Raw genomic sequence first — 68,751 nt, 5'->3', positions numbered from 1 at the left:
CCCACCATCCTTCCTTCCACCTTCCTCCCTCTCTGCTCCCTTCTTTCTTGGTTCAGATCTTCATGAGGGGCCTCCTGGGGCTTGGCTCTGGGCTGGGTTCCCTGGGAGCTCCGTGAACGGCCTACGAGCTAGTCCTTACTCATGAAGACTGTCAAATTGAATTGAGACCCCGTGTATCAAATGAACAAATGAACGCTGGGCACTTCCGTGTGCCAGGCTCCTCTTGCCGGAGCTGAGGGTTGTAGTGATGGTGGGGATGATGGGGGAGGTGTCGGTGTTGGTGAGACGTTGGTGATGGTGGAGGAGGTATTGGCGAGATATCACCAACAGGTGATGGCGGCGGCAGCGCTGACAGAATGTTTGGGGAACTTGCTCGCCTCAGTCAAGTGGACTCAGGATGTCCCGCTGTGGACTCAACTGGACCAGCAAGTCTGGGGTCATCCAGGTAGGCTACTGGGCATCAGTTTGCGTGAGGACCCAGTGGGGGGCAGCCGGAGATGCTGGATGGCCAGCTTGTGCCCAGGGTGGAGACTTCCTGGGGAGGGGGCGTCACGGGCTGCCCGCGGCAGCTTTCCGGGCGAGGGCAGGAGGCTGCTGGGAGGGGAGATTTGGCATTGCTGGTCAAGTGCACAGCTGTCAGTCGCCGGGTTGGAGGCACGGACTGTGTAATGAGCTGTCTCTGCACCCAGCCCTTTAAAAGCCACGAGCCTGGTAGAGGTGTCTTGTGGAGGCCGCCCGATGGGACCGTGGTCTTTACTTCAGGGATGCGGCAGCCCGGGGTCTCCTGGGGCGGGCGGGGGGGTGGGCACTGAGAGCTCACGCTGTCGCAGTTGGAGCCTTGGGTGACTTCTGAGTAAGGGATGGCTAGGTCTGCAGGCAGCTGCTCAGACACACGGGATTCCTTAGAGGTTCGATTCCAGGGAACAGGGTGAGGGAGGGGCCGAGGGGGCAGGATAGGGGAGAGCCAGGGGGGCGATGAGCGGCCAAGTGCCTGCAGCACCGTCCCCGCGGCCACAGCTGGAAGCACGGTCTGCTGCTGCCCACCTGCCCCGTGGTCCCGGCCGCCGCCACGCACAGGGAGCTGCTTCTGGGAGTGGCCGCCTGTGGTTGGGCGGAGGCTCTGGGGGACGCGGTCCTTGCCGGGGCAGCCGCTTCTGCCCTTGTCTTGCCGCCCGCGGAGCGGCCAGGAGGTAGGGAGGGCCCCGCGCCTGCAGGGACCAGACCCCCGCCCCGGCCCTGCCTGTGAGCAGCTCCTCAGGGAAGCGGAGGGCTGAGAAAATCGAGGGCATTCAGCTGCAATGCCCTGCGGACAAAGTCAGTTCGGGAACTCCCTTCGGCAATGTTCCCAGCCCCCAGGAGAGGGCCTGTGTCCTCGCTATGGGGCTGAGCCTCTCAGCTGTCACCCCAGGAGGTGACGCGAGGACAAGAGAAGAGGGGTTTGCGAGGCAAAGGGGCCTCCAGTCAGATATGGGGAAGCGTTTCCTGCAGCCGAGGAGAGGGTCACGCTGAGATCGGCTCTGGGCCTGCCCGGGGGTCCCAGGGGGCTGGGACAGATGCCAGGCCGCTGCTCCTGGGACACACCCCAACCCTGCCAGCCACACCGGAGTTCAGTCAGCAGCCCCCGCTGGGCCAGGGCAGCCCAGCCTGGGGCCCAGGGGCCCAGGGATGCTGGCGGCTCTCAGAAGACCTCCCATTCCACCCTCACCCCCTCCCTTGACCAGCCCCGCCACGGAAGCGGGGGGCCCCCAGTGACCCCAAACCTAACACTAAATGTCACAATAAGAAAAGGACATTATTACATATTTGTTCAGAATGTGAGGCCGGGGACTTCCCTGGTGGTCCAGTGGTTAAGACTCCACGCTTCCAACGCAGGGGGGCGCGGGTTGGATCCCTGGTCGGGGAACAAAGGTCCCACATGCCGTGCGGCACGGCCAAAAAATAAAAATAAATAAATAACAATAATAATATAATTAAAAAAAAGAAGGTGAGGCTGGGAAAAACCCCTGCTCCCCTGGGCAAGATTTTCTAAATAAAATGACACCTGCCCCAGCTGGGACCCCCACTGAGCTGTTTTCAGGGGTGAGTTTGCTGGCTCTGCCCCACTTTCCTTTTTTTTCTTTCCTAAGAACATTTAACATGAGATCTACCCTCTTAACAGATCTTTAAGGGTACAGTACGGTATTAGGATTTATGAGCACAACGCCTGTAAACAGAGCTCGAGAGCTTATTCACCCTGCGTAACTGAAACCGTACACCCATCCCACAGAAATTCCCCATTTCCCCTGCCTCGGCCCCTAATAACCACCTCCTACTCTCTGCTTCTCTGAGTTTGTTATTTTAGCTTCCACGTGGAGGTGGAATCACACGTTATTTGTCCTGTGCTGGCCTGTTTCACTCAGCATAACGTCCTCCAGATTCCTCCATGTTATCACATACGACAGGATTTCCATCCTCTTAAAGGCTGAATTATACTCCATTGTATGTATGGATCACATTTTCTTTATCTGCTCATCTGCAGGTTGCTTCCCCATCTTGGCTGTTCTGAATACTGCTGCAGTGAACAGGGGAGTGAAGATATCTCTTCCAGATCCTGATTTCAATTCTTTTGGATAAATACCCAGAAGTTGGACTGCTGGATGATTTGGTAGTTCTAGTTTTAATTTTTTGTAGAACCTCCATTGTGTTTTCCATAATGACTGTGCCATTTTGCATTTTCACCAGCAGTGCACAAACAGGGTTCCGGTTTCTCTGCATCCTCAGCAACACTTGTTGTCTTTTTGCTGATATCCATCCTAACAGGTATGAGGTGATATCTCATTGTGGTTTTACTTTGCATTTCCCTGATTTCAAAATATGTTACAAACCACAGTAATTAAAACAGTACGGTATTGACATAAAAATACAGACATATAGACTAATGGAACAGAATAGAGAATCCAGAAATAAATCCACACATATACAGTTGACTGGTCTTTGGCAAGGGAGCCAAGAACACACAATGGGGAAAGGACAGTCTCTCCGACAAACGGTGTTGGGAAAACTGGATATCCACGTGCAAATGAATGAAGTTGAACCCTTATGTTATACCAGACACAAAAATCAAAATGGGTTAAAGGCTTAAATGTAAGACCTGAAACTGTGAAACTCCTAGAAGAAAACATAGGGGAAAAGCTTTATGACATTGGTCTTGGCAATGATTTGACACTAAAAGCACAAGCAACGGGAACACAATCAGTCAAGCAGGATTGCAACAAACTGAACAGCTTCTGCACAGCAAAGGAAACAGTCAACAGAGTGAAAAGGCAACGTACAGAATGGGAGAACATATCCGCGGACCTGATCACTGGTTGATATTCAAAATATATAAGGGATTCCTAAACTTAGTAGCAAAAATAACTAATAACTTGCTTGAAAAATGGGCTAAAGACTTGAATGAACATTTCTCCAAAGAAGACACACAAATGGCCAACAGGTACATGGAAAGATGTGTGACAAATGTCAGTAATCATCGGGGCTGAGCTCTGGACGTCCAGGCGCCGTGGGTAGCAGGGCTGGTGGGGGCCGCGCTGCCCACGTCCAAATGCTGCTTGGCCACTTCACACATATGTCTCTGGTGGGGAGTCATTGAATGCTCTGTGCCTCGGTTTCCCCGTCTGTCAACGTGCGGGATCATGGCCTGGCCTCCGCAGGGGAATGGGTGTAAGTGAGACGGCTGTGTGATATTCCACACGGGGCCAGCTCTCCGTGTGGGTGGACCGCTAAGCTCGCTCAGCCTCCCAGCACTGGGAGGGGCGCTGTGTTCCACAGATGCTGGGGTGACCTCAGAACGAACGATGTGCATGGCTGTGGTCAGGGGCGCCCACCTCCCACGGCCTCGTGCACTTGGCATGTCCTGAACTTCTGCTAGGAGACTGGCTGTGCTGTGTCCATCTGTCTGTCCGCTTCTTTCTCAGGCATCCATCTGGCTACACCTTTTCACAGCTGCTTTTCCAACCAGCCCCCGGGGATGGCTTTCCTCTGCCCATTTCATGGATGACAACACAGAGGTGTGGTGACTTGCTCGAGGCCACACAGCTAGGCAGAATTTGGGGGGTAAAATCTGAAAGGTGGTGGGGTTCCGGAGCTCCCCTAGGTCACCCGTGATCATGACGGGCAAGGCCGGGACCCAGGTGGGAGCCACTGCAGAGCCCCCAGGTCCCTGGGTGCAAGGGGTCTCCTAGCCCCAGGGACTGGGGGTCACGGGGCCTGCCCCCAGCCCCAAGCAGGGACGCTGAGAAGCAGAGTGACCCCGGACACCCCACCTCCTCCACGTTTGCACCCCCGAGGTGGGGTTCCCCCCAGAGTGTTCAGGATTCCCATGGTGAGCCCCGGGTTTTCCGAAGTGAAGAGCCCTCTCCACGCCAGCCGAGGTGCTTCATAACCCCAGCACTTCCTGCTCCGTGTAAAGCTGTGGGCGGTCACGCCCCCTCCCGCGTGGACACCGGGGTCTTGGCCGTCCCGCGACCCTGGACAAGTTACTTAAGGCCTGGGAGTGTGCGGAGGACCCTTCTGCTTGCGGTCAGGGAGAGGACGGGCGGGCCGGCTGCAGCGCGACCAGGTCACCATGGACGTGTCCCCGCAGTGGAGCTCGGCCTTGGCACCCAGATGAGCCCAGACTCACGTGGGGCAGCTCCGGGCTCGGGGAGGGGAGGTGGACGGCAGAGTCAGGGCCACGGGAAGTGTCCTTGGTGCCCACACCCGGACGGTGTCCACCCAAGGCCGTGGCCTGGATGCCTCCTTCCACGGCTGAGAGGCCCTGGCATCGGCAGCCCTGTGCCCAGGAAGGGGGCAGGGCCACCCCAGAAGCAGTGCCAGGAGCTCACGGGGCAGGTCTGGGGAAAGGGATAGCTTTCTGGGAGGTGAAGAGGGGAGTGGACAAGATGGGGCGGGACGATAGAGGCAGTGATCCAGGGTACAGGCCACGTGCCCCTGGGCTCCGAGCTGATGGAAGGAGAGGCGCCAGAGCAAAGACCGCTCACGGGGCACAGAATGTCCAGCTGCAACATGCCAGGTGTGTCCAGGACGCTGGGTGCTGTGGGCCTGGGAGTGACGGGGTCCGAGGAACAGGGAGACCTCTGGGCCAGGCCCCCCTCGTGACCGTGACCGAGGTGTGGCCGGCGGGCCGAGGACGCACTGCCCTCGGCCTCAGCAGGCCTCCCAGCTGGCGGCTGGACCTCACGTCCTTGGCCACGACGTGTCACAGCACGTGGCAGGGTGGCCCTGTGACTGCTCACAGCCCTTACACAGATGGACACGGGGTGGGTGTCTGCAGGGAGCTCGCCCATCCTCCGGGGCTGTCACTTTGGGGGTCTTCCTAGGACAGCATCCAGGGGAGAAGGCGCCATCAGAGCCCCCTGGGCAGGTGGGGGCACGGGGCCCTGCCCTGCTCAATCCCGCAGGGCCTGTTAGCGGTGCTCACAAAGGAAGGTCTCTTTCTGTACTGAAAGCGTGAGGTCTGTGGCGGGCGTGGTAGCCGGAGTGCCTGTAACAAGTGGGGCGCCTCCCTCCCCCCGTCGGGGGGCTTTTTGCACAGCCGGCCCTGCTGTTCCTGCTGCGTTTAGGGCTGGAGGTGGGGGGGGGGGGGTGGGCTGGTCCTCGGTCACTGTCCCGGCCTGGGCTCCCCCTGGTGACCGAGCAGGCACGGCCGTGACAGGGTCCTGGGGTCTCCTCGTCCAGTCCCACCACTGCACACCAGGCCACCCAGCCCACCACCTTGGGCCGGGCCAGTACCCCCTCCCCTACTGCACACACTCCTGCCCTGTGTGCCCGGCGGACCCCAGAGCCGCCCTGCAGCCGGGCGCCCGAGGCCAAGGAGGTGGGGACGTGGATGCAGCCTCAGAGCACAGACGTGGGTAATTCAGCTTTTCAAACTTCAGCCATCTTTAAGGTGTTCCTTTTTCTCTTTTGATTCAGGGTCTTAACGGGAGCCCAGGCATTCCAAGGACTATTTAATATTTAAACAGTGGCCTTCACTTCGAAGGTCGTTGCGGAGCATGGGGGGTGGTGAGGATGGCCATGGGGCCAGCAGTGAGGCGGAGCCAGGGCCACAGTGGAGGACAACGCCTCCCAGAGACTTGGGAGGGGACACGGGGGGAGGGGTGTGGGAGGTGGAGGGGGGAGGCGTCCCCACTTGGTGCCTAACTGGTCATGTGACCTGGGGTCCAGCAAAAGCCTTGTCTGCACCTCAGTGTCCCCATCTGAGAAGTGGGTCCACGAATGCCTTCTACGACCCAAGGAATGAAACAAACTACGTGAACAGAGAGAAGGGTATGGGAGGGGCCGGGAGGGCCCGGGGGCTGGTGAGCTGGCCACCAGGGACAGCACTTGTTCGCAAAGGAAAGTGTGGACGCCTTGTGACCGGCGGTCAGGCGAGAAGCAGCACGAGGAGGGTGGAGGCTGCTTGCGGACCCCTCTCCCCTGCCCATGACCCTGAAGCCCGCAGGCCCCTCTGCCCTGAGTGTCCTGGTTTTCGCCTGCCCGTCACCGCCCTGTGTGCTCAGAGGCTCACGGGAAAGCGTGCCTTTTAGAATGAGAAATTCAGTTCATTTGTTGTTTCAGTTAAAAAATCTTGTAAATGTAAAAATGATCCTTTACCTTTTTTTTTTTTTTTTTAGTGGTACGCGGGCCTCTCACTGTTGTGGCCTCTCCCGCTGCGGAGCACAGGCTCCGGACGCTCAGGCTCAGCGGCCATGGCTCACGGGCCCAGCCGCTACGCGGCATGTGGGATCTTCCCGGACCGGGGCACGAACGCATGTCCCCTGCATCGGCAGGTGGACTCTCAACCACTGCGCCACCAGGGAAGCCCCGATCCTTCACTTTTGTCCTTTGAGAAAGGACTTTCGGGTTCTCGCATTTAAGACACACTCAGGAGGTTTAAAGAATCAGAGCTCAGATTCACTCGGTCGTATCCTCCTGTGGTTTCGAGACTCTCAAGGCTAAGTCTAAACTCGGAACTACAAAATCTGGGCGGATTCTAAGAGAACACGGCCCGCTCTGGGACAGAGGGTTTTTTTTCGTGGGAAGGAAGCGCTAGGCGACAGGGCACTGGCTGCAGCTTTCAGGGAGACGGGACCTGGGATGTCCTCGCTGCTTCCTGGGCTTTTGCTGGTTCTCACGGGCACTTCCCAAGGCCCCTTTGGGGTCCGGCTCCAGGCCGTGGCCTTCCTGACAGACATCGTACAGTCATCGGTCTCAGATGCTTTGGTTTGAAAGGAAAAAAAACCTCAAACTAAAATAAGCCCGAATGGGCCTCTCAGGGCTCCCTGGGGTGGGTAGTGTTCTCCCTGGAGGCCTCACCCTCAGTGTTTGTGGGGCTTAGGCCTTCCTGGCAGCTGCCTTGTCTGTGGAGGGTGAGCGGAGGGCCAGGGAGAGGACCTCTCCTCCCCAGACGGCCCACGGCGGTGACCCTGGACAGCCCTGCTTCCGTCCCCCTCCATGCTCCCCTGACAGTGGGGTCACTGAATGAGCCCCATCCCTGCTTCCGTCCAGTTGGCTTCTTCTAGACATGGCCACAGGAAAACGCAGCTGAGAACCCTGCATTCACATGATCTGCTCTCTGCCCGGCCTCCGCGGCCCAGGCAGTGTCCCTGTTTCCCTGTTTTTTCCTCAGCCCCCTCCCTTCTAGATTTCTTCCTTCCTCCCTCCCTCCCTTCTTTTCTTTCTTTTGTCAAGCCTCGTGGCTTGCGGGATCTTAGTTCCCCGACCAGGGGTTGAAACCCCATACCCTGCATTGGAAGCGCGGAGTCCTAACCCGTGGACCGCCAGGGAGGTCCCTCCCCTCCAGATTTCTGAGCAACTGTGACCTCCGCAGGTGAGGACGAGGGTGAGAGCTCCAGGCCACGGTCCTGAGGGCTGACCCGGCTGGCCACGGCTTTCCTCGGACCCTGTCATCCCTCTGTCACCATGCTCTCCTGCCCCTCGCTCGGCTTGGAGGGGCAACAGTTTGGCCACAAGCCCTGTTCTGTGGCCGGCACAGCCAGGGCTCCAATGGGGCCAAGTCCACGGTCACCAAGGTGGGGTCTCGGGGTAAGTGGGGGGGGGGGATCCTGCCCTGAATAGCTGGCATCGCATGGAGCCCCCAAGCCCCCATCTTCTCAGGGTGGAGCTGGCATCCCCCAAACCAAGGAACCCAAGACGGCCAGTGAACACCGGAGGCTAAAGAGAGCCTGGAGCACATTCTCCGTCACAGCCTCAGAAGGACCAGCCCAGCCGCCCGGGGATCTCGGACTCCCGTCTCCAGACTGAGAGAGACCCACTGTCTGTCGTTTAAGCCGCCGGGTCTGGGGGTTTGTCTCGGTGGCCCCGGGACCCTTGTGCCGTGCCCTACCCCCAGCCTCCTCTTCCAGGGATCCTGCCCGGGGCCCACAGCCAGACGGTGTCCCCAGGGCCCAACACTCAGGCTCTCAGTTCTCCACGGGAACCTGCCTCGGGAGCTCGGGCCCACGGACGTGCCACTGTGCTACTCCCACGTGGGCTGAGTGATCAGTGGATACCGGGCTCGAGGGGTGACCCTCAAGGGCCGCGTGGCCCCTGCTGGGAGGCCCTGATGGAAGAATTGCCGCCAACGGGTGAGCTCGTGGAGGAGGCCGTCGGAGACGCTACGAACACCTCTTGTCTGGCCACAGTGGCCTGACCTGCAAGGTTCCCAGGGAGGCTTTGCATTTCTTCTAATGCGCTGGGACATCTGGCAAGATGGGAACCCCCCCCTCGACCCCTCAACTCCCCTCTGCTGAGCTGACATTTGGGTCGGCCCTGTAGCTTGTGTCCACCTCTGAGCCCCTAAGAGAGGTCATTGGCTGGCAGACCATCAGGCTCTTGGGGGGTCCCCGCAGCCCCAAAACTTGTGGAGGCTCTGCAGGGGGTGGGTCCCCCGGGCTTTCTGGAGCAGCAGGTTCTCTCCCCACCTCCGTCCAGCTGTACAGTAGGCATAAGGGAGCCAGGAAGGTGTGGAGCCCTGAGCGTGGCCTAAAGCGCAGGCCCCAGACCCACGGGCAGACGGCAAAGAAGGGGAGGACGTGGGCGCCGGGAGTACCCTTGTGCAGGGCGGAGCGGGCAGGGAAGCGGCTGGCTCCTGGGGACCTTCATTCCGCGGGGTTGGGGGGCGGTGAGCTGGGTGTGGGGGGCTGGAGGTGTCCTCTGTACAGATGGATGGGCGGAGGTCTTTGAACGCCACTGGGCCGCTCGGCAGGCCCCCAGTGCTGACAGTGATGGACCCGGGGTGGTGGTGGGGGACGTCACTCCTCCCATCTTGATGTGAATCCGAATGCCTGACACCCATCCCCCCACTGCAGGGGTATGGGTCAGCCCGGGGAGCGAATGCTCCCCTCAGTGGGAGCCGGGGGTCATGAAAGTCACAGAGGGGGCCGAGAACAAGCGGTGGAGACCAGACACAGGAAGGGGAGCAGCCTCACTAAGGTCTCAGGGCTCGGGAGACACCGGGGTGCAGCCCTGTCCCTCCGCATATGAGGGGACCTTGCTGTCGCCATCACGGTGACCCTTCATGAGCCCTCACTGTGTGCTGAGGCCCCATGCTGAGGGTCCTGAGCTCTGCCCGGGGACACAGCCCTCAAATGGCCTCTTCTGGAAGCCGTGCCGGGGAGCTCATGGAGGGGGCGGACCTGGATGCGGGTATTTTGAGCTCTTCCTTGGGACTGGGGGTGCCAAGCTCACATAAGAGACCCACTTTCCGTTTTCCTTAAGCCCCTGGGCGCCCAGGGTGTCCTTGCCATGCGTGGACCTTGCTGCTGGGATGGAGGCCCCTGACAGCCAGCCCGGGCCGGGGGGCTGGTCCCAGCATTACCTCTTCTCCCCCAGGAGGACCCAGGTGCCGCCCCTCTGCACCCCTGGCATACAGAGGGTGGCACCATCAGTCAGGATTCTGTGGTTTATCACCCAAACTGGAACGCCTTGAGAGAGGAAGGGGCTGTGGACATCAGGACCACCAGGGCGTGAAAGCAGGGATGGCCCCGCTGCTCCCTCCGCTTCACCCCTCCTGGTGGACCTGGCCCATTCCCTGCCATGTAATCCCGGCTGCTGCAGGGGTGCCTCTCGAGGCCGGCCCCCCTCAGACTGGTGACACCTGGGTCTGCTCTGCTTGGAGCCCTTGAGATGCATCCCCTGCCTTTTCCAGCTAGAATCTTCCTTGATTTCAGAAGTGTTTCTCTTCACCAGGGAGTGGAGGTGAATTTTAAGCGGGGAGGGCAGGTTGGTAAATTGCCGAAGCTGACAGTGCTGTACGCTCCCTCAGTGCCGGGGGCGCTTCCCAGAGCCAAGGTCAGCCCCCAGCCAAGCTCTGAGTGCTCGGAGGAGGCGGCTTCCAGCAGCTCCTTAGGCTGTGCAGACCCGGCGTGCGTGGGGACCGGCGTGACCCTTCTCACCGCAGATGGCTCCAGGGAAACTGCGTCGTGACAGGTGATGGAGCCCAGAACTGACGACGAGGCTGGCGTAACCAGGCCATGTCTGACCACTCGAGGAGCCCCAGGCTGCCTGGAAAGCCCTGATTTAGAAAGTCATCCGACCCGTGGGAAGATAAGCCCAGGCTGGCCTCCGTCTTCCCGCACGGAAGGCGCTCATCAAGTGGCCCTAGCTCCCAGGCGGTCTGCCATCAGAACACAGACACTGGGGCTGTGAATGCAGAGAAAGCCCCAAGCGGTTGTATTAAAGATGAGGCTTCGTCTGCCCAGGAATCAGGCGGGTCAGTTTCGTGTCATTCAGTGACCCCCATCACCACCACCGATTCAGTTCTTCTGTTCCTGAACCTCATACAAACGTCATTTCCCTGTCTGTCAAAGGAGGTCACCCCTGACCTACTGGCACGACATAAATGCTTGGCGTGGCCTCATCATCTAAATTTCACTCCAACTTGGAGGTGGGTACCACTGTTTCTCCAGTTTTGCAGGTGGTGAAACTGAGTCTCAGAGGCCAGGAGCCGTGCGGGGTCTCAGCTGGTGGGTGCACAGCGGAACTTCTGGCTGATCTGGGCACCCCCATGGGGACAGGGCCTGGGGGGGTGGGGTCCTTCACACCTGGCCCCTCTCTTGCATAATCCCTCGGGCATCCCAGGACTTTCCTGCCTCCCAGTAATCTCCCTCTGGCGTCACGCTCAGAAGCGCCCCCTCCCCACATCCCTCCTTTGCCCCAGGAACTTCTGCTTGTCCCTGTCACCTTGCCCTGGGAACTTCCTCATTCTCCTGCCCAGGCAGAAGGTCACCAGGGCTCTGGGGGCCTCCCGTTGTCCCGAGTCCACCTCATTGGTCACTGTCCTCCAGGGATTGTGGGCACCCTAAAGGCACAGCTGCACGTCTGGTCCCCGGAGCCCTGAGCCGTCAGCACTGCCTGGAACGCCACAGGCGCGGCTGACACTTGTCACACGGGGCAGGCCAGCTCTGCCCCTGCTTCAGTGGCGCCGAAGGGGAGGCTCAGAAGCAAGGCCGCCAGGGCTCCGTCCCCCCGACACCCACTTGCTCACTTAAGTCTCTCAGAGAGAATCCCAGAGTAAGACCAGGGGGCTCCCTGGCAGGTCCTGGAGACTCTGCCCCCCCCAGCTCCACGCCAGCGGTCTTCCAGGTAGGTTCTGACTCTGGCAAAAGCAGACTCCTAGGATGACTTTTTAAAAGACGCGTTTTGAAATCGAGCTGTAACTTACATACCAGAAGAGGCACCATCCCAAGGGTCCAGCTCATGCATTTCACGTGCCTACACGTATGTAACCACCGTCCCTGTGAGGGGGTTGACATCGAGAGCACTCCCAGCACCCCCTGAGAGCCCCTCGTGCTGCCGTGTCCCCTCCCAGCCACTACCCCCGGGGATAACCCTCTCCTTACCTCTGACCTCCATCAGACCCCGTCTTCCCTTTCTTGAGCTGCACACAAAGAAGCGCTCCTTCACGCAGCACCATGACCGCTCACACACTCCGCGCAGCCCTGGGCAGCGGCTGTATCGCCAGTGACCAGACTGCCACGCCTTTCTCCCTCTGTCAGCGTGGGGGTGTGCGGGGGGTCCCCGTTTGTGAATAAGCCTGGGGGACCAAGGCTACCCTGAACGCTCCTGCACGCGCCGTTTAGGACGTCACACTGGTGTCCGCTGGCTGTGTAATTAGCAGTGGGATCCCTGGGTCTTGGGGGGCCCTGTCTCAAGTGGGGAGTGTGTTCACCACCCCACACCACAGCAGGATGAGGGGCCTCGAGCAACACCACTTGGTACTGTCAGCCTTTTGAATTTCAGCCTGTCTGGCGCGTTTGTGGGAATGTCGTCTTGTTGGAAATCATCGACCACCCATCCTCAGGCGTAAGAGGAGTTTGGCGGCGAGGTTTTCCAGAGCGTTCCTTCGGTGCGGGGCGGCTGGCCTGGAGGTGGTATTCCTGCATGGCCAGAGCAGGGAGGGGCCGAGCCCCAGAGCGGCCCCCCACCCTCCCTCCGGGGTCACCTGTGGTCAGGAGGGGGTGGCCAGACCCGGGCCCGGGGCCTTGCAGGCGGTAGTGCCCGAGTGGCCGGGTGTCCGGAGGGGGAAGACTTTGGGGACAGTGTGGGTTCCCCACGAAGGTGGCAGCCGCCCACCGTCAGCTCCAGTGAGTGGTGGCCACTTGCCAAGAGGGCCTCAGACGAGCTCAGAAGATGTAGAAACCACCGCGGACGGGATGCTTCCCGACAGCCAAGTGTTTGTGTGTGAGTCTCACAGGGCCGTTGTAACAAGTACCACAAACTGGAGACTTAAAGCACGAGAAAGTATTCTCTCCCAGTTCTGGGGGCTGCAAGTCTGAAATCAAGGTGTGGGCAGGGCCGTGCTTTCTCCAAAGCTTCAAGGGAGGGATCCTGCCTGCCCCGTCCAGCTTCTGGAGTTACCGGCCATCCTCGGGGTTCGTTGGCTAGTGGCTGCATCCCTCCAGTCCCTGCCTCTGTCGTGACGTGGCTTCTCCTCTGTGTCCAAATTTCCCTCTTCCGGTAAGAACACCAGTCGTTGGAGTAGGGCCCACCCTACTCGAGGATGACCTCATCTCGGCTTGGTGACACCTGCAAAGATGTCATTTCCAAATAAGGCTGCATTCCGAAGTTCTGGGTTAACATGAATGTGAGACACACACTGTTCAACCCACCACTGTATGTGATTTGAAAAAACTCAACCCCCAAAATGATACACCCCGAACAGCATACCATCGGTGGTCTGGAGCCAGCCCCAGGTGCCAGTTCCTGACGTCTGGGCGCGGCGGGCGCGGTGGGCCCGGCCCCTCGGCTCACGGCCTCCCCAGCTCCCCGCCCCCGAGGAACCGCAGCAACACGCACAGATGTGGGCGCCCACGGAGCTCTGGAAGCCGGAGCTGGTGCTGGCTTGTCTCCTCCCTCACAGATGAGGCTGGGCTGTGGGCAGCACAGCTGTGCAAAGGTGGCCTCCAAGCCTGAGAACCGCTTGCCACTGCCCCACAGCAGGACCAGCAGCGATGCCAGCAACGCTCGCAGACATTGATGACCATCCCACAAGTGGCTCCACGGCTGTGGACACAGCAGTAAGAACACTGGCCTTGCAGTTTGTATCCCCTGGCTTCTTTATTTCAATTTTCTAGGCGTTCCTTTCTACTGTATTTTGCAAAAGCGTCGGTCTTCAGTGGGTTGACAAATAATACTGGGCCCTTCTCTGGATGGCTGGAGAGGTCCAGGCACCAGGCCTCAGCCTCTGAGCACCCCCATGCCAATTTACAGCCTCAAGGGAGGAGGACCGCCTGGCCACGTCCAGACCCGCTGCTCATCTCCGGTGATGCCGTATGCGATCGTGTGATAGTAGAATAGTACACAGCACTGAAAAAGAATGCCCCCTAGTTACATGCGACAATGTGGGTCATCTTAGAAACCCAGTACGGCCATACCTCGTTTTGCTTTGTTGCGATTCGTAGATACTGTGGGTTGTTTTGTTTTTTGTTTTTTTTTACAAATAGAAGGTCTGTGGTGACCCTGAATTGAGCAAGTCTGTTGGCACCATTTTCCCAACAGCATTTGCTTACTTCACGTCTCTGGGTCACACTTCGATAATTCTCACAATATTTCAGGCTTTTTCATTATTATTACATTTGTTATGGCGCTCTGCGATCAGTGACCTCTGATGTGACTGTTGCGAAAAGGTTATGGCTGGCGGAAGGCTCAGATGTTGGTCAGCATTTTTTAGCAAGAAGGTATTTTTCATTTAAGGTATGCACTTTTTTTAGACATAATGCTCTTTCACATTGAATAAACTACAATATGGTGTAAACAGAGCGCAGAACAAAAAGTTCGTGTGACTTGCTTCATTGTGGCTGTCTGGAGCCAAACCCTCCGTATTTCCAGGTCTCCTTGTATTGAGTGAAAAAGAGCTAATTGCGGGAGGCTTCATGACATGGGCTTCAATTTGCATAAAGCCCAAAATCTCGGGCACCTGGAGGATGAGGAGGTCAGGGCGTGCTCTCCCAGTAACTGACAGCGAGGGGTCCCAGGCTGCAGGGCCTCCTACCCAGGGGGCCTGTCAGGATCCAACCCAGAACCAGCTGACCATGCAACCAGGCTCGGCCCAGAGCCCCCCACGGGTCAGGTTCTGGGGAGGGAACACCTCCGCTCAGAAGGGTGCCGGTGGCCCTCCCTCCCTCCATCCCTCCCTGCGAGCTTGGCAAAGGGGCGTCTTGCCAGGCCGTCCAGGAAGGCACCAGCAGGGCAGAGCCTGGTCTGCGCCAGCCCGTTTCCAGCACTGCCCCCTTCTGATGTCTGTCTGCTCAAACATTGACCGGGCCCTGGCTGGGCTGGGATGACCTCTTCTCTGCTGGGGTCAGGCATTCGCTGTGGACACTGTCGTGACCCACCGTGTCTCTGGTGGGAATCTGGACCCCTCCTGCCGGAGCCCTCTGCTCCACGGCAGGACCATCTTTGCTCCTGAGGATTTTGGAAAAGCCTTAGAAAGAGAGAGCCCAGGTCTGTTTTTCTGGAAAGGAGACACCCCATCCTTGTCCTGCCCCGAGGAGCCCTGAGCAGAGGGTTGATGCCATCTGCCCCGGGAGCAGCCTCACCTGGGCAGCGAAGGCCTGGAGGAGCCCTGAGCAGAGGGTTGACGCCATCTGCCCCGGGAGCAGCCTCACTTGGGCAGCGGAGGCCTGGGCTTCCTGTAGTTTCCATCGGTCATTACTGTTCTCCTTGCTTGGGCACATCCCAGGAGACGGTCCCCAAGTGTCTGCTGGGCAGTGTGGTGGGGAACAGCCAGTGGGGGCAGGCAGGGAGGCGGGGGGCAGAATCCTCTTCAGCCCTGGGGATTCCCAGAGGCAACAGAGTCTGCCCCTGACCAGGGCATCGAGGACCCTGGAGGTCAGGGAGGGAGGAGGGAAGCAGCCTGCAAGTGGAGGCGGCGACAGCGACGTGGAATCTGGAGATGCAGCGGCTGGATTCCAGCCCCGGCAGAGAACCAAGTCTCTCTCGGGGGACAGAGCTATGGGGATTAGTGATACTGAGTCACCGACTGCCGGGGGTGGAGGGGGCAGGAGAATGACAGGTGGGGATGCTCAGGCTTGGCAGGCCTGCTTGGTCCAGGGGCGGCATATTCCGAAGGGATTACAGGATCATGGACAACGGAAGCGTTGGTTGTGTGGCTTCGGCAGCCGTTCCAGCAGAATGTGTTGGAATAGAAGCAGAGGTAGGATGTGAACCCTGGAAGGAGGGTGGAAATGAAGAAGCACCAACACCCCAACCCAGACTGAGGTTCTGACCGCAAGCATGAAGGAGGCCGGGCTGGCACAAATGATGTGCCCGAGTCTTGCTGGTCCAGGGGCTGGTCCTGGGGCTCCCCTTCCCTCTGCAGTGTCTAGGGGTCCTCAGGCGGGGGCTCCAGGGATGTGAGCAGACCTGAGGGGTATTCATGAAGCAGTCCCCTGCCCATGGCCGGCTCCTCTCTGTGGACACCCCAAGCTGCCTCCTCGAGAGCCCTGGTTTTGCCTCAGCTGCTGTAGGCAAAACTGAGCCTTCCCCTCAACGAGGTGGTACGTGGGCAGTGGGGCCCAGGGGCAGGGGGGCCAGCAAGGGCACCAGATCCCCACCTGCAGGGGCCTCTGGGGCCACACAGCTCACACCTCTGCCCATCGGGCCGAGGGTTGAGCAGGTCAGTCAATGAGGAAGGCTGCCCCTCGTGTAGGAAGTCACCAGGCCTGTGCAGGAGGTGTTTTTTTTGTTTGTTTTTTTGTTTGGTTTTTTTTTTGCGGTACGCAGGCCCCTCACTGTTGTGGCCTCTCCCGTTGCGGAGCACAGGCTCCGGACGCGCAGGCTCAGTGTCCATGGCTTATGGGCCCAGCCGCTCCGCGGCATGTGGGATCCTCCCGGACCGGGGCATGAACCCATGTCCCCTGCATCGGCAGGCAGACTCCCAACCACTGCACCACCAGGGAAGCCCAGGAGGTGTTTTTATAGGAAGGTTTCATTATTCTCTGGTATAGCGAGGCCAACACATCAGGGGCCGACTGCTATTAGAAAGACTTTGTTTCTCACAGATCCCAAGACAAGGGGGCATGGCACACCACGCAGGGCCTGGTGGGGAAGCACCAGGGCCGGTCAGGAAGCGGGGGTGGGAAATGGGAGGAGCAGGCCAGGCAGTTCAGTGGGCTGAGGAAGGGCCGGTTGGCAGGGTTCCAGCAGACTGGGGCCTGGCCCGAAACTATGCTTTCTTTCCTTTTATTAATTCCTTCTTGCTCCGCCCTCCTTCTGCCTATACAACCTTCCGCTTTGTACAGCCCCTCAAGCCCTTCCGTTTACTAGATGGGAAGCTGATCCCTGAATCCTTGAACAAAGCCAATTAGATCTTCAAATTCTGTTGCATTTTGTTTTCCAACAAGAGTCACGGGAGGGCCGGTCCCCCGTTGCCCTGCTCGGGGGTGGGGCAGAGTCGCATTTCCAAGCCGCCTGCTGACCTGTGCCTTCACATCTTGGAAGGACTTCACCCCTGTCCCCGGTGCCCCGCATGGCACTCAGCTAGGGCCCATCTGGCTCGTTCCTGACCCCCAAAGGGCTCTCGGTGCATCTTTGATGAGGAGGTTCTTGATGGGAGGGGTCAGGCCCCACGGCCAACCTGCCCGGGACATGAGGGACACAGAGAAACCCACCTCGGGGGCCTTGGGTCCCACTGGGCATCCCCAGAGTTTGGGGCCATGCCCCACGGGTCCCACCAGCCTCCTGGCTGACAGTCAGGCCCCTCTCTGGCTCCTGCCTGCAGAGCTGGGACTTCTGAGGGCTCAGGATGACGGGGCTGGAGGGGCCTGGGGACTCTGCAGCGGACGAGGAAGCTGGGCCGTGGGGAGGGACATGCGTGGGTGGGGACGTGCATGGGGGTCAGTGGCGGGCCCCGGCCTGGATCCCGGTGGGCTAACCCAGCAGAGCCCCTGACCGCCAGCCCGAGGGCAGTAACGGCCGACAGGTCTTGTCTAAGTCTGTCTCTGGTGTTTGCCATCATTTCAGCTCTGGAGCAGGTTTCAGAGAAGAGCGGCCCCGTGCCACCACCATGCCCTCTGATGGAGGGTGTCTGAGAGACAGACAGACATGCCTGGAAGCTGTCGGCGGTGTGTGGGCCGCAGTCAGATGCCATCATGGGTGTGAACCCTGGCTTCACCGCACCCACCCACCCACCCACCTCTCAGCTGCAGGCAAATTCCCGGGCCGCTCTGAGCCTCTGTTTCCTCATCTACAAAGTAGAAATGACAGTGAGAGCCCTCGGGTTTGTGGGGTGAATGAGGTGCAGATGGGCTGGAGCGCTGGGCCCTGAGCTGGGTAGTTAGTAAGTACCGGCTGTCCGCTGGGCGCTCCCGCAGGTCAGGACCCCGCGGCGCAGGGGAGGCTGGGAGCGCAGGTGACAGGGCTCATGGGCACCCGGCCGCACCAAGGCCAGAGTGTGGACCGGGGCTGCCCAGGACAAGGGGAGAGGAGTAGCCTGAGTGAGGGGCAGCGCTGAGTCAGGCCCATCTGGGCCACCGTGGGCCACGCCAGACCACCCTGAGCTACCCTGGGCTGCCCTGGTCCACAGCGGCCTGCCCTCAGCCACCTTGAGCCACCCTGGGTCACCCTGGCTCACGGTGGGCTACCTGGACCACCCTGAGCCTCCCTGGGATACACCGGGCTGCTTCCCTGTGCCTCGCGTCCTGACCACGGCCAGGTCCGGGCCTGGTCTCGGGCTTGTGCAGCCCAGTGCAGGAGGGTCATGTTGAGAGGACGTTCCGTGCAGAACCCGGGCCTGGTTCTGCCTTGGTCATTTTTCACATTTGGGGTAGGGAACAGCACAGGAGGAAAGAGTCAACCGGATTCCTTCCATCAAATCTGAGGGGCCTCGCTGACGTTAGCCCCCGACTGCCATGTAATCGATGAGAAAACTCACAGAGTCAGAGCAAATCCACAGGGCTGACACGTCACTCTGCACCTGGAAAGAACTTTCCGGAAATGCAGCGAGCGTGTCCTCTCAGCGCTGCCCGCGTCCCTCGAAGTGGGACTTGGAGCTCTTCCCAAGCTCCGTGCAGACAGAGCCGGCACGGGGTAGCGGGCCGGAGTCTGGAGGAGGCGGGGACCGCAGGCCCACCTCAGGGGAACTCCCCGTGACCGCTTGGGCTCCCACCAGGCCTGGCCACCCCGGCCCCGAGGCCCCGCACTGTCCTCCACTGACTCATCCCACAGACCGTCCTTGAGCGGAAAGAACAGCTTTCAGGATCGACACACAGCCCTGGGAACCGCGGGGAGCTTGCCTGGGCCTGGACGCCCCCAGGCGCCTCTCTCCTGCTCAGTGGCGGGGATGCAGGTGGGGATGCAGGTGGAGGGAGCCCCAGGGGCTGACACATGCCACCTCCGGGGGCTCCGTGAGCCACGCTGCGTCCCCACCACACTCTCGGGGCCCGAGGACTGCCGCTGCCTAAGTTTTCCTTTTCAGAGGGAGGGTCTGGGTAGAAGGGGATGCGAGGGGCACCCGAGCAGACGCTGCTGTCTGGTCAGGGGCTGTAAGCTGTATCTGTCTCTAATTTGGACCTGAAAACAAGCTCAGAGAACTGGCTGTGCTGTGGCTGCAGCCCCCTTGGCGGAACCCTCGTCAGAGCCGTTTGAGCCGAGGGACGCGGCTTTGCAGCGGTCAGAGCGGGCCTTTCTGAGAGACGCAGCACATCCCTCGTGGTGCTTTGAGGGGCCTGGGGTGCGGGCTCCGTGCTCCTCGCGGGGTTCCAGCCCCGTCCTCTGCCCCACCGGCGAGAGCGATGACTGAGCGGCTCGTGGGGACAACGGTGTGCGGCCACTGCCCGTGCTGCGGGACGTGGGCCCACGACCCGGAGCCGTGTGTAATCAGACCCCGAGGGGCCGGGGAGCTGAGCACTGGTTTCTCCGTGCTCGCTGCGGCTGTGGTCCCGAGGAGCAGGGCTGAGTCTCCCCTTTTCACTTCAAACAAGACACAACGTGATTTTCAAGCGACAGAAGAGTCCGTTTCCAGCAGCCGCCCTGTTGAAGGCCCCCTGCCTGTATGCCACCGTCGTGGGCACATGTCCCCCTGCATTCATGTGTTGGAGCCCTAACTCCCAGCTCCACAGGACACGGCTGTACTTGGAGACGCAGCCTTTAGAGGGGGGCTTAAGGTTAAATGAGGTCACTGGGGTGGCCCTAATCCAACCTGACAGGTGTCCTTGTGAGAAGGGGAGATTAGGACACAGACACGCACAGAGGGACAGCCACGTGAGGACACCAGGAGAAGCAGCATCTACACCTCAGGAAGAAGCAGCTCTGCTCACACCTGCATCCCGGGCTTCTGTCCTAGGGTCTGTGAGAAGATAGATAAGCTTCTGCTGTCCGAGCCACCTGGTCTGTTGTGCCTGTGGTGGCGGCCCCAGGACCCTGACACATCCATCACAGCACATTATGGTTACAACGGTGTCCTCCTTGAACGTGGTCCTCCGATCACCCTGGTGAGGTGGGAGGGCCAGCGTGTCACCCCCATTTTTAGCGGAGGACCCTCAGTCCTCAGGATGCCCTCAGTTATGCTGCAGTTAGAAACACCCCCAAAATCCCACGGCTCAAGGAATCCTTTGGGGAAACTCTATGCAAAGAAAACAATTTCCCAGTAACTTGCATTTTATTTCAATTTGGATTTTAAATACATCAGTTCCTAAAGTTGGTCCCCCAGGGAAGCCTCTGGATGGTCACACTGGGGGAGGCGCCTGCACCCTCTCTGGATTTTCCAAGTGTGCTCTGCATGGCCCAGGCTGAGGCTCAGGCAGGGTACCCAGTGCCTCTCGGGTGGAGATGCCCTTGGTGGAGCTCCCACAAGGTCAAAGCCGCTTTCACCTGCAGGGGAGTAATCATTACCAGGAGTGTTCTAATAGGTTCTACTTCCTCCCCTGAGTAAATCAGCCATTAACTGCAGCTGAGGTTATTTCCAACCCCCGTCTGAGCATGGAGGGGATTCTCAGGCTCTCGGGCTCAGCGCCGAGAAAGGAAAGGAGCAAACACAGGGTGATGTCCCAGGGCGTCAGGAGGCTGGGCTGTGACGCAGCGCCAACGTCTGTGGATAAAGGACTCACTGTGCCTCTGCCCCCCGCCTCCCCGCCCACCGGCTCTGAGTAAGCCCTCCTTGCTGTTTCCTCACCGCCGAGCCAAGCAAGCAGAGAACCCAGCCTTCACTCTACGTGCTGGCTCGCCCACCCTGGGCCCCTGAGCTTGCGCAGAGCGTCACCCTGGTCCAAACTCAAGTTCCTCCAAGGGCTGACCTGACGCAAGGATTTGGGTGAAGGTCGTTTACGTGGAGGCGACCCCAGGAAGCCCAGTGAGGAGGTGGGGGTGGGAGAGGGGAGGGAAGATGCTAGTAAGTGGTGGCATCTGGCATGCCTCTGGGCGAGGAAGCCAGTGTCTATCCACCAGCTCCCAGCCCTGCGGGTTGAACTTTGCTCTTGGGGTTTCAGAGGAACCGGGCCATACCCCGAGAACGCCCTCAGGCAGGGGCGGAAGGGCGTGGCCCCTAAGCCTGCGGTGAGCCATAGTCTGCCATCCCCTTCGCCCTGGAGCCAGGGACTCGCTCTCCTGACTCTGGTTCCAGGCCCCCGTTCAGGAGGGCGTGGTGAGCGCCTCCAGAGCTGGGACAAGGTCAGAGACAGGGCCGTCCGTCCCTGCGTTAAGAAGAGCACGAACTGAGCGACCCCAGGAGAAGCAGCCGGTCTGCAGCTCCCAGGAAGCTGAGCAGTGCCAGGCCACGGCGGGCTGTGGGGCGCAGCGGGAGCTCTAAGAGCGGTGGTCCTCCACTGGAGCCTGGACAAGGGACCGAGGGGCTGGGACCCAGCGGACCTTGCGTCTCAGTGGCTGCCCCGCAGATGGGTGTCCCCGGGGGAACCCTGCCTTGCCGCCCCCCGGGGACGCTGGGCGTCCGGCCCCCCGACGCCCTCCCCTCGCTCCACGTCCCCTCGTGGACCATCTTCCGAGTCCGCGGGCTCCCGTGTGGTCCTCTACACGAGGGGAGGTGCAGGCACACACACATACGGCAGCTGCTCGGCCATCCCACAATTTAGGGTCAATTTAAAAGAAACCTCGCCTGCTGCACCACTGCTCTTTGTGCTGCAGACGCGCAGTTGGTCCAGGGAGACGGTTGGGTCGGGGCTCCGCTGGGGAGGCCCGGGCAAGAGGCCCCTCTGGCCTCTCCTTTCACCCCCGACCTACTTCCTGTTGGCTCTCAGGCCCCGTTTCTCCTCCCACCTCCAGCCTGGGCCTCGCAGACCTGCCCCCTGGGCCCAGCCTGCCTGCCTGCCCAGGCCACCCCGCGTCTCCCTCCTGGGCGCTCGTGTCCCTTGTCTGCCGTGGGAGTGTCTCTGGGCCTGGGCCGGCCTGCTGTGCTCCCCGAGGGCCCTTCTGCACCTGCAAGGCGAAGACCCGCCCCCCTGCGGGGCCCAGGCCTCGCCCCCTTCCTGCAGCCAGGGCACGGTGTGGGCCCGGCCAGCTGGCCGAAGGCTGGTAAGTTGGCTGACCTCGTCCTAATGGGCCCCAGGTCCATGGCCTTTCTGGCAGGAAGCACGTCCAGCAGGCCCGAGGGGTGGCCTTCTGTACGCATTGCAGCAGGCGCGTTTACACGGGGCTCAGCGGAGTGTACGCTAGCACCACTTGGGTCACGCCGGCCGGGAGCTGGCCGGGGCGGGAAGTGGGAAGCGAGGCCGGGGCAAGGCCGTGCAGGGGGAGGGGCAGGGGAGGAGCCCGCGTGTACCTGTGCGTGGAGGTGCGTGTGTGTGCGCGCGGGCGGGGAAGGGTCTGAGCGTGTGCTGGGGCCGAGGTGCCGGGTCTGTGTCCACCAGGTTGACCGCAAAGGGCTGCGATCGGTTTTCCGATTTGTGAAGTTACTTGAAAAGCCTATAAAGGAAGAAGATTAAATCATGTGTGCTGAATACGACAGAGTTCCAGGAAGGCAGGCTTGTCCCCAAGTGCCAAACGTGGGCACCCCGCATAGCTGCTCTGTGACCCTCAGTCCCTCCCTCCCCGGGTGCAGGCCCCAGGACAAACCACACGGTGCGGGTGAGCCTCCCTGCTCCCCGTAATGCCTGGCCCCGCCCTGTCCTGCTTCGCCCCCCCAGAAATTGGTGACCCCCCAAAGCAGCCCTGGAGGGGCAGTAGGAGGGGTCAGGGTGTGTGTGTGAGCGGCCTCTGTGTGACCCCCTCTCCCCCAGCCCTGCCCAGCTCCCTGGTCCCAGCCCCATCCGGGCAGCTGGCCCTGGGCTACTCCTGACGGTGGCCAAGCCCACTCCTCTTTCTGAGGCCTGAGGATTTAGACGGAAGGGGCCGTCAGCAGCAGGCAGGGCCGGGCCTCCCCCCTGGAGACCGAGGGAGGGGACATGGCTCTTTGCCCGACGCTGAGTTGGGAAGTCCCACCTTCTCCCGCCCTTGGGCTCAGAGCGGGACTCAGATATCAGGGCTCCTGGCTCTCAGGCCTTCACGCTTGGGCTGAGCTGCACCGCAGGCTCTCCTGGGCCCCCAGCCTGAGGTTGGAAGCCAACTCCTCAGAGCAGATCTGTCTGTCTACCTGTCTGTCTACCTGCCTACCTACTGGTCTGTTTCTCCCGAGAACCCTGACTAACACGGTGTCTGCTTTTTGGGGGGCGCTCGCATCTAACGTGACCCTCTCCCCATTGCTCACACCCTGCCCCCTCCCCCACCCCACGGCCCCTCCAAGTCACCCGCCTCGTGCTGCTCTGCCAGCCCTGGGCAGGGGGCTGTGACGGGGATGGGCTCGGAGCCAGTCTGCATGTGGAGGGGTGGCCCCGGGGACCCTGCACGCTCTCCAGGGAGGCCTTCCCCAGGTCGGGGGGACGCCGGTACCCCGTGACCATCCCACAGCCCTCCCTGCTCTCCCTGCCGCAAGCCCGGCCCCCGTATGCTCCTTCCCGCCAGCAGTGTCCTCCCTGGGCCCACAGCTGTACAGGAACCTAGTGGTCCTGTCGCCCTTGAACTTAAAGATAGTGACGATGTGACCTGGGACCCCCGATGGTGAAGGGGGAAAAGCAGCGGCGTTAACAGGGACGTCCTCCTGGTGCTTTAGGGTCCACACCTTGGGAAGGAGAAGAGGAGAGAGGGTGGGGCCGGGGCCCCTCTCTGGGTGGGGTGGGGCACCTGTGAGCTCCTCCCAGGCGGGCAGGGCAGCCTCTGGGAGGGTCAGGGCACCCGCTCTGCTCACCTGCAGTACAACGCCCGATCCCAGGTTAACGAGTTCAAAGCCACATTCCTTATCACATTTTTGAGGCTGAGGGAGCACTGGAGGCCTACACCCGGAGCAGGGCCCTTGGTGCCCTCTGCCTTTTACTGCACAACCACGGTCACTTTTACGGGCACAGCCGGTCTTTCACTAGGTTCTGCCACAGTCTCACTGCTTTAGCCTTCACCTGTGACGTCCGCACTGCGAAGATAAGCTTTCAGATGCCAACTCATTTACTGACGTACCACGGCCGGAGAACGTGCCTGACAAAACCCTCTGATGTGACATTATTATGCAATGATCCCGTAGAGCAAGGGTGCCACAGCAGTGACACAACCCAAAGGCAGTGTTTGGCCTCCAGGAAAAAAAATCCACAAAGATAAATAAAAGAAAAATACGTGTAAGAAAGATGTAGAGGACTAAATATCCTTACTATGTAAAGAATTCTCAGAGTAAATAAGAAAAGCATTCACCCTACTAGGGGACTTTGATTTTGCCCACCCAGTGCCGTGTCTCCTCCACCTGCCACCCTTGTCCGTGAGATTTGAGGGAGGTGACCTCTACTTCCCCTCCAGAGGTGGAACTTGACACACACCTGGCCGGCGAAGGGGCTCCTGGGGTCTCTGGCTGGAGCTATGCGGGGGAGAGGCAAGCTTTCCCCGTGGGCTGTGAAACTGGTAAGATGTTAGCCATCGCTGCTGCAGTGGGGTGAGCTAGCTGCCTGAGAACAAAGCCACACGGCGGGGGGGGAGGGGGAGAGCTGAGATGCTGGTGTAGACCCACCACGCCCATCCCTTTCCCCAGGTATCTCTTCTTACAAGGACACCAGTCAGATTGGGTCAGGGGCCCACCCATTCCAGGATGACCTCATCTCAGCTAATTCCGTCTGAAACGACCCTAATTCCAAATGCGGTGACATTCTTAGGTGCTGGGGATTAGGCCTTTCGGGGGGTACACAACTCACCCAACAGTGTGCCTTCGTTTTAAGGCGCAGTTCCGGAATGTTCTTACTCGGACTGATTCTGTTTTCGTGTTTATCGGCCTTTGTACTTCTTCTGCGAGTCAGATCTTCTGTTTTCTGTTAATGGGTCTCGGCCAAGGCTCCCTTGGTTGTGAATGACAGAAATGCAACTTGAACTGCTTGAAGCTAAAAAAGAAAGTCCGTAGTTGACGTCAGTGAAGGCTTCAGGGCACGTTAGGGTTCAGGCTGAGCTGGACCCGGGTCCTCATTCGGCGTTTCTCTGCTCTCTTCCGTCTTTTCACCAGCATCTCAGCTCTCCCCCTCCCCCCCCGCCGTGTGGCTTTGTTCTCAGGCAGCTAGCTCACCCCACTGCAGCAGCGATGGCTAACATCTTACCAGTTTCACAGCCCACGGGGAAAGCTTGCCTCTCCCCCGCATAGCTCCAGCCAGAGACCCCAGGAGCCCCTTCGCCGGCCAGGTGTGTGTCAAGTTCCACCTCTGGAGGGGAAGTAGAGGTCACCTCCCTCAAATCTCACGGACAAGGGTGGCAGGTGGAGGAGACACGGCACTGGGTGGGCAAAATCAAAGTCCCCTAGTAGGGTGAATGCTTTTCTTATTTACTCTGAGAATTCTTTACATAGTAAGGATATTTAGTCCTTTACATCTTTCTTACGCGTATTTTTCTTTTATTTATCTTTGTGGATTTTTTTTTCCTGGAGGCCAAGCACTGCCTTTGGGTTGTGTCACTGCTGTGGCACCCTTGCTCTACGGGATCATTGTATAATAATGTCACATCAGAAGGTTTTGTCAGGCCACGTTCTCCAGGTGTCACGAGCCGCCAAGCAGAAGAGAAAAACCTGTGGCTAGCCAAGGAATGACAAGCGTTGCTGAGAGCTGACAGGAGCTGGGAGAGGCGGGAAGGACCCTCCCCTCGAGCCTCAGGAGGGAGCCCGGCCCTGCCCACACCTTGATCTCAGCCTGCCGGCCTCCAGACTGTGGGAGAATGGATTTCTGTTTGAAGCCACATAGCTTGTGTAAAAACAACACGTCTGAAAATAGGTGAAATGTTAAATAAATGGAAGTGTGAAATAAATATTAGACATAATGGAATATTAAACGCTAAGGATAACGTCTTTAAATAATATGACACAGAGAAATTCCCTTTATATAAATAGAAAAAACAAGATATAAAATTGTCAAAGCTGGGACTTCCCTGGCCGTCCGGTGGTTAAGACTCCACACTTCCACTGCAGGGGGCCCGGGTTCAATCCCTGGTCAGGGAACTAAGATCCCGCATGCCACGCTGCATGGCCAAAGTAAATAAATAAATAAAAATAAGATAAATACAATAAAATTGTCAGAGTTGACAGAGCCCAGCTCCCGCCACTGCCCCGATGCCATGACGCTGACTGGTCCCCGGTCCTGCAGCCAGCTCTGCATGTCACCATGGACAACAAGGAAAGAGGCTTCAACCGGGTCCCAAGTCAGCCCAGGACTCTGCGTGTACCTGCAGGCCTGGACAGAGGCGGACTCGCCCTGAGAGCACTTGGGAGTCCCTCTGTCCAAGGGGAACAAATGCTGAAGTGGGCTGGGAATGCCTAGGCCTCTAGCCCTTCCTCTGTTTTTTTAGGTGCTTAAACTTCTTTCAGATTCTACATGATCCCAATACATCACATCATCGTAGACCATCCCATGTCTGCTGTCAGATGTTGCCAAGGGAAACCAGGAGGTGGCCCACGGCATCCTCGCGCACCTGCACGCCCATTCTGAGAAAACGGAAGGAAACCCAGCTGGTTTGGGGATCTGAGACTTAGGCAGTTCCAATGCTGGTGGCCCAGGTCTTCAAACCCTGCCTGCCGACTTCTGGTCTGGGGTTTATTTATAAGAAGAAGGTTCTGGAAACCTCCTTTGAGGCCTTGGGGTGACCCAGAGATTCCTGGCCCTGAGGCAGTGCTGGTTGGACCTTCTTCCTGGTCCAGGCACCCTGAAAGGCTCTGCCCAATTTAAAACTCTCACCCGTTCTGAGGGGTTTTAGACTGAGCTATGTCGTACACGAAAATTTTGCTTTTTTCCCACCAAAGTTTGGTTTTCTGGTTTAGCAGGAACCACCGAGCAGATGCGAGCTTGACAGTGGTGTGCTAATGCCACGGGACCTCGTCCCACTTTGTCCACGTCCTGTACCTTCGCACGCCTCATTAGGTGTCACACTGTATCTGTCAGGTGTCATTACGGGTGCTCAGTCTGGGGACGAGTTTATGATCATTTTTATTAGTTGATGCCAGTGACGTCTTTGCCTCTTCATGACGTAAGTCCATGTGTTTTCTTTTTAAACAAACAACACAACAATACCAAAATCCATGAAAACCAGGTCAGAATGAACAAAAACACCTTTATAGGCTGTACTGAAAAAGCCCGATGCTGAGCCACGGGTCCTCCTGGGCAATCAGAGGCTTCTGCGTCACCTTGGCAACCAGGGGATGAGGCCTCTCCCTTTTCCACGGCCCCCAAGCCCTGCTGTGGTGGCCTGAGCCTGCGGGTCCCCAGGACCATCTGGGAGCCCTCGGTTTCTGAGAGTCTGCTCTTGGCCACCAGGTACCACCCTCCTCCCTGGGGCTGTGCTGTCCTGAGCAGGCTGGGCCAGGTGTCCAATCTGGACCCCGGACGCCTCTCAGACAGCCATGGCATCTCCAAGGAAGTCTCCTGGAGAATGTGAGCAGAAAGGCTTGTCAGAGTGACCAAGATGTTGGCATGGGGGAGGGGGACAACAGGGGGTTAAATCAGGGACGGTACAGCCTCCTCCATCGTGGAATTCCAGGCGTGACTCTGATGGTGGTTTAATGACCTGGCAAGAGGCTTCCTCTGCAGGGCTGGCGAAACAGGCAGGACGTACATCATACACGGAAGGATCTCGATACTTTTATTAAAAGACTGCATGGAAAAATATCAAACTGTCAGCAGCATTGCCAGTGTTTTTCGGTTTTATCTTTACATACCGCCATATTTTCTAAATTTCCTACTGAGCTTTCTATTGATGTTTATATTTAGAAAAAAACAAAGTCTTTATCAGAAAAGACCAGGCTGCTCAGGGAGCATCTATCTGGTTCTCACTTGATGCCACTGAAATTGACGGGGATCCATCTAGATGCCGCAGGGAGAGCTGGGGCCCTGGCCTTTCCGTCACTGCCCATCCCTCTCTTGGCTCACCCTGGGAACCTGCTCCCGGCACGGGGCCGGGGGGGGATCCTTCACTTCTCCCCCAAGGTCCGGAATGGGCAAACCGTCAGGACCTGTCGCCAGGGATGCGCCCCCACTTCCTGTCCCCATCCCTCCTCCCCAGCTTGGAAGCCACACTCCAGACCGGACTCACTGCCAGGCATCTTCCCAAACTCCTTTCCCCCTCATCCTCACCTCTGTCCCCATCATAATCTTTGCCCTGCAGTGCCTCAACCCCGGGTAAGCCCACATACCCACTTATGCCACACCCGTCCTCATCTGAGCACCTCCAGAGAAAACTCACACAGCCGTTTGGGCGATCGTTGGTGAATGGACCCTCAACGATTCCAGTACTTCCGCCATTCTGCCTTTCCGTCTTGGAGCTGGTCCGGATCTCCTGTCTCCTCCCCTCCCCGCATCAGCTGGTCCTCTCGGCCTCCCGCCCTTGGGTCCACACCCTCTGCCTTCTCTCTGGCAGAAACAGAAGGAGCCCCCCGTGTACGGCCACTTCCCGGCCAGACCACTCTGTTCCATCACTCTGGCTTCTTTTCCTCCTCCCAGTGGCTGCCTTCTGAAAGCTTCTTACCCAGCCCCCCACCAACACCCAGCGTCTGGTCTTTATTGTCTGTCTCCTCGGCCGGATGGTGGCCCTCGGGGAAGGCATCTCGTCTGTTCTCCTCCCATTGTGCTCACAGCCCCAGAGAGCGCCCGGCACACGGTAGGCGCTTCATGGGCCTGGGTGGGCGCTGTTGGGTGACTCCCTCGGCCCTGGCATGCCTGGCCGCCTCGCCTCTCTCTGACCTGGCCCTTCCCTTCCCGCGGTCCCTACCAGCCTGTCACAAAGCTCACCTGTGCTCCTGGCGGCGCCTAGCACGGTTCTTGCGAAGAGTAGAAGTTCACAGATCTGGGGGATGAGTGAAGTGTAACACAAAGGCCAGTACAGCGTCCTTGATGCCAGTGGGTGCCCCAGAGACAAGTAGCTGAGAACCACCCCTTAGAAGTCTGACATCTCCCAGAAGGAGTCGGGGTGCTCTGTGCAGCCCCCGCAGGAAGGAGGCCCACACCCAGGGGCTTCTGCTCCGCAGCGTGGAGGGGTGGGGCTCCTCTTCCTGACAGGCCGATGCCACAGGTACAACGGCGGAAACCTCCGGCATTCCTGAATGCCCTGCCCTCCACCAGAGGACAGCGGGTCACTGTGGGTGTGCTGTCATGACACGTGACCACTCCTGCCAGGAACCTTGATGTTGCTTTTCTCACGAGCCCCCCCAGTAAATGCGATACCTCCGTCTGGCCCTTGCTGGCTCTCTGCCGCCTACCTCGCCCCCTGCAGCCCACCCCCGGCTCCCTTAGGACAGGGCTCAGAACACGGGCCAGGGAGCCAGACACCCCAAGGCCTGTCGAGGCCGCAGGTGCAGTATCAACCGTGACCAGCCCAGTAGGCACACCGGTTCCTCAGTGGTGACAGGAACAGAGGTGGCAAGAGAAAGCCTAGAACTTGGGGTCCCGGGGCCAGCTGGTCCGTGAATAGGAAGCTCCGGCTGCTATGCCTATGAAACCCAGAGTGTTGGAAATCCGCCCTGCCCGTCCCACAGCTGCCTCTCCAGAACCCCGACACCTCCAGCCCAGGCCCAACATCCCCAGCACCGGGATTCCTTCTCTCCCAGCCCGCGGAGAGCCTGGACTGAGGAATACGGCCATGACCACGGCAGTCACGGAGCAAACGCGTCCCACGCGTAGGAGGCGGAGCTGTGGGAGGCCGACACGCTTGGCGGCGTTGGACGGCTGCTTCACCCAAGCTGCTGAGTTGGCCTGAGAACAGCTGGGTTCTCCTCCCGCCTCCTGGACCCCAGGCCAGGGGTCGTAACTCCCAGATGCAGTGCCCGCGTGTCTGTAAGCGTGTCTGTGTCTCAGGCTCTACAGACGCAGCAGGCAGAAGGGACCAGGGCCGCCCTCAGCCGGCCACATCCCGCCTCAGCCCACGGACGCTGCTGGCGGCTGGTCGTGTTCCCTGAGGCCTGCGATCATTGGGCTAATGCCTTCAATGAACCACATAAAACCAAGGGAAACAAAGCCGGGAGGACAGACAAGGGCCTTCAGTACCTAGGAGAAGGGTGTCAAGAAAGAAAAGTGCCTTGTCGTACTCTCGGTGACCAGGGGAAAGCCACCCGGAGAGGGACGCTGGCGTTCCCCCACCTTTAGTCACGGAGGGGAGCAGGTTTGGGACACCCACCGGGGACAAGGTGGGCACACCTGTGAATGTTTAAAGAGACCTGTTGATGGGGTCTGCAGGCTCAAGATCTAGAAACAGTAAGATGAATTCCAGAAACACGGCAGTTATAAGACAGGCTTAAGAAATTCCAAATGGAAAAGAAATCTGACTTACTGTTTTCTCCCGAATCTGCAGTGATATCTATATCTATGTCTATGGTACCATTCTTGCAGACTTTGAGAGTCTTTCTTCTACTAGGTTAGGTGGAGAATTGCTCAGGTCACTTTCTTACGCCTGCAGAAGCACACACCCAGTGTTTTCTTTTCCTCGTATTGTGTACAAAGCATGGAAGACTAGAAACATGAAAATAAAGCAAGCATTCTGGAAGGAATTACAGCCTCCAGGGGCTGAGGAGACAAGCAACAACTAAAGGCCCTGGGAAACAGGCTCTTCACAGGGGTGCTGGGAGGAACCCCACTGTGGGATGACAGCCCTTCTGAGGTCTGCCTTTTCCTCTGCCCTGCCTGCATTGTCCAAAGAGCAGGCTCGCCGCCCAGGGGCTGGGGAATGGCCACAGCCTGCACAGGGCTGTTCAGATGGTGGGACCCTCAGGAAGGGCTGGGAGCGGGTTAAATGAGCCTGGGTCCAGGGACCCTCTCTGGGGAGGCAGCTTCGGCTCTTCTGCCTGCAGTATCTATTCAGCACTGACAAAATGTTTCCAAACAGCCAGCCAGGCGTTTGCAAACATCTACGACCTTTCCGAAGACTCTGGCTAGATCTGGGGCTGGGTGGGTGAGGGGCTGGAGGGACCGGCTTGCTGGATGTCACCTGGATGAGCCTAAGAAAAGCTCTTAAGTCACAGAACGAGGGACAGCAGGTGAGCGCATTCAGGTCCTAGTCTCTTCACTCTGCGTGTCATTCTCCTAGGAAGAGATTAGCAGGGTGCTGGGACCCCCCCGAAGGAGAGGAAAGCAGTTGTAAACTACTCAGCTTGAAGGAAGTAAAAAATATTCCTCCAAAATCTCTATGGATAAACTTGGGACAGATAACGAAGGCACTTTTGAAAGACTAAAGAAAGCTCTGAGACTATTTATGTCCTTGAAAGGACTTTCAGAACAAACTAAACCCACAAACAACTGCCCAGGGAGGGGGTGACGGGAAATATTTGCCCAGGCCTGCAATCGGTCACCAGTAGAAGGGCATCCCCGCTCCACCAGGCGCCCTCGCCAGGCAGCCTCCTGAGAAGGTGTCTAAGTTCTGTAACCATTTCACTTAACTCGCTCCCAGCCCCTCCTCTGAAGTGGTACTTTTATTTAACACAAGGTAAAAATGATTGCAGGCTAGACGCAGAATTTAAATCTCAAAAGTGCTGCCTTCCTAATATTTAAGAAATACCATTCTCCATACCCTCTGTCTTCTCTTAGAAAACATCTTTGCTGGTGAGGCATAAAGGAACATGCAGTGAGCGGTGATGCCAGTGGAAATTGTCACCCTCGGCCATTTTCATACCCTCCTCTCGAGCGGGGACCAGGCTGTGGGCACCTCGGTCCTGAGGGCACAGGTCCCCACCCCTCACGCCCCCGCAGCTCTGGGGAAACAGCATGGTGGACCCAGCAGCGGACAAAAGAAACGGAGGCCACGGGGGAACTGCAGTGTCCAGCCTCGCCAGGGGTGAGGTCCTCGCCCACTGTTGACCCCTACCCAAGGGACAGGGCGCTTTCGTCATCTGGACGAGTCGAGTCAAAGGCGCGACCTTTAGTGAGGGTGCTGCTAACTGGGTTTCCTAATACTCTGGTCCCAAGAACCAGAAGGCCTTGCTGCGTGGGGTCCATTCCCACCTGGACCTAGACCTCCGGTCACCCCGGAAATCAGCCCACTGGGCCCTTCCTCCATCACAGTGAGGTGCTCCACTGCAAAGAGCTGCCTCCGGTCACCTGCTGGCTTCTGACCGCAGACGTGACCCCTCCTGCGGCCCGTCCTGGGTGGGGCTGGGCCAGGCCGGGCGTGAGGACCCAGAACTACCTGCGCCCCGGCCTGGGGGCTCACAGCACTCGGGCTGTCCCCACGCCCCGCGCGGGCGTAGGTTACAGAGATGCTGGCCAGCTTTCCTGTGTGGACGTTTCTAACTTCCTAAACAATTGAGGCCCCTACGAGGCAAGAGTAATCGAAGTGGGCTGCCCAGGTCCTCCATGTATGCAGCTGCCACGCTCCGGAGGGTCCCTGGTGGGTGGCAGCTCCCCTCTGGGCCTGGGTGGCCAATTTGGGGTGTGGGAGCTGGCCTGCTGTCACCTGCAGCCCGTATGGCCCATTCTGCGAGTCTGTGAGGTTTCCCGGGCCCCAGCTGGTACTTCCCCTAATAGAGGCGCCAAGGCCGAGCACTTCCAACGGAAACTGGGGGACACATGAAACCCGTACCCTGATAATGAGGAACCTGGAGTAGAAGGCTGAAGAGGACGCAGCCGCACCTGTGCTGCACTTCAGGGGGTTTCGGAACCGCGCTAGAACCAAGCCTGTTGTCAGGGTGCGAGACGACGGGGACCTGGGCGAAAGCGGCCGTGCGCGCGCGTGCGGGAGGGAAGGCTGCGCCCGGGGACGAAAAGGTTAAGCCGCCCGCAGCGCCCGCGGCGTCCGGTAGCGGGCACGCGCCGGCGGGAACGCGGGCGCGGGCGGGCGGGCCTCGGGCGGCCGGCGTCCCTGACGTCACCACCCCGCGGTCGCCGTGGCGACGGCCTCATCAGCGCGCGCGTCAGAGCCGCCAGTCTCTTGGCAACGGCCCGATCTCGCGCTCTCCCTCCGCCTGGCGCTCGGCCGCGCGTCGCTCCGGCGTCAAAAGGACGTCAATGGGGATGTATCAATCCGGCGGCGGCGGCGGCGTGGGCGGGGCCGGCGGCGTGGGGGCGTGGTGGGGGCGGGGCGGGGCCGGCCGGGGCGGGGCCGGAGGGCGGGGCTGGCGGCGCGTGCGGCCAGAGAGCCCGGCGCTCGGCTCAGAGCTGACATGCGGCGCGGCCCGGGCGGCAGGCGGGCGAGCAGCGGGCGGCCGGGCAGCGCGAGCGGCCGAGCGGGCGGCGGGGGCCGCGGAGCGAGCGGCGTCCCGACCTCGGCGCTCCGAGGGCGGCGGAGGTGAGGCGCGGGCAGGCGGCCGCCGTTGGGCTCGGGGCTGCGGGCTCCGCGGCCCCGCAGGTGCGCGCGCGGGGGTCGCGGGCCGGGGCGCCGCCGCCGGGCTCCGCTTTGTGGTGAGGCTGGCGGCGTAGGGGGGTTGTGGGAGCGGGGGTCCGGGTTTCGGGACGGAGCCGAGCGCGAGCGGCGATCCACGCGCCCTGCAGGGCTTGGGACCGGGAGCCCAAGCCGAGCCGAGCGCGGGCGGCGGGCGTGGGAGCGGGGCGCACGTCCCAAGGGGTTCCCGGAATCCGGGGTCGCTGTGGAGCCGGTCGCCGGCGGGGGCGGGTGGCAGCGGGTCCGCGCGCCCGGCGGGCCGGGGGCCGTGGGCTCGGGACGGCCGGCCGGCGCCGAGCTGAGCGCGCCCCCCGCCCGCAGGTGCGGCCCGGAGCCATGGTGATCATGTCGGAGTTGAGCGCGGCCCCCGCGGGCTCGGGCCAGGGACAGCAGAAACCTCTCCGGGTGGGCTTTTACGACATCGAGCGGACCCTGGGCAAGGGCAATTTCGCGGTGGTGAAGCTGGCCCGGCATCGAGTTACCAAAACGCAGGTGCGTGGGGCGGCGGGACCCCGGGGTGGACCCTCCGGGGTTGCACCCTCTGCGGGTGGACACCCCCCCTCCCCGGAGCAGGGGAAGCTGGTGGATCCCTGCTTGTGGGGTCCTTCGTCCTAATGTCTAAACGCTGACAGTTTTTAGTTTGGAAAAGGAAAGAAATGCTTTATATTATGATTATGCATGATTTGTACAAACATTGGGGGACAGCAAATAGGATAATGAGCAGGTAACCTAGGAGCGCAGCTGGAGCCCTGAAAAGTGAGCCTGCAGAGACTTAGGACATTTATTGATCTTTGGCTTTTTAAGTAATATTAATGGTTACTTCCGTTATTTTCCTCCCTAACTTTTTGTGACCTTTGGGGACATAAAGTGTTTTAGAAATTAACCTACAGAAAATGAAATGTGTAAATTAGCTTAAATGAGAGGGTTTTTTCTTTTTCAAACAAAATATCCTTTATCTATTAAAAATTTGTAGGTTGCAATAAAAATAATCGACAAGACACGATTAGATTCAAGCAATTTGGAAAAGATATACCGTGAAGTTCAGATCATGAAGCTTCTGGAGCATCCTCATATCATAAAGCTTTATCAGGTGAGGACTCAAGTGTGCCTTCCACTGTTACTTCTGGCAAAGTGTATCATGTTTTTAATTTTCAACAACTTAAGTCTCTGAAGGTTGCCCCCCTTTTTGGGTGTTTGTAGGAGTCAGGGGGTTGATTGTATAAGGTGAACAGATTGACTTCTGTAAGCTGGGCAGTTATTTTCTTGCTCTTGGATCATAATTCAGATTTGCCTCATTAAAGTTTTGTTTGGTAGTGTTACTCATTCCAGTTTTGAATGCGTGGAGGTCGGTTGTTAAATTTACTATGAAAACAAACAACTAGATCTCTGCATTGCCGCAAGTCAACCATTTAGTGTGAAGGGACGAATCTGAGTGAAACTAGACTCTTCTGCCTTTGCAGATAATTATTAATCTTTAAAACCAGCTGCTCTTACCAGTTTTCGTAAACTTATCTGCGCAAAGGCTGCGGTGAGCATTTGTCTATCCCGTTTCAACCCTTCCATCAAAAACGGAGAGATGAGGTGCCTTTGCTGCGGTGAGAGCAAAAGGAACTTGCCATCTCATCTGCTTTAAGAACGTGCCTCACCCTGTCCGTCTGTTGGTTTGCTTTGTGTTCTTCCTTGAAACTAATAAATTGTATCTTTGGAAACTAAGTGCTGATTTAATTAGGACAGTGAAGGAATCTCTTACTTAGCCAGGTGCTTCTGCAAAATGAACTCGGGTCTACTTGCAGAAGGATAAGTTCTTTGCAAATGTTTGATATTACTCCCAGTTGCGTTGTTCCTTTTGACGATTCTCACGAAACCCTGTGGATCCGAGATGAATATGGGACGGTGTGGGGATGTGTGTGTGCCCTCGGCAAGGCGAAGCTGTACAGTGTGGCAGGGGAGAGGACTGAGGTTGAAATGACCCCCCGGGGAGGCTGCTGCCCTGGGTTACAGTGAAGGATGAGGTGGAGTCATGGGGCTGGTGTTCCTCTAATGACAGTTTACTCAGCATCGTTAAGTGCTGGGATCGAGTCACGTGCACTCCAGTTCGTGTTTTGTTTCTGTTGTCATTTTTGAGTCAGGCCGAGATAAGATGTTTCCTCCATGGTCACTGATGTCAGTGCCTGAGCATGTGCCCAGCCTGTTTCCACAGGAGTGGGCTGAAGGCTGTCTGTCTTTGACTTTGACAAGGGGGATGAGCCAGAGCTTTCCTCATCTTCCTGTCCTCCACTGACCCTGTGCGGGAGGAGCCCCGTGAGCCAGACGGTAGAGGTCTTTTCTGGGGGTGAATTTTCTCATCATTCCATGAGCTGCTTTAACTGTTTGGAGACAGGGTTCAGTGGGTAGCAGCGATTGTTATGGCTCTGGTTTTGACGCTAGTGTCTAATTTTCTTCCCCTGGCCCGGTCCCCAGAACCCCCGTGAGACGCTTCAGCTCTTTCCTCGAGGTGTTTTTTAAAACTTCAAGCACGTTGACTCGTAATTCTTCCTCCGTCTCTTTTTTAAATTGAGGAAAGGGATAAACTTACAGCATGTCACTCTACCACACACGTCCAGGGCAAGGGTAGTTACAAGCGTAGCGAAACTGCATTGTGTTGGCTTTTCTTGTTAGATTTGTGGCTCAAGCCAGTTGTCTTTAAAGTGCCTTTTTAAGGGAATAACTATATTTTGAACCCTGAAGAGATCTTTTTCTGTAAAGATGTATTCTCTCTGTCTCCCTCTGAAATATTTTAAAATACACAGACATGAGTTTGTTTTACTCCTTTCAGTACCAAAGATTTGAATTTGACCTCCTTTCGTAATTAGTTATGTTTTAAAATCTTAAAATTTTTTTTCAACGTGAAATAAAATTCTCGATCAGTAAATGAACCTCTAAGGTGTGTTTGACATTGGCTCTTGCTATTGACACACACGCCGAGGAGTTTGCTGTACGGAGAGGAGTCTTTTGTAGCTTACCTGGCAGAGCTGGCCTCTCACAGCCTACTGTATCAGGTCAGTAACGCAAGTGGGGCGGGGAATTTGTTATCTATTATTCAGCTCGTGCCGGCCCTGGCTTGGATAATCTGTTGCCTGCTAGGCTTCTAGAAGAAAGGCCTCACAGAACTCTCGCCATCTCTTTTACTGCTGGGGCCCGCAGAGCCTCCACTTTGGGTGAGGCAAAGTGAGTTAAAAATACCATACAGGAGAGTTCCAATACAATGGGGAAGCAGAGGTGTATCAGGATGGACAGGTTGGTGAGGAGCTCACCTCTGATTTTCAAAAAACTTTTCCTTTTTTTTTTTTTTTTTTACATCTTTATTGGAGTACAATTGCTTTACAGTGGTGTGTTAGTTTCTGCTTTATAACAAAGTGAATCAGTTATACATGTACATATGCTCCCATGTGTCTTCCCTCTTGCGTCTCCCTGCCTCCCACCCTCCCTATCCCGCCCCCAAAAAATTTTCTGAATAGGGATCCCCTTTGTCTCTTTATTGCGAAAGATTTTCTTTTCTTTCCTTTTTTAAAATAACGAACGTGCTCACTCTGGAGAAGTTAAAAATTTACTGGGGTTCAAGTAGATTATTTATACCGTTGGTATGTTCCCTTTATGTGGTTAAAGGTTAGGTCTTTATTTTTTTAGGTTATGGAAACAAAGGATATGCTTTACATTGTCACCGAATTCGCAAAAAATGGAGAAATGTTTGGTAAGCCGTGCTGATTCTTAGTACCTGTTGGAAAGAAATGTCCTGATCGCCCCTCCAGTGTTTGGGTCTCCCCAGAATCCTTTCGTTGTGCCCTAGGCGGCGGCCGGACCTTTGGATTTGGGGCTATAGCTTCCTTTTGTCCGTCCTCAGATTACTTGACCTCCACCGGGCACCTGAGCGAGAGTGAAGCCCGCAAGAAGTTCTGGCAGATTCTGTCAGCTGTGGAATACTGCCACAGCCATAACATCGTCCACCGGGACCTCAAGACCGAGAACCTGTTGCTGGACGGCAACATGGACATCAAGCTGGCAGGTGAGGGGCCCAGGAGCGCGCCCAGCGGGAGGGAGGTGCGTGCCGGTGAGGGGCCCCATGCCGTATTGCGCGAGCCTTTGAAACTGTGGCCCTGCCGTTTGCACTGCACCTTCATCGCCTGTTTTCTTGTCTCTCAGATTTCGGGTTTGGGAATTTCTATAAGCCAGGAGAGCCTCTGTCCACGTGGTGTGGGAGCCCCCCGTACGCAGCCCCGGAGGTCTTCGAGGGGAAGGAGTACGAAGGCCCCCAGCTGGACATCTGGGTAGGAGCCACTGGTGCGGTGCCTGAGGGGTGCGGGTGCTCGGGGGGCACCGGTGCCGGGGCGCAGGCGCTGACTCAAGTCTGGTCCTCCTCAGAGCCTGGGCGTCGTGCTGTACGTCCTCGTCTGCGGGTCTCTTCCCTTCGACGGGCCTAGCCTGCCGGCCTTGCGTCAGCGGGTGCTGGAGGGCCGGTTCCGCATCCCCTTCTTCATGTCTCGAGGTAGGTGAGTGCCCGGCCTCCTCTGGGCGGGTGCGGTCACCAGCCTGTTGCCCGAGCTATTGGGTAACCAGGATGAGACTTTGGGGGGCTGAGGAGGAACTTATTTCCTGAAATGCCTGCTTGACCGTCTTCTGGGTCTGCCATCGGGCCTGGGAGCCAGTCCCGTGTCACTGTGGGGTGTTTACTAGATGCCTGTCAGGGAATCCCAACCCACTGGCTGCTTTTTCTGTGCCCGACTTGCAGGGCCAGCCGATGCCTATGCGGCTGCTCCGAAGCCGGCTGGGGGCCCAGCGACAGCACTCGGGGTGCCGGGGTGCTGGCCCCGACCCCTGAGTCTCACCCCTCCCACACTGTGCTTTTCCCAGCGACAGCACTCGGGGTGCCGGGGTGCTGGCCCTGACCCCTGAGTCTCACCCCTCCCACACTGTGCTTTTCCCTTCCGCTTTGGAAGGTGCTGGACAGCTGCTTCCTCACATGCTTGGTCACAGCAGGGTGGGGGAGTCTAGGTGGTGCTCGGTCTGGTGGACGTTAGGGCCACATTCCCCAGGGACCTGATCCCTCGACCCGTGGCCCTCCTTGGCGGCGGGTCTGTGACACCCAGGCCACCGCCCCCGGCCTCAGCGTTCTTTGGGACGGTCACTTGTCTGCTCGCCACGTGCAGGGGGGCCATGTCGCCTGCAGGGGCCCAGGTGGGCGCCGGGCACGCGTGTGCGGGAGGCCCTCGCGGGCTCAGTGTGCCTCCCTCGCCCCCCAGACTGCGAGACGCTGGTCCGCCGTATGCTGGCCGTGGACCCCACCAAGCGCATCACCATCAGCCAGATCTGGGAGCACAGGTGGATGCGGGCCGACCCCGCCCTGCGGCAGCCCACCTGCCCGGTCTTCTCCTTGCTCGGCTACGCCTCCAGCCTGGGCGGCTATGACGAGCAGGCGCTGGGCATCATGCAGACGCTGGGCGTGGACCGGCAGAGGACCGTGGAGGTGCGCCGCCGGCCTGGCCTGCCATGGGGAGGGTGCGCCTTCCCGGTCGGGGGCGGGGCGGGCCGCTGAACGGGGGAAGCAGGCGCTCGCCAGCTGGGTTAAAACGGGCGCGCGGCTGATCGAAGGGCAGCTCGCCCACGGGAGAGGGTGTTCTTGGCCACCCCATGATGGCGCGGGGGCGGGCTCTTCAGGAGCCCCCCCGCCGGCTGTGCTCTGACCCCGCTTCTCTGCCCGCAGTCGCTGCAGAACAGCAGCTACAACCACTTCGCTGCCATTTATTACCTCCTCCTGGAGCGGTTGAAGGAGCTCCGGCTTGCCCAGCCGCCGGCCCGCCCGGGACACGCCTGGCAACAGAGGCCCCGGAGCTCGGACCTCAGCGGATTTGAGGTGAGGGGCGGCGCCTTCGATACCCAGCCCCGAGTTTCTGCCTTGGACCGTGTCCCCAAGTTAGGAATACCCTGCTCGGACATGGCTGGGAGGGCACGCGGGCTGAGCCCCCAGGTCACCTACCCCCTCCCGTTAGGCACTTGGCAGGGGGTCCCGTGTGGTGAAGCAGGGTGGGGGGTGCCAGCCGTTCTGCTGGGGGTCAGGCCCCGCCTGACCACCCCCTGTTCCTTCACGGCCCCTGGTGCCACCACTCGGCCGGTGAGGCACTGGAGGGGGCTATGCACGTGTCCTGAGCCCGCAGCTGGCGGCCGACGCCTGTTAACTCAGCAGGAAGCCAGCCCGGTCTGTTCCGCGACACTGTGTTGTTTGCGGTCGTCCCCTGCCTCTGTCCCTCACGGCCTCTGTCCTCATCTGCTGGCCCCCAGGTGCCTCAGGAAGGCCCCCCCGGTGACGCTTTCCGCTCTGCCCTGCTCTGCGCGCAGCCCCAGACCTTGGGGCAGTCCGTCCTGCAGGCCGAGCTGGACTGTGACCTCCACGGCTCACTGCAGGTGTGCGAGCGCCTCGCAGGCGGTGTCCGGGGCGGGCCCGTCTGGTTCCCAGTGCTGGTGACGCCCCGGGCCGGGCCTCACGGAGCGCTGGGGTCACCGGCCTCCGTGTGTCCCCGCAGCCCTCGCTCTTCCCCGTGGACACCGGTTGCCACGGCGTGTGCCAGTGGCGTTCCGTCTCCCCCAGCAGCCTGCTGGACACGGCCATCAGCGAGGAGGCCAGGCGGGGCCCGGGCCTGGACGAGGAGCAGGTCGCACGGGGGCCCCCGCCTGGCAGCACCGGCCGGAGACACACGCTGGCCGAGGTCTCCACCTGCTTCTCCCCGCGCATCCCTCCATGTAAGCGTCCCCGTGGGTCAGGGACATGCCCGGCGGGTGGGCTGTGACGGGCAGCGTCTTCAGGTTTGCTGTTCCTGAATCGCCCGAGGCCACGTGGACCATACTTAGACCTCACCGGTGGCCCTCGAGTGGCAGGGACGGCGTGGGGTTTAGCTGCCCTCAGGGGTTAGCAGGGCAGGTCCTCGGCCCAGGCCCCTCTGTGTCCCAGGTCCAAGCGCCACCTGTTGGCTGTAGCCGCGCCCCCAGCCCCATGGTGCTGGCCGTCGAGGCTCCCTGGACTCTGGGGGCATCTGGCTGTCGCAGACTTCCTACCTCCAGAGTTGAGGCTAGGGGTGGGGAGGGCACAGCTGTCTGCCCCGTCAGTGGGCCACGGGCCATCTGAGGGCCCCGGAGACGCCGCAGCAGGCGCGAAGCTCCGGGGCCAGAGCACCTGGACTTGCTGCGAAGGGCGTCGGGTGTCCCCGGGTGCGTCTGGCCTCAGCAGCGCCTGCTGCTCTGCAGGTATCGTTGTCTCACCCTCCGCGGCCAGTCCTTCCGAAGGCACCAGCTCCGACAGCTGCCTGACCTCTGCGGGTGACGGCCTGGCTGGGCTCAGCGGACACCTGGTCGCTCAGGGGCTGCTGAGCGCCTGCTCCCCGCTCAGACTGGCCTCGCCACTCCTGGGGACCCAGTCCGCCACCCCTGTGCTTCAGGCGCAGGGGGCCCTGGGAGGAGCCGCCCTGCTCCCCGTCAGCTTCCAGGAGGGCCGGAGGGCGTCAGACACCTCTCTCACTCAAGGTGACTTCCCCTTTCGCACCCACTTCTGCCTTCCCTGGGAGACCTGTGTGCACCCCGGCGGGGGCGGGCATCACTTTGTCCTTAACGGCAGGTGGCAAACCCCTCTTCTAGCTGGTCCTGGTGGAGCAGCTGTGCTCCCTGGGCAGGCCGAAGCTGCTGCCCGGCTTCTAGACGCCCTGGCTTCTAGGGCGAGCTCACACGGCCTCTAGTAGCTGGTCCTAAGAGCCCAAGAGATGCTTGGATGGCGGGCATCAGCTCCTGACTTGGAGGAGGATGGTCAGGGAGGCACCCGCCACAAAGGCAACCCATACTTGGCGGCCGGGGTCCCGTGGCACCTCCCAGGGCTTGTGGGGCCCCAGCCCCCTCGCGAGGCCCCTGCACTGCTCGCGCCCTCCTTCCACGAAGGATCCACTGTCTGCCCAGACGTGGGCTTCTTCAGGGCTGGAACTGCTGTCCCAAACCAAACCCCAGAAGAGACTGATGTCCCAGCCCCAGGAGAGGGGCTGTCGTGAAGTGATGGGGTGACGAGAGGGCCCCTCGACCCTGTAGGAAGGCGTGCGGGTCCCCTCATCCCACCACGTTCACGCCAGTCGGCCCCGCATCCTCCCCTGCTGTCTGGAAGCCCCAGCAAGCGATGGGCCGTCAGGCCAGGGCTGGTGGACGGGTCCGTATACCTGTTCACCTTGCCTGTCCCCAGGGCTGAAAGCCTTTCGGCAGCAGCTGAGGAAGAATGCGAGGACCAAAGGCTTTCTGGGGCTGAACAAGATCAAGGGGCTGGCTCGCCAGGTGTGCCAGCCCTCCTCCAGCCGGACCTCGAGGGGCGGCCTGAGCACCTTCCAGCTGCCCGCACAGAGCCCGGGCCTGCACGGCGGCGGGGCTGGTGGCCGGGAGGGCAGGAGCCTGCTGGAGGAGGTGTTGCACCAGCAGAGGTAAGACGCCCGCGTGGCACTGGCGCCGGGGCCTGGGCAGGGCTCGTGTGGCTTGGGCTTTTCTGAGCGGCCTTACCCCCTGAGCTCCCGCTTCTGCACGTAACCAGACAAGCGCCGCCCTGCCCAGGCTGGGGGAGATCTGTGCGGCTCCTTCCCAGTAGCTGGGGGGCGGGGGTGGGGAGCATCGGCCCGCAGTGGGGGAGGGCGGGGGCGGCGGGTAAGAATGTCACGTCTGGTTGGCATCTCTGAGCTGCTAGGAAAGCAAGACGGGGAATGAAATGCCAGGAATTGCTCAGGGGATGAGTCACGCCCAGAGTGGCGTGTTCCGAGCAGCTCCAGCCCGTACTTCCATGGGGCGGGCCCTCAGCCCTGGTGGGTGGAAACCCGATCGATCGTGTGGGAGCCTGGCCGGGTGGCGGGGGCAGCCGCGCGCCGGCCGGCACTGACCTGCCTTCCCTGTCCCTCGGCCTGGCCAGGTTGCTCCAGTTACAGCACCACCCGGCGGCCCCACCCGGCTGCCAGCCGGCCGCCCAGCACCCCCCAGCCCCCCTGGTCCTCGCCCCCTGCGATGGCACCCTCCTCGTGTCGGGACTGCAGAAGGAGCTGGGGCTGGGGCCCGGCCTGCTGCTGCCGCCCCCGCTGCTGCAGGCCGGGGGCTCCCCGGTGGCGTCGGCCGCCCAGCTCCTGGACGCCCACCTGCGCATCAGCAGCTCCACGGCCCCCGGCCCTGCCGCCGTGGCCCCCCAGCCACGCTTCGCCACGCTGTCCCCGAGCCTGGAACCCGCAGGGCTGCCCCAGGGGGACTGTGAAATGGAGGACTTGACCTCGGGCCCGCCGGGCACCTTCGTCTTGGTGCAGTGAGGGGCCCGGCCGGGCTGTGACTTCTCGAAGCAATAATTTCAGAGTATGTGAAGACGTTTCCGGACTCAAAGCCAAGAACTTTTCAGCAGGAAAACAAGCAATACGTTTGGTGTTTTGGCTTTTTAGTTTATATTTTGTTTGATTTTTTTTTTTTTTTTTTTCCCCTTGCACTGAGCAACTGTAACTCCGAGTAGGGACTGGAAACTTTTTGAAGAAAAATAATAATCCAGGGGCCTGTCATTGGGGCGGGTGGATGGGAAGCGGGAGGAGGGCAGCGGGTGGAGCTGGCAGCGCTGTGGTCAGGGTCACGGGGTGGGGGGGGTGGGGAGGGGGTCGCCGATTGCCCCCAGGAAGCCGTGGTGTGAGCCGTGCGTCCCCATTGCGTGTGTGTGTGCGTGCATGTGTTAGTGGGTTTTTTTAGTTCACAATTCTCCACTTCCTGGAACACTTATGCTTCACTTGAAAACTGTGAACTTTCTGCTTTACGTATCAGTTCTTGAAAAGCTCTAACGTCCAGCCCAAGAGAAGATAATCTATAAATTCTTGGAATTCTCTCCCCTGAAATCAGAACCCAGAGGATAGTTTTTTCTTATTTTAGAGGAGACGTTTTATAAACTGCTCGGGGAGCTGGTTTTTCCAGGATTCTTCGGAGGGGCTGCAAAGAGGAACCTGGCTGGGGTGGGGGGACCGCGAGGTGGAGGCTCCCCGCTCCCGCCCCGGTCACTTGGCCTGGAGCCCCAGGGCACCTCCGAGGGAGCTGGGGAAGTCTCTTCCTCCTGCACCTCTTATTTCCGCTGCTAATTAAGTTTTTATGCATTTCATTATCAGGGTCCAAAAAGAACAACTGACTTGGGGTGGAGTGGGGATCGTGCAATTATGGCGATTCTGTGATGCTGGGACGGACAGGGATGGGCCGCTTGCGGTCGGGGGACGGCCCACCTTGTCCGGGCCCTGCGCTTGGTGGGCCTCCGTTTTAGGAAAATGAAGTGAGAGGTCAGGTCAGTGCTGTTCAAGCTTTGTTCTTTTTTTAAAGCGAATACTGTACATGTATATACATAGGAGACAAACATAACACTACTTATTTTTTATACTTTTTACTACGTTTTTTTGTGTTCCTGGTGTGAACTTCCCTCTCTGGTAACGTAACCAAGCTCCGGCACCAGGTCCGTGTGGAGGCGGGGCCAGCAGCAAGCGGACCAGGCACTTGCTCACCTGGCAGGTGAGCTCAGGTGGCGGCTCGGTCCGCCAGAGGCCGCTGGACTGAGGAGGACCGTCCCTCCCCGTCCCTGTGGCCAGTCAGCGCCGTCTCTTTACCAGCGCAGGTGCCTTCAGCTTGTGTCGGCTCTCGCTGCCTGCAGTGTTAGGCCCAGGTGATGCCGAACCGGGAAGGTGGCACGTGTAGAAGCCAAAGATTGCCGGGTCGCCAGAGGCCGGGGAGGCGGCCCGGGGTCTGTGCGTGCGGCCAGTTCCCGCCGGCCCCGCCGCCGCTGCTCTGGAGCTGTGTCCAGGAGCGGGACAAAGGACTGTCCTTGCACCTGGCTGCCAAGGAGTCACCAAAGCCTCCCGTGACTTGGAAGGTTTGGGCCAGGAGAGCGCCGGAGGCCCTGGGGTGCCAGCCTCGGCCTCCGCCTTCTGGAGGCACCGTCGACTCCCCCGAGGCCCGCTTCCCTCTCCTTAACGCCATCTGTTTCCAACGCCGTTGATCAAAGGCCTCAGAGCCATGACAAGCACTTTACTCTCAGCGTTTCCTCCGTCACCGTCAAGACGTGTGTCGTGTTGTGTCCGGTGTTTGCGACGCGTGTGCTGCGGGTTTCTCAGCAGCGCTGTCCCGCGGACTGGGCGCGGGAGCCTGTCCCAAGGCACCACGCCATCCGATGAAGATGTACATAGTTTGTGTTTTTTACCATAACTGAATTAATTATTTTATTTCTTATGTTCACATGAGAAATGTATGCCAAATGATTAGTGGATGTATGTTTTTTAATTTAATATTTAAATAAAACATTTGGGGGAAGAAACCTTGACTCCTTCCCCGGCTTCTTCTCTGTGGGGGGCTCCTTCCTTCCGAGCCGCTTCCTCCAGGTTCGATGAGTTTCAGGTCTTGGAGAAGAGGGCCAGGTGCCAGTTCCCGCGCCCAGCCGAGCTGCAGTCCCAAGCCCTGACCCGCTAGGAGGGACGGGCGCTCGGTGGCCCCGGCTGGGGGCGCGGGAGGCCCGCTGGCGCTCAGACCCCTTCCCAGGTGGCAGCTCTGCTAATCGGCTGGATGTCTTGACACCCAGATGTGTTTTCAGCTGGTTCGTCCCCTCCCAGGGCACCATTCACGCTTCCCTCTTCACCCATAATGTTCTCTGAATCCACCTAGAAATCAAGGCTTTGGAAGAATCTCACAGCCAAACTATTTCCTGGTCTTTTCAAGTTGGCGTCATCACCTTCTAGCAATAGGGCAGATGGGGCTGCCAGAAGACCAAAGGGTTCTCTTCGTTTTGATGCCTGGCAAATCTTTTTTGATTAAAAGATTCTTGAACCCTTTCATACTCATTAGGATGGTCATTATCAAAAAAAAAACAAAAGTGTTTGCAAGGATGCAGAAATCGGACCCCTCGTGCCCTGCGTGTGGCGCAGCTGCCGTGGAAAACAGTATCGCAGTCCCTTCAATAGCTAAATAAGGACCGTATTGTCCAGCAATCCCAGTTCTGGGCACAGACCCAAAAGAACTGGAAGTAGGGTCTCAAACAGGTATCTGTACACCCACGTTCATGGCAGCCTATTCACAGTAGCCAAATGTCGAAGCAACCCAGTATCCACCGGTGGATGGATGGATAAGCATAATGTGGTCCATCCACACAATGGAATATTATTCAGCCTTAAAATGGAAGACATTCCGACACCTGCTACAACACGGATGAACCTTGAGGACGTTATGCTCAGTGACATAAGCCAGTTACAAAAGGACAAATACCTGTCTGATCCGCTTGCGTGAGGTCCCTGGAGGAGCCAGACTCAGGGACAGACAGCAGGACGGTGGGGGGCCAGGGGCTGGCCGGCGGGGGGATGGGAGGGAGTGTTCATGGGGCAGAGTTTCAGTCTGGGGAAGACGGAAAGTTCTAGAGACAGATGGTGGTTACACAACAACGTGAATGTACCAAGGCCACCGAAATGTACACTTAAAAATGGTTAAGATTGTAAGTTTTATGTGTATTTAACCAAAATGAAAAGAAGAAGATTCTTTCAAGGAGACAGGTTGAGAGGTGGACAGCAGCCTCCTCGTGGACAGTAGGGGCTTCAGGGGCCAGGAAGTGGGCAAGCGAGTGAGACGGCCGTAGGGTTAGATCCACGGAGAATCTCGTGGAAGCTCAGAGTCTGTTTCCACACATTCTGGAATAACGGTGCATGTTGCTTAAATGCCGAGCCCTTCCGACAGCCCACAGGAACTGAGCGGCGGGGGTCCTCACGGCCATGGGAAGGAGTCCCCCCGGCAAAAGGCTCCCTGTTTTCTGGGGAGTCTCAGCAGTTTGGGGGCTTGCTGAAGAAGAGTTTTAGCATCTTAGATCGGGAGCTAGGTTCACAGTGACTGACTGAGCCGTGAGGCCGGCTTCCGGTAGGAGGGCGGGTCAGATGTGCCCCCAGGAGAGCTCAGCGACCCCCAAGGGGACACCCCCTGCTCGGGCCTCCCTGGGGCGTGGCCCACGGAGCTGGCTCTGCGCCCTGGCACCTCTGTCCCCCCACCTAGGAGGGGGCCGGCTCGGCCACTGAACTCAGGCCCTGTGGCTTGCTGTCGAGAAGACTAAAGGGAAATCCAGAAAATCCAGTTTACTGTTTGGGATGGAGAGTCTTTTAAACCAGGAAGAACTCAAGCAAAATGCGTCTGGACCTCTTGACATATTTGGCTTTCGTGTTTGCGCCGTGTTAATAACTTGACGTGCCTGTGTCCTTGGCTCCCAACCAGACGCTCAGCTCCTGGTGAGGACCTCATATCTCATCCGACTCCCACTCCCACGGTGGCCCGAGCATAGGCGGGCTTGCGTGACCCCCTCGGCAAAGAGCCGGCAGCTGAGTGAGCCCCTGTTCTCGAGCTGGCTTGCTGCCTCCGAACGGATGGCGTGGCGTGCCATTATTATTATTGGTGGTGGTGGTGTTACTGTTCTCGGTACGTAACACTTCGTAGAATTCCCAGGTTGGAGATGAGCCCGGCGCAGGGAGCCTCACATAGACCCACGGGGTGTCGGAACTCTGTCCTGGGCTTACAGATCTGCTCACGAATACTTCCCCGTCCCCCAGAGCAGGAGGCCAGTGGCCGTGGGATTCGGCGAGGCTCACGGTGCCTTAAGGGTCTTCTCAAGGCCCCGTCACCGCGTCTTGCTCTCCCAGCATTTCTGCACCTTGGACGACCCCACCTTCTCGGGTGTTTTGCGAGGAGTTGACGCTGTGGATGGGTGCGTTCCTGGTGGGGCGTGGGGCATGGGGTGCGGCGGGGCCGAGCCAGTCTCTGGCACGTCCCTTAGCACACGACTGCACGTCTGTGTGGGGGCAGCGCTCTAGTCGGCTTTCCTGTGTTCAGGGCATCGCACCCCGTGATGCCCCTCAGGGGGGTGTGACCACTAAACATCCCGGGAACCGCTTAGCACAGCTCCAGTCACACCGGGAGCGCCCAGCCGTGCCCCGCAGGGTCCCTGCAGGGTCGCCGCAGCCAGAGGGGCATGTGTCCACCAGGGAGGAAGGGCCAGGGGGCCGGGGGGGGCCAGGCTTGGCCCCCTTTCATCCCCACACTGTTGTTGAAAATACTGAATCCTCCCGCAGAGGTAGGAGGCCTCGCCCTGAAGGCGCCAGGTGCCGTGGTCGGTGTGACTCTTGCTGCCCAGAGCTGGCAGCGCCCTCCCAGCCGGGCCACGGGACAGTGTGTGCCAGGGCCTGCCCTGCTTTGGGAGGAAGCCTTTCTGGGCACCTCGGAGGGCGAGCGGCTTCTGTGGGGGAGGAGGGGGCACGGACGGTAGGGAGGGCGGGGTCGGAGGGTTCGGAGAGTGAGGGAAGTTCCTGGCTGGGGAGCCGGGGCTCATCTCCCTCCGAGGTGGGGACTGAACCTGACCTAAGAGGAACTGGCTAGCTTGGGGGTGAAAGGAAAAGTGTTGGCCCATTAGTTTTTCCTTCCAGAATAACAGCGGGGAGTTCCAGATGCGCCACGGGTGGTGGGGTTGGGGGGCGGGGGATGGGCACGGCCAGCCTGTGGCACGACGTTTGACCTTGACAGGGTATCCTGAAGAGGGTATCCAGGGTGGAGATGTCTTAGCGGGCCCACCTGAGGTTTTCCAGGTCTGGCTCTGTGGGCTACTGTCCACGGTGAGAGGAGAGGGCGGAAACCAGAGGGGCCTGGGATCTGAGCTCATTACCGTGATGCTGGGAGGACAGTGGAGGGGGAGGGGGAGAGGTGGGATGGGGAGGGGTGGGGAGAAAAAGAGTGAGCTTGTCCAATCCCTCCCCTCAGGGGAGCTCCTGGGCCTCTGTCTGACTCACTCTTTAATTATCATCATTTCATTTATTTGAAGGTGATTTCTGTAAAAACTAGACACATCACTCAGGAGGCTCCGGGGACAGCGCTCCCCCCCGTTGTCTTTGAGGAGCTGTGTGCTGGGATGAGGCCCACGAGCTCCAGGCCAGCCGCACTTCCCCAGCAGGTTTGGGGGGTTGGGGGTTCAATCGGGGGGGAAGGTATCTTTCCTCCCTCACCGAGTGTGTCCACCTCCAGCAGCAAAGGGTTATGTGAGAAGCCCGGGGCTCCAGGTGCCACTGGATTGAGGTTTTGAAGATGGTGAGTAGAACAGGGGCTGCAAACCCCCAGAAACAAGGTGCCCCCGGAGCCAGTCAGCTGTGATGGACACACAGTGAAAACGCACCTGTCGTGTAGTCAACAAGCTTCCACAAGGCACAGATGGTGTGACGGCCACCAAAATCAGTACACACGTTTTCATCACCTGGAGAGCCCCCGGGCCCTCTCCTGGGTCCAGCTCTCATTTCGGTGGGTCAGTCTGGATTTCCTAGAATTTCCCACGAATGGGTCATCCAGTGTGTGTTCTCCATTTGGCTGTTTTCAGTTTGACAGAATTACCTGCAGACCCGTCCAGGTGTCGTGGCGTCACTAGTTCAGCTCTTTCACTGCCAGGTAGAGTTCCACGGTGTGGATGGGCCAGAGGAGAGTGTGTTTATCCACTCACCAGTCGATGGACACTCGGGTTGTTCCCAGTTTGGGACTATTACCAATGGTGCTGTAAGTAATGAGTGTTTGTGGGTGAGTCTTTGTGGGATAGGTTTTGTTTCTCTTGGGTAACAGGTAGACGTGATGGCTGTATGTATCGTGTGATAGCTATTAGCTTTATAGAAGCAGTCAGACAGTCACCCAAGTGACTGCACCAGTTTACATTCCCACCGTAATGTGTGGCTGCTCTACATCCTCGCCAGCACTTGGTAGCGTCAATCTTTACAACTTTGGCCATTCTAATAGCTCGGCTATTCTGATTTCATTTTGCATTTTCCTGATGACCGGTGATGTTTAACAACTTTGTATGTGCTTATCGGCTGTTCTATTTTTCAAGTTTATTTAAGTCTGCCAATTTTTAAGTGGGTTGTTTGAATTCTTCTCATTAAGTTGTGGGAGTTGTTTATATATTCTGCATATAAGTTTTTGTCACATGTGTGTATAGATGTATATGTGTCTATGTACGCATACACACAAACACACATATATGTGTGTATCTACACATATGCATATACATATATGTATGTACACACACACTCACACAGAGAATATTTCTCCCATCTGTGGCTTGCCTTTCATTTGAAGAGTAGAGTTGAAGGTTTTAATTTTTATGAAGTCCGACTTATCATGTTATCTTTTATGGTCAGTGCTTTTTGTGTCCTAAGGAAGCTCTGTCTACCCCAAAGTTAAGAAGATGCCCTCGCTCCCTTCTAGACGTTTTATATTTTCAACTTTTCTGTCCACATCTACAATCCACTTTGAGACGATTTTTGCCTATGTTGTGGGATGGCAGTCGAAGTGTATTTTTTTCTCTATGGATATCCAATTTTTCCAGCACCATTTATTGAAAAGACTCTCCTTTGCCCCATTGAATTCATTGGTCACATTTGTCATAAATTTAAGGACCTACTTCTGGACTCTGTTCCATTGATCTACATGTATATCAGATGGCAATACCATGCTGCCTTGATTACTTTTATTATTACAGCTTGAGTCTTGATAAAATTAGGTAATGTGAGTCTTCTAATTTTGTTCTTCTTTCTCTAAATTACTTTTGCTTTTCTAGGTCCTTTGCATGTCCGTATAAATTTTACAGTCAGCTTGTCAAGTTCTATAAATTGTATCACATCTGTTTATTTGTGTAGAATTGGCATTATTTCTTCCTTAAGTGTTTGCTGGAATTCATCGGTGAAGGCATTTGGGGGTGGAGTTGCTTTGTGGGAAAGTTTTAAGTTACAAGTTCAATTTCATTTATAGGTTGAGAACTAGTCAGGTTTTCTATTTCATCTCTGAGTGAGCTTTGGGAGTTTATGGCTTTCAAGGCTTTGTCCATTTCAAATGAGTTGTTGGCTTTATTTCTCTTCCTTTAAGTTGCGTTAAGTTAGTATCCTCTTATTGTCTGTAGGCTCTTCAGCAATGCCTTCCATTTCATCGAGACTTGTTTTGTGGCCCAGAGTGTGGTTTATCTTGGTGAATGCTCCAGGTGCTCTTGAGAAGGGCGTGAGCCCTGCTCTCGTTGGGTGGAGTGTATTATAAACGTCAGCTGGGTCAAGGTGGGCAATTCTGCTGTTGAATTCTCCTCCATTCTACTGACTTTCTGTCTTTTCTATTCACACTGAGAGAGGAGTGTTGCGAACACGTGGATTATAGTGTGGATGTGTCTCTTTCTTCTGTTCGTTCAATTTTACCGTAATGTGTTGTGAAGCTCTCTCTTACCCAGTACCTGCATTTTCAGGATTGCTGTGTCTTGATGAATTGGCCCTTTTATCATTATGAGCTGTCCCTCATTGTCTTGTCAATCTTCCTTGTTCTGAGGTCTACTTCCGTATGGAGATTCTAGCTTTCTTGGGTTTGTGGTTGCATGGTACATCTTTTACCATTTTTACACTTTTAGCCCACTTTTAAAGTGGGTTTCCTGCAGACAGCATGTAGTTGGGTCCTGGACTTTTATCTAGCCCGAGCGTCTCTGCTTTTTAATCATCGCGTTTGGCTCGTTTAACATATACTGTAACTAGTGACTCGGGTGTGTCTGCCTGCCACCCACTGTTCACTCCAGTCTGTCTCCTCTCTTCTTCGCTCCTTGTCATGACCTCTTCAGATGGCTTCTGCATCGACTGCATTTTTTAATATATATATATATATATATTTTTAATTTATTTAATTAATTTATTTTTGGCTGCGTTGCATCTTCGTTGCTACACGTGGACTTTCTCTAGTTGCGGCAAGCGGGGCCTGCTCTTCGTTGCGGTGCGTGGGCTTCTCATTGAGGTGGCTTCTCTTGTTGCAGAGCACAGGCTCTAGGCGTGCGGGCTTCAGTAGTTGTGGCTCGCAGGCTCTAGAGCGCAGGCTCAGTAGTTGTGGTGCACGGGCTTAGTTGCTCCGTGGGATCTTCCCAGACCAGGGCTCAAACCCGTGTCCCCTGCATTGGCAGGCGGATTCTGAACCACTGCGCCAGTAGGGAAGCCTGCCGCAACTGCATTTTAATCACACCGTCTGTCTCCACGTGGGGAGGGGTGTGGCGCACGTTCCCTTGGTCCGCCTCCCGTTGGTCAGACTGTGGACACACAGCCACACCACCACTTTTATCATGTTTTGTACAGCAGTGTTCTTGTAAGATTTCTTCTTATGGTAACGGCAACAATAGCGACAAAAGATCGGCCACCACTTGCGAACACGAGGCTTCACTGCTGGAGGCGGAGATAAAGACTTAGCTGGGACCAGTGGATCGATCTTTCCACGAGCTCCAAGCACGGTTCCACCTGTTGGACTTGACCTGCGCACGCAGGCCTGCAGTGGGTGGAGGCGCCAACTCCCCAGCTAAGCTGGGCTGTAGCCCTCCGGCCCCTTCTTCCCTGTGCCCTGGCTGCCCGGGGAGCAGGGAGGACAGGCATGGATGCTGTGGCACAGGGACTCCGGGTGATGTGAGCTGGTGCTGCTTATCACCGTAGAGCTTCTCCCTGACCTTCGCAGGCACTGCCAACTCTCACCTCCTGTGGGTGGGGAAGGTGGGACCTTAGGCGTGGGGCTGGCGGTGGAGCCCGGGGCCAGATGAGCCTGGCTCCCAGCCTGGTCCTCGGAGGGTCCTGCTGTCCATCTCCTCTCACTGGACGATCAGAAGACCCTGAAGAACAAGTGGGAAAAAGAGGGGGATGGGGGGCTGTCCAGACGGGCACAGGGGCCGCCTCCCCTGTGCGTGGGTCACCCTCAGCCTCGGAGGTGAGGAGCCCCCCTGGGCACACGGGTCCAGCCAGGTCCTTGAGCCTGTCCCACCCATGGCCCCCCAGCAGTGAGCTGGCCCAAAGACTCCGATTCCCAGGGGGACTCTCTGGGCCACGGTCGAAGCTCTCCACATCAGTGGTAGATGGGTGGCGGGGTAAGGGCCCAGCTGGAAGGGTCTGGAGCCCTGCTGGCCACCACACTGGAACCCCTGCCCCACGCCTGGGGCCCCCGGCGGCTCTGTCCGCCCTTTCCCGCGCCCAGAGCTGCAGGCAGGCTGTGCGGTGGATTCCGGGCCGGTGCACTGAAGACATTTAATGGGTGAGTCTCCTCTCCACGTGGGGTATAATTAACTTCCCTGAAATAGGCATGACGGCCCCGTAGTCTTCGCCTGAGTCAGGCGGTGATTATCCTCTCACGGGTACGGCGTGCCGTCGGCCACCGGGAATTCAAAGAGCCCGCGGCTCCCAGCCAGCCCTGCCGCAGAGGTGCAGGGAGGTTCGGGGCCGGCCAGAGGTCGGGGACGCGCTGCCCACCACGGCCACCCTGCCCAGGGCCGCGGGGGCCGAGAGGCATGTGATGGAGAAGCATTTTCCCAAGAAAATGACCCCTCCTCCTACCAAAGACTGGTGTTTTCGGTTGACACACACACTGTGTCATAAGCAGGGGCATCTGTAGATGGACACGCTGTCCTACTGGGGCGGGCAGAGGCGGACGGGAAGACAGAGGGGACAGAACCCAGCCGCCCCTTCCCTGCTGACCTCCTGCCCTCCTTCCCGGAGCGCCGGCTTCTCTCAGCCTGCATCTCGGGAGGGGGAGTGAGATGCCCGCCCGGCACTGCCACGTGCCTTCCTGTGGGAGGGGGTCAAGTGTGCCCGGGCTGTGGATCCAAAGCCCTGACCCGAGCAGGGGACACAGGGCGCCCCTTCCTCCTGGACCAAACGACACTGTCCCCTTCCTGAGTTGCTGCTGGGTGAACAGAGCAGGCTGCCTGTGAGGCCCCGGTTTTATCAGGAAAAAACCGGGGGAACTCAGGGCAGGCTTGCTTCCAGGGCCCAGGGCTCGGGGCCCGAGGGAGCCGCCAGCAGGGCAGGCGAGGGCCGGGCAAGGGCCACTGGGTAGGGTGGGGAGTGCCGGCCGGCCCAGGAGATGGAAGAGCCTGGCACAGGGTCTGCCCCGCCACAGCACTGCGGCCAGTGGCTAGAGCAGGGCTGCAGAGGGGCTCCCCCGGCGCGCGTCCCACCTGTCGTGGCCACAGAGCCTCATCCCGCCTCTCGGCACGGGGGCCCAGGTTGCTGGGGGTGCTCGTCTTGGTCTGCTCGGGCCGGTGGGGACCCCAGCAGACGTGTTGGGGTGGCCTGGGGATGGCAAGGGCAGGGCGGCCTCCCGGTGGTGAGGCTGAGGGAGGGACGCCGTGCGCGGGAGGCATGCACCCTGCTGTCTCCCTAGCCTCGCTCCAGGGCTGCTGCCTACAGCCAGACTTGTGGGCCCCGAGGACGGCCCTGAGTCCTGTCCCCTCTGGGGCAGCTGGTGCCTCTTCCTCCATGAATTTAAGAAAGACGCCGAGTCCCCAAACTCCCCCTGCCCCTGGGTGCCCCAGGCCCACTCTGAGCCCCGCCCCCAAGCCTGGATCTGCTGCTGCCCTGGGTGCGGGCCGGTCCTGGGCGCGGGGCCGGTGGGAAAAAGGGAAATGAAAGCACAGTGGGAAGTGGGCGGCCCCAGGCGGCCGAGCCAGTGCAGGACACAAAGTCACAAGGTGGCGAGGCGGGCAGCGGGCGCTGGGCTGGTCTTGGTTCTAGAACCTCAGGGGCCCCCAGGGAAGAGCACAGGGCCCCCTGCCCACTTGCAGGCGGGACCCCGGACACGCGGGGAAACTTGTCGGGGCAGCACCCTCTAATCACCCGCCTCCACTGCCCTCGGCTTCCAGGCTCCCCCTTTGGGGTAGGGCCCCTCCAGAGCAGCGAGTGAAGGCCTGCGGGGTAGCAGTGCTACCCGGGGGCGGGCAGGGTTACATCCCACTCCTGTTCCCACAGTTCACAGGGGGTGGGACTCGGGCAGAGGTGGCAGAAGTGTGACGCGGCATTGTGGCCCTGGTGCCTCAGGGGCCCTGTCTGCTCTCAGGGACACAGTGACCCCTCCATAAGGAGAGTCTTCCCCGAGCTCAGGACGGCTGGAGACACCTCTCCAGAGGTGGCAGGGGCGTGGACCCGTGTCCACAGGCCAGGGGACAGCAGGAGAGGCCCCCAGAAAGGGTTGCGGGAGCCGGCAGGAAACTGAGGCCAGAGGAGGGGCCGAAGCCAGGCCACCACAACCGGATCCCCGCCTGCGGGTGACAAGCCCAGTGCCGGGGACGCTCAGCGGGCTCTGCAGCCCCGCGACGAGCAGGGCGCAGGACCCCGTGCAGGGCGGCTGTGCTGGCGGCCACTCACGGTCACTCACCCTCGTGGCCACTCGTGTCCCAGGGTTCGGCTGCAGAAAGCGGAAGAGAGAGCTCTGGGCTGCACCTGCGCCCCCGGGGCTCACCACTTCTCCTGGCCCCCCCCGAATCCTCCCGCTTCACCTTGAGTGGGAGACGCATGCCCAACCGCCTTTTCTGAGAAGGCCAGGGCACAGGATGGGGTGGCACAGGCTTTGTAGGATCTGACCCGAGCGGGCCGCTCTGTGAGGTGTGCGTTTGCACACCGTGGCTCTCACGTGCACGGACCTGGGCGCACGCAGGCACAGAAACCATGCTGCACTTGTTCTGACTTGGTCACCAAAACAGGCTCGAAAGCGAATGCTTGGACCCCGTGCTGCCAAGGAGGAAGCTGAGGTTTGGGAGGGTCAGTGACTCAGACAGAGACCAGCTCATCAGCTGTTGCGGCCGGTGTGACTCCAGGTCAGGTGCCCGGGAGTCCGGGGACAGTGCTGTTGGCCATGCGGGCTGGGTGGGCGAGGTCCTGGCAGGAGAAGGGCATCTCGTGTTGGCCAGCGTGACCGCGAGGGGAGAGGTGACCTCGGGGGAGGGGTGACTGTCAGAGGAGAAGCACCCCGTGGGCTGGCGTGGGGCTGCCCGGCTACCACAGCCCAGAATCCTCAGCGCCCCGGGGACCCTCTGCTGCTGGGCCAGGTGTCCCGCCCTCCCCCACCCCGCCCCATGGTCAGGACAGCTCGTGAGACCCCGAGCTGCTGACGTCACCCGTGCCGGCCGCCAGCCAGGTAGGGCTGTGCTTGCCTGAGACGAAGGAAGGCTCCGGGCACAGAAAGCTGCCTGCCTGTGCGTGTGCCTGTGTCCACGTGTGCTCGCAGGTGCGTGTTCCCGAGTCTGAGATCTCTGTTGTCATGGGGAAAATGCAACATGGTCACAAGAGTGCAAAGTGTCTTGGAGGGGCTGGAGGCCGAGCCAGGCGAAGGTCTGTGTCACACGTGGCCGCTGAGCACCACCTTTGCTCCAGAAAACACAAAGCGGGTTTTCCCTTTCCTGGTCCACTGGGACCCTGTGCACCAGGCAGAAGGAAGTGGAAGTTTACTGCAAACTGGGTTCCCTGGAGCCTTAGTTTGTTGTCAAATATTATTATAAAGACCTGCCTCGAAGAAGGCCCTGGCGGGAGGGCCTGGGCTGGTGCTGGCGGCGAGCAGGGCACCCGGCGTGCGGAGGGCCAGCTCCGTCCAGTGTGGGACTCTGAGAATCTCCCCCTCGACACGGCAGCTGGGGTCTCGGCCACCCGCGCACACCTCCGTGTCCTGTGGAGCCGGCCTTGGCCTCGGCGCAGAGCTGAGTCACTTGCCGGGTGTGAGCTCGCCTGATTTTCTGCAAACGTGTTACTCTAAGTATTGCATAAACATGGGTCCCCTTCGGGAGCATTTCATCCTTGACTTTGAAACTTAGGTGACACCCTCTGTGCTTATTTGGGGGTAGACTCGGAGCCAAATGCAGAGACCCAGCAGCCTTGGCACTGAACTCCCCTGGACAAGATCCTTCTAGAAGTCAGAGGCGGTGGCCCCTTGGTCCCTGAGGCGCTGCCTGCTGAGAGGCCCCTCCCTGGGTCTCTGTCTTGGGGCCTGGAAGAGTGGTCTCAGGCCCCTGGGGCTGCTGTGGTGGGGGTGCCCCCCTTCCCCTTGGCCCCAGCTCAGCGAAGGCCCCAAGCCAATCCACTCAGGAGGTCTGGAAGCCTCCAGACCAGTTCCTGCAGGAGCTCCCTCCCTCCCGGCCTTCTCGCCTGAGGTCTAACCCAGGTGGGGATGGATTGGGGTTGGCAGGGAGTTGCCTGGGACAAGTGCTTTCGGGGTGATTCATGCAGGCACTAGAGCCCTTGAGACGCTTCCTTCCTCACTCTGACTGCACTCTGCTTGTGACCTTGGGTCAAGAACATCCACTCGGCTTGTCCAGGCGAGGCCCACTCTGTCACCACGTCCACCCTAAACTGAGGGCCGTGACAAGCTCCTGGCTTGACTCTGGGCGCCAGGAGCCCCTCTCAGCCTTCCCGGGGCTCTGAGGCAAGGCCTTCCCCTGTCCCTGGGTGTCCCTGGGTGTGAACCAGCCCCTGGACCCAGGGCAGGGTGGTGGCTCAGGCCTGGAGTCCACATTCCATACGCTCGGGCTCCCTAGGCGAGGTCTGGCTTGAGATGCAAGGTGGCACTGCGGGGATGGAGGGTCGGGGGAGGGGGGAGTCAGCCAGCGACACTACTTGTGAGGCCCAGTACAGAGGGAAAACGAGGCAGCCGTTGTCCAAAACGACCAGGACAATCAGGGCAGCAACAGCAGTGCTGCCCCAGGTGAGGGGCCTGTGCACCTGTGTGGGTCACACATGTGAAGCCCACGGGGGCCTGCGGTCGAGGGTTCCCAGCCTGGAGGCTGAGGGTGCTGCCCAGAGACCTTTAATGGGCCCCCTGATTCAAGGTGGTGGGGGGGAGAGAGAGAGGTAGAAGGAGAGGGGAGGAGAGATCCATCTGTGGTTAACCTGGGGGGCCTGGGTGAGGAAGTGTCGTTTCTGCTGGGCAGGACTGCACGGGAGGAATATGGGGTTTTAGGAAGAGGTGCTATGGTCCAGGAATTCAGTGATGCTGCTGGAAGAAAATGCAGGTCAACAATTTATTTGCAAATTTTGTCTGGTTGCTGTGAGTATATTTACTCACCTCATGATCCAGGATAGAAAGAGGTGGTGCCATCCACAGACTGCCCACCTCACTTCTCTGCAGCACCGGCCTCCACACCTGCCATTCCCTGCCCATACCTGGCCCTTCACGGACATCTCGGATCGTGTGTAGCCCCTGCCCCCAACCTCTCTGATTTCTTGCAGTTCCCTCACTGGGACGCTCTGCAGGCCCGGGTAGCTGCATGTGTCCTTCAAGATCCAGCCCTGCCCTTTCCCTTGTTTCCACAGTACCTGCACACGTGCCTACCTGAGTGCCTAGTGTGTTAACCTGGTGTTCCTGGTCTCTCTGTTTTAGGTAGAACTCTCTTGGTACAGAATCCCAATTCAAATGAATGTAAGTAAAAAGGAAATGTAGGGCTTCCCTGGTGGCGCAGCGGTTGGGAGTCCGCCTGCCGATGCAGGGGACACGGGTTCATGCCCCGGTCCGGGAGGATCCCACGTGCTGCGGAGTGGCTGGGCCCGTGAGCCATGGCCGCTGAGCCTGCGCGTCCGGAGCCTGTGCTCTGCAACGGGAGAGGCCACAGCAGTGAGAGGCCCGCGTACTGAGAAAAAAAAAAAAAAAAAGGAAATGTATTAGCTTACATGAACTCTATCACCTGGGAGCCGCTTTAGGCATGGCTGGACCCAGGAGCCCAAATGATGGCCTCAGGGCTCTGCCTCTCTCTTCATGTCTTGGTTTTGCTTGCTTTCAGCTGACTTCACTCTGGGTGTCAACTCTCTCCCCACGGAGTGGAGGTGGCCTTTGGCAATCCCACATTTGCTTCCCACTGAATTAGCCCCGGTGGGGACAGGCTGATTTTTCACCCATCACTCTGCAGATAAGTCCCAGAGGGGGTTCTTAGGATGTGACTTGGGTCACTGTGGCTAGAGGGTGGGGTATGTGTCTGTCTTTCTATTCAGTGGGGTCAGCCCCATAGAAAAGAGAGATTTGTGCCTGGCAGAGGGGAGGAGACTGGGCAGTGTCTGCACCCCCAGCAGAATGGATGCGTTCCTGGCGGGAGGGTTGTGCATTTTAGGTGTCTCTGTACCCCCGGCCCCGCGCACAACGCCTGGTGGCGTATGGGTGGGTACAATCTTCAGTGACTGGCTGCTCCTGCCCATAGGGGCTGTGTGGCCAGAGCAAGTGGAGCGCGTGGGCTCTGGGGGAATTGTGGGGAGCCTCTCGGCCTCCAGGTCGTGGCTCTTCCTCCTCTGGCGCCCCAGGCTGAAGCACTGAACTTGGCAGCAGGATTGACTGGTGGAAGGGTGGGTAGGCAGGCTCTCCCTGCCCCTGAGGCCCTTCTCACTGTTATCGTATTGCTGGCCCCCAAATCAGAACCCGTGGCCAGCAAAGGCCCACAAGGTCAGCCTTACCCCTCCCCTCCCCCAGCTCTAGGGGTGGACACTGCCCATCCCTGCCTTGCTTCCTAAGGTTTGTGGACACTTTTGCAAATTGTCCCTTTATTAAACGCTCCTCAAATGGCCCAGTTTGATGGTAACATCTATTTCCTGTCAGGCCCACACCTGGAGCCCACCCGCAGCCCCCATAAAGACACAGCCAACGGCCATCAGAAAGGACTTTCCCAGGCCTTTCCCAGTTGGAGAAATCTGGAAGCAACTTTCACTTTTTCCTCAGATTTATCCTCAGTAGCATTGGCGACTGGTAAGAACTTTTAATAAAATGCATTCAGACGCCAATGTTTTTTACGTTCTCATTACTAGTGGTCAACCTCCATAAATAATTACTCGCAGGGCAGCGTGTTAGAAAACCCTGCTCAGTTCAGTGGTCACCCACTCAGCCTCTCCTCTGTGTGTGGGAACCATGGTCTCGGGGGTCCAGGAGCCCCCGGAGAGAGAGGTCTGAGGGCTCCAGGCACGCCCTGGCCGCGTTCCCATTGTGCGGAGGTTGCATTCACCCGCCCACACTCTGGGAAATTCCCCGGGAGCAGGAATTTCCTCGCTGCATCCCTGGACTGGTGTTTTCCCTCCGCAGGAAGCCCAGGAAGCCAAGTCTCTTCCTGGCAGGGATTCCCCGTCCCAGTCTCAGAGCCCTGACTGCCAGCTCGCACACCTGGGCTGGTCCCCATGGAATCCGGGGCAGCACCGGCCGGGGTCCCCGGCGACCTGGGCCAGGGCTGGAGCCTGCCTTTGTTAAAAAAAAGTTTGAATGTTTTGTTCATCATGAACATTTTGATTTTTAAAAGTGTTGTCCTAAACCCTCCTACACTGTTGGGGGGAATGTAAGTTGGTGCAGCCACTATGGAAAACTGTAGGGAGGTTCCTCAGAAAACTAAAAATAAAGTTGCCATATGATCCAGCAATCTCACTACCGGGCATACACCCAGACGAAACTATAATTCAAAAAGATACATGCACCCCAATGTTCATACCAGCACTATTCGCAATAGCCAAGACATGGAAAAAAGCTAAACGTCCATCGACAGAAGAATGGATAAAGAAGATGTGGTACATATATGCGCTGGAATATTACTCAGCCATAAAAAAGAACGAAATAATGCCATTTGCAGCAACATGGATGCAACTAGAGATTATCGTACTAAGTGAAGTAAGTCAGAAGGAGAAAGACAAATACCATATGACATCCCTTATATGTGGAATTTAAAATATGACACAAGTGAACCTATCTACGGAACAGAAACAGACTCACAGGCATAGAGAACAGACTTGTGGTTGCTAAGGGGGAGGGGGTTGGGGGAGGGATGGAGTGGGAGTTTGGGGTCAGCAGATGCAAAGTAGTATGTATAGGATGGATAAACAACAAAGGCCTACTGTAGAGCACAGTATCTTATGATAAACCGTAATGGGAAAGGATATATATTTAAAAAAGAATGAGTATATATATGCGTGTATCACTGAGTCACTTTGCCGTGCAGCAGAAATTAACACAACCTTGTAAATCAGCTATGCTTCAGTTTCAAAAAAAAGTGTTGCCTTGGAAGAGTACCCATCTTGATTAGTGAGCTTTTAGCAGGCCCCCTTAAGGCCTGTCCCGGGCTCTGGTTTCCATCCTTGGGTGATGGGACGCATGGGGCTGAGGTGGGCTCTGAGAGTAAGACCGGGACCAACGAGAGCCTGGGTCCCCTCGGTCATCTGCATAGGGCCGTCTCCGCGGAGACTGAACCCCCGAGCATTTGTTCCCCACTGGAGCCCTGTGTCAGCGCCTGTAAACAGTATACTTCAGGGGCCTGACCTAGAGGACAGGAGGGCAGCCCAGAGGGACACAGAGCAGCCGCGACAAGCCTGCTTGTCCCTGCTGGCCGCTGCCCTGGGCAGTGATGGCTGGGGGCTTCTGAGGCAGGAAAAGCCTGAGGGCTGGGGTGAGTCCTCCCCGAAGAGGGTCAGGGACCCCAGCACGGCCACGGTGGCACCTCATCCCGCCTGGCCCTGCCAAGGGCCTGGACTCCTCTAGAATCAGAGCAGCCCCGTCTGCTTTTGAAGCTCCCTCCCTGGCTGTCGGAGCTGAAGAACACGCCTCTGCCCTGTTGTCTGGCGCCCATGTCCCCCTGAGTCATGTTCTGAGTGTCAGTACGAACACTGTGTTTGGAAGCAGGTCCATGAACGGATCTGATCCCAGGTGTGCAGAGCACAGGCGTCACTTTCTCCCCATCGCACTTGCGTGTTCTCCCCAACCCTGAGTCCTGGGATGGCCCAGGTGGCAGACGGAAAGGAAGCACGCAGGCAGGCAGGTGGTCTCCACAAGGATACGGCAACAAACAAGCACCCTGGTGCCCAAGGCGGTGGACTGAGCCTGGGAACCACCCCCCCCCCCCCCCACACACACACACACATCCCAGCTCTCTGCGTGGCTGACCCGGCTCAGGGCTGTCCAGAGAACACCTCTCACCCGGATGGAAAGCAGCCTGCACGTGCGGCCAGGGGCCAGCTGTCGGGGCATCAGGTCGCCGTTCGTCTGGAAGAGCCGGCTCCCAGCCTGCAGTCTTCCCAGCAAGCCTGTCCACTCGGAGAGAGCAGAGCTCAGCACCAGAAAGCCCCCAGCAGGCCTGGGAGAGGAGGAGGAAGCGTGTCCACTTTGTCTTGTATTATCAGCTTTCTTATGGTTAGAGTTTGCATGGTTTATCTCTCCCTTTTAAAAACATTTCCATCTATTCATGTCCTGATACTTAAACTGTGTTGCTTGGTAACAGCTTATGGTGGAGTCATGGTTTTCTTATCGTCTGATGAGCTCCGTCTCTTCAGTGGAATGTTTAGTCCATTTACGTGTAATGTAATGACTTGTTATAGTTGGGTTCAAATCTTCGTCTGCTATTGTTTTTCCATTTGTCCCAACTCCTGTTTCATCCTTTCCTCCTACCTTCTGGACTTTTCTGGTGCTCTCTCTTCTTTTCTGAAGATCTGTGCTCACATCTGGGAACACTTTCCTTCAGCCTGAAGAACTTCCTTTGGTCCTGTTTTCGTCGTGTCGGTCTACTAGTGATAAATTCTCTCAGTTTTGTTTGTCTGAAAATATCTTTGTTTTGCGTTCATTTTGGAAGGGTGTTGTCACTGGGTGTGGAATCCTAGGTTAGAAGCTCCCTCCATCGGTACTTTGATGCTGGATTGATTGTCCCTGGGTTCCCTCGTTCCTAACTGTGATTCCTCTGAGGCGATGTGTCATTTTTCCCTAGCTGCTTCCAGGGTTTTCTCTGTATCTTTAGTTTTTAGCAGCTTCAGTAGGATGTGTCTGGGTGTGATTTTCTTTGTCTTTATCCTCCTTGGGATTAGCTAGGCTTCTTAAGTCTGTGGGGTGGTATCTTTTACCAATTTTGAAAAATTCTCTTCAGATATTTATTATGTCCCATCCTCAATCTCTTCTCCTTCTGGGACTCCAATTACATACATGTCTGTATGATAGACTGTTTGTTATCATGTCACATGTCTCTAAAAGTCTGTTCTTTCTTCCCTCGTTTCTTTTCTCTCTCTGTTTCACTTCGGATAGTTTCTATTGACCTGTGTTTGCCCCAAATGTATTGTTTGAGTTCACATAAAGCAAGCACACAGATGATGTGATGGCCCTGTGTTCACTCGTCTTTCTCGCTTAAGCCCCGGTCTGGGCTTTTCTTTGTCTTACTCTCCTTTCTTCTGCTGTGTGCAGTCTGCTGTGTAGCCCATGCAACAAATCCCTCAGTTCATACCCTGAGCTCTCAGTTGTCGGATGCCCAGTGGTTCTCTTTCAGTTTCCACTTCTCTGTTGAAATTCCCCATCTCTTAATTTATTTTATATGTTCCTCCAAATTCTTTAACAATAATAATTTAATATTAATAGCTATTTTAAAGTCCTTGTTCAATAACTCTCGCATCTGAGCTGTGTACGACTCAGTTTCTATCTCCAAATTTCTCCTCTTGATGGAGGGTCACATTTTTCTCCTTTTCACGTCACGTAATTTTTGATTGTCTCCTGCACATTGTATTTAAAAGAACTGCAGACACTGGAGTAAGGATTACTTTCCCCCAGAGGGGACCCCCTCTTTCCTCTGTTAGAAAAATGAGGGGCTGATCACTTTGGTTGACTCAGGTGAAGACCTTCTGTATCCTAAAAACAACAACAAATCAACATCGACCCCAACACAACAAAGGAACAAAACTCCAGGTATCTTCATCTGGTTTCCCGTTTCCTGCTTTTCTCCTCCTCTGAATCTTTCTCTGACTCAAATCCTCCACCCAATCTTGAGCACAGTCTCCGTTCCTGACCCTCTGATCTTCCCCATCAGTACCCCTCGGTCACCCTTGTGGCTCCAGCCTCTCCTGCCCACGTTCCCATCCCACGCCCCGCGCCCTGCAGCTCACATCTCCTCCTCCACGGGGTGGGGAGAAGGGGGTTGACACGAGGAAAACACCCAGCATGGTCTGCTAAGCGTAAACCATCAAGCCATCATGGATGCCACCATGGACACCAAACCCTCAATCAGCGGGATAAGCACCAGCCTGGGATACAGTTGCAGAGGCACTTGGTGAAGGCAGTCTGGAAATTCACCCAGAACACAGCTCGGGGGATGGAGAGGACCAGAGAACTCAGGTCGTGTGGGATTCACTCTCACGCCCACCGAGGAGGCGATACCATAGCCACAGCTCACTGCCTGCCCTGACCTCTGGCTGTATTCCTCTCAGAGCTCCATCACAGTGCTTTCCAAGTACCTTCGGACACACAGTGTCCCTTAGAAGGCCTGTGGCTACAAACAACAGAATATTTGAGTCAACATGGTTCAGTTGACAAGCCTGGTGTGAGAGGTTCCAGGGTTGGTTACCTCAGCAGCTCAGCATTGGAGCCTTTTCTCAGCAATTCTTCCCTACTGGTTTTCCCTACTGATCACAAAATGGCTGCCACAGCTCCAAGTATCACATCCTCACACAACAGAAAGGAAAGGAGAGTTTCTCCTTGAGTAGCTCCTTTTACCAGAGAAGGAGACCATTCCCAGACACTGACACCCCCTAATGACTCTCCCTTATGACTCAGCCAGACTGAGTTCTGGGCCTACCCCTCCTCCAGTTCCTGCCAAAGGGAGGTGGGGTTACCGTGGCCGGCCTAGACCTGTCATGCATAAGACTCAGGCTGGGTGCCCTCCCCTTGTTTGCACTGGAAATCAGCTAACAAGGAAGAAGGAGGAGGCTGGTGGGGCTCAATTCCCCTGGACCCTGCACACAGCAGGTGCTGTCCCCTCGTGCCAGCCTGTCCACTCCAGTGGGCCTCCTGCCACTGTGCTTCTTGGAGCTTGTGAAGCCCTGATCATTGCTGCTGCTGGGGTCCTTACACCAGACAGCCCCGTTGTGTCCCAGAACGTCAGGATTTAATCCTCGAAGCAAGCCTGGGACAGGGCGGGGGGAGATCAGCTCACACTTTACAAATGAAGAAGCTGGGCTTCCAGGAGGCGGAGATTTTGGGGGACTCATCGAAAAAGGGGACAGCACCCTGGTCCCCGGCGACTGCCTCCTCGGCCCCTCCCCAAGGGTGAGGGCTCTGTCTAGAAGAAGAGCCCTGCCGTCTTGGGACGGGGGCTGAGGCGGGACCGGGCTGGGTGAGGGGCGAGCCCACAGGGCCTGGAGCAGCCAAGGCAAGACCCTGACGGATACCTTCCCCAAGACAAAGGTGGCTGAGAAAATCTGACAGTCTCAGATTCGCCAAAATGAAGAAAATGAATACAACGCAAGATCCGATCGCCCAGAGGGTCAGCCTTGAACATTTGGGTGCGTTTCCTGGAAAAGAGAGCTTTTGCATTCCCTGCACGCCCTGCCCTGGTCCCCCAGCCTGGCAAGGCCCCCAGAGCAGGAGGGGCTGTCGTCACCATAGAAACAGCTCCCTCCTAGGCTGCCTCAGTGCTCTCCACCTCCTGCCTCGCCCACCCTCACCCCAATACCAGCCCCCCGAGTCCCGGCCTGTGTGTGGGAGGGGTGCCCTGACCGGGGCAGACATGGCCCTGGGAGGCACCCAAGGAAACTAACTGTCCGAGTGCACGTGGTGGCCAGAGGCCAGGCTCTCTGCTGGGGGTTTGGTGTCCAAAGAGGACCGCAAACCTCTACATCGGCTTCATCTGTTGTCACAGGACTTGTCCCTTCGTGGAGCCCTGCCAGGTCACCTCATGGTGACCACTTACTTGAGGATATGGACCAGGTCTGGGGATTCAGGGTGGGTGGGACAGGTCTGGCCTTAGGCTGTGAAGGCCCATGGGGTACAGGGGGAGCTGTGGTGGCACTGTGAGGCCTGCCAGCGCCTCTGGTGGAAGATAACGGAGCTGAGTCTGGTGCAGCAGGCTCAGCAGACTTCCTGGAGGAGGTGACATCGGTGATGTGTCTGGAGGAACACGCAGTACTTGTCAGGGGAGGAAGGGGAGAGGCGTGTCGGGCAGGAGACGGTGTGTGAGTGAGGGGGGAGGTCCTGGGGGGTGGGGAGACCACGAGCAGAGCTTAGGGAGCTGGGCTGGGGCAGGGAGGGCGGCCTGGAGCCCTGCTCCCCAGGCCTCAGGTGGACGTGAGGTAGGTGTGTGAAGTGGCTTCAACGTGAGGAAGAGCAATTGTTTTCCAGCTCGTGGGGTAAACAGCTATTTTAAAACTGGCCTTAAACCCCAATAAAGAGATCACTGGAATTATTTCGCTCCCTGTGGGACGCCCAGTAAGAGGGGGACGCAGGGCAAGCCTGGCCCCGGGGGCACCTTCTGCTCTTTTTTCTGGGTGGCGCTGCCCCTCCGCGTGGCTGGGGCTGTCGCTGTCGGGGCCAGGAGCGAGCCCTCTGGAACCTGTTGCCCTTCTTGGGCGACCATCACCCCCAGACCAGCGGGTCCACAGCTCAGCCCTGCCTCCATGGGGTTGGTCCACTCAGCGCCTCAGCCCCCCCCGTACCCCAAACAGACTCAGGTCGCCCCGTCCCAGCCGCCCTCCTGAAGCAGTCCCCAGATGCTCTGGGCTCTCCGTCCACACTGGGCAGGAGCGGGTCCCCTTCCGCCTGGCCATGCAACCTGTCTGTCCTGTGGAACTGAGCTGGGTGACACCAGACTCCCTGGGGGGGGGGCAGCGGCCTTTAGGGGCCCTGCACCCCACCTCCAAGTCTCTCTTGTCTTCCTGCCGTGGTGACCCTGTGTTCTGGGAGTTTCCACCGTGATGGGTGTGTCCCAGGAGCGAGACAGAAATCGGGAGGCCTTAAGCTTCGGAGACCTCGGGGCTGCTTGTTACCTCAGCATGGCCTTGCCCGTTGTGACTGATGAAGGCCCCTCCCCCCTCCACTGTTGTTCTAGAAGCAGAAGTGCATCCTGGTCCCTCCAATCCCTCCCCCCACCCGGCAAAGTCACGGGGATGGTAGCCCAGGGCTCTCTCCACCCGGACGCCCTGTCACCTTGCCACTGACACCTGGGCTGGCCTCCCTGCCTCTCAATCCCGTTAGCCATTAGCCTTCAGGAGGATGGGGGCAGAGTACCGGGCGCCCTCGGCTGGCCTTCCCTTCCTGCACTCAGGGACCCCGCCTCGACTCCTCCTTTCCCGGCCCGGACGCTGTCCCCGAGCTGCGTTGTGACAGGTCCCCTGGCACAGCCCCACTCAATGCCCGCTCCCATCTCTCCCTGCTCACCCTGCTGTGCGGCGGGGGGCACTGCTCTCCAGGGGATGCCTCTCACGCTCTGCGTGGGCGACTGTCACCCTCGTTCAAGGGAGGCCGGGGAGGGCACCCATCCACTGCCCAGGGACCACGGTCTCCAGATCCAGACACACCTACTATGTGCCGCCTGTAGGCCCGGGCTGGGCTTTTCTTGAAGAGCTGGGAGCAGAATCCACTGGAGCTGAAGAGACCTTTGCCCTCTGGTGGCGGTTTCCCGCTGGCCTTTCCGCACAGCCAGGGAGCCCTCCCTTAGCTCCAGGTGCTGTTTCTGGGCGACGCTCCCCGAATGAGGCACAGGCAGGGCCTTGGACAGGGGAAGTGTGGGCCCTGGGCCCTCCCGGGTTGGCATAAAGTTTGCAGGAGTGAGATGCCCCAGGACGAGCGGTTATGACCTCACTCCTCCACTCTGGACCCCTCCCCACCCCAAGCGTGTCCTCTCTGGAGCCTTGCAGGAGGCCCATGTGTACGGGGGCAGAGTTGGGGCCATGCCTTGCTGGGGTGTAGTGGGATGTCTGTACTGATGGTCTACAGGGTACACCTCAGTTGTCAGCATTCTACCCCTGGTGTCCCAGCCCCAGTGGCCATGACACACAGGCTGCAGGGTCAGATGTCGGATCCGGACCCCAGCACGTCCGGCGGTTCTGGGTTGCAGAAGTCTGTGCACGGCACAGGAGAGACAGGGCTTGGGAACACAGCCAGAGCTTGTCTATGGAATGACAGCTCACATGAAGACAGGACAGAACACCTCAGCAGAGGTTTTCCTAAATTTGATGATGCTAAAAACATGCTTGACGTCATCAGTAAAGAAACTTTTCTATTAGTTAGAAAAAAATTCTGATCAACCATGTGATAGGAAAGCCTGAATTATCTTTTTACTCTCTTTATAGGAAATATTATAATGTCCTTGTCACACGAAAAGACAATCACAGGATCCAGTTGAAAATGTAGAAAAAAAGGAAACTATACAGATCTGTCGATTAACTGATGAAAGTTTGTTGTATTTTTGGATTTTGTCCTCAGTACGGTATTTAAAATTTGTCCTTTGCTGGGATTTTTTTTCTCATTCTAAATAGTCACTTTTGCACCTACATCATGTGGATATAATTTTGTATTCGTTTTCTTAAAGTAGTGCCTTAAAATGTGTAAGCATCGGGCCCTGGGTGGTGGGGCAGAGTCGGGGAAGCTTCTAGAAGGATGGCAAGTGGAGTGAGAGAAGAGGGTGCTGGGGAGTCTCCAGGAAGCTGAGCCAGGTGGAGCCTTGGGGCACTTCCTCTAGGCTTGGGGGGACCCCTCCTGTGCTCTCCCTGGGCCTCTCTCTCCCTGGAGGTCATGAGGGGCAGGGAGGGACACCCGCCCCCGAGATGCTCTTCGCTGTCTTGGACTGAATGAGAACAAATCATACAGTCGCTAGAGAGATGTTTGCAAAGATTGCAAAATAAACACACAGTAGTTTGTTAACGAACGTACATTTGAATTTGGGGGAAAGGTGAAGAACTTCCAGGCATATGCTTTTTTTTTTTTTTTTAAATAGACTTTATTTTTTAGAGCAGTCCTAGGTTCCCAGAAAAACTGGGCGGAGAGTACAGAAATTTCCCATTTCTGCTGCCTCTACATACATACAGCCTCCCCACCGTCAGCAGCCCCACCAGAGCGGTGCCTTTGTCACAACCGACGGACCTACACCCCACACGGACATGTCAGCCTCACCCAAAGTCCTGAGCGCACATCAGGGCTCACTCGTGGTGCTATGCATTCAGTGGGTTTGGACCGGCATCCACCACTGAAGGGTCCTACAGAGTAGCTCCTCTGCCCTGAAGGCCCTCTGTGCTCCCCCCCGTTCATCCCTCCCGCCCCGCAACCCCTGTCAATCACTGAGTTTTCCCTGTCGCCAGAGTTTAGACTTTATAAATGAGGCAGTCGACCTGAGACCATGAAAGCAGCCAAGAACTGGAAAAACAGAAACAAAACTCTGAGGAGGGCATCCTGGGTGGTGGGCGGGGCCTCGGCTTGCAGCTCAGCCCTGGGCCGCGTCTGCTGGAGACCCAGGCAGGGGTCTGGGGGCTATGGGCGGCCCCCGCTGCCCCCAGCACAGCCTTTCACACACAGGAAACGCAACCAGTCTGCCCTGAACAAGGGCAGTGCCCAGTTCTAGAGTCCCCGAGCGGGGTTCCGGCTGCGTGCCATGAGCCAAGGGCCTCTTACCCGGGAGGGTCCAGACAGCCTTGGGGTCCTCACTCTTCATCAGTGGCATCTTGGCCAGTTGCCATGGAGATCCACTGGCATAGCAGTCCGTCCACCCCCAACCAGGTCAGACCAGGGGCCACCCTGACCCTCGATGTCCTCCTCGAGACACTATCTGTTCGGTCCCCTCTCCCCCTGCCTCCCCCTGCCTCCCCCTCCCATTGGCTGTTACTTGGCCTTCAGAACTGGGAC

At 58.2% G+C, this 68,751-nt stretch overlaps 1 protein-coding gene and 1 long non-coding RNA gene across 6 annotated transcripts; one reads left to right on the top strand and one right to left on the bottom strand.

Annotated features, from left to right (window-relative positions):
* Positions 1-20,106: 20,106 nt before the first annotated feature.
* On the bottom strand, positions 20,107-24,842 carry LOC116753269. Of its 4 annotated transcripts, none has more exons than XR_004349727.1 (6): positions 24,675-24,842; positions 24,306-24,431; positions 23,693-23,924; positions 23,491-23,566; positions 22,232-22,374; positions 20,107-20,331 (listed from the first exon to the last, which is right to left on the bottom strand). It is a non-coding gene; the product is annotated as an uncharacterized LOC116753269 (long non-coding RNA). The 4 variants fall into 4 exon arrangements; XR_004349724.1 differs by having other exon boundaries at positions 23,693-23,911; XR_004349726.1 differs by having other exon boundaries at positions 23,693-23,911; positions 24,306-24,427.
* Positions 24,843-33,106: 8,264 nt separating this feature from the next.
* SIK1 (salt inducible kinase 1) lies at positions 33,107-44,668 on the top strand. 2 transcript variants are annotated; one of them, XM_032631226.1, is made up of 14 exons: positions 33,107-33,213; positions 33,628-33,798; positions 34,280-34,396; positions 36,973-37,036; positions 37,187-37,348; positions 37,486-37,610; positions 37,705-37,828; positions 38,583-38,806; positions 39,044-39,193; positions 39,619-39,741; positions 39,861-40,077; positions 40,579-40,854; positions 41,552-41,783; positions 42,260-44,668. In XM_032631226.1, the coding sequence occupies exons 2-14, from the start codon at positions 33,643-33,645 to the stop codon at positions 42,642-42,644; spliced, it is 2,355 nt and encodes a 784-aa protein (XP_032487117.1). In that variant the 5' UTR covers positions 33,107-33,213; positions 33,628-33,642; the 3' UTR covers positions 42,645-44,668. The 2 variants fall into 2 exon arrangements, with proteins under 2 accessions (XP_032487117.1, XP_032487118.1); XM_032631227.1 differs by lacking the exon at positions 39,619-39,741.
* Positions 44,669-68,751: the final 24,083 nt, after the last annotated feature.

Source organism: Phocoena sinus, chromosome 4 (assembly GCF_008692025.1).
Source record: "Phocoena sinus isolate mPhoSin1 chromosome 4, mPhoSin1.pri, whole genome shotgun sequence".
NCBI lineage: Eukaryota > Metazoa > Chordata > Mammalia > Artiodactyla > Phocoenidae > Phocoena > Phocoena sinus.
Note: the sequence above shows the minus strand (reverse complement) of the source record. Positions and strands in the feature narration are given on the sequence as shown.

Excerpts from the sequence above, each read along its gene's own strand:
- SIK1 (XM_032631226.1), top strand. The coding sequence starts at position 33,643 with ATGGTGATCATGTCGGAGTTGAGCGCGGCCCCCGCGGGCTCGGGCCAG. Across the intron at positions 39,742-39,860 it reads ACCTCCACGGCTCACTGCAG|CCCTCGCTCTTCCCCGTGGA; the intron begins GTGTGCGAGCGC and ends GTGTCCCCGCAG. Across the intron at positions 40,855-41,551 it reads AGACACCTCTCTCACTCAAG|GGCTGAAAGCCTTTCGGCAG; the intron begins GTGACTTCCCCT and ends GCCTGTCCCCAG.